The sequence below is a fragment of the Paroedura picta genome, chromosome 5 (assembly GCF_049243985.1).
Source record: "Paroedura picta isolate Pp20150507F chromosome 5, Ppicta_v3.0, whole genome shotgun sequence".
Classification (NCBI taxonomy): Eukaryota; Metazoa; Chordata; class Lepidosauria; order Squamata; family Gekkonidae; genus Paroedura; species Paroedura picta.
Window position 1 is genome coordinate 123485850 of NC_135373.1, and position 51123 is coordinate 123536972.

The 51123-nt window shown below is 46.4% G+C and overlaps 3 protein-coding genes, 1 long non-coding RNA gene and 1 other non-coding gene across 10 annotated transcripts; 2 read left to right on the forward strand and 3 right to left on the reverse strand.

Annotated features, from left to right (window-relative positions):
• Positions 1-406: 406 nt before the first annotated feature.
• On the reverse strand, positions 407-20768 carry LOC143838634 (transcription intermediary factor 1-alpha-like). Of its 3 annotated transcripts, none has more exons than XM_077340331.1 (19): positions 20476-20768; positions 18296-18417; positions 17398-17548; positions 15779-15911; positions 15439-15555; positions 14322-14436; positions 14065-14211; positions 12646-12763; positions 11669-11943; positions 11123-11284; positions 10247-10420; positions 8121-8256; positions 5882-5951; positions 5451-5619; positions 4787-5079; positions 3947-4082; positions 3038-3112; positions 2317-2466; positions 407-1473 (listed from the first exon to the last, which is right to left on the reverse strand). In XM_077340331.1, exons 1-19 carry the CDS (start codon positions 20711-20713, stop codon positions 1264-1266), a joined length of 2991 nt encoding a protein of 996 aa, XP_077196446.1. In that variant the 5' UTR covers positions 20714-20768; the 3' UTR covers positions 407-1263. The 3 variants fall into 3 exon arrangements, with proteins under 3 accessions (XP_077196446.1, XP_077196445.1, XP_077196444.1); XM_077340330.1 differs by having other exon boundaries at positions 409-1473; positions 11123-11287; positions 18296-18414; positions 20476-20767; XM_077340329.1 differs by having other exon boundaries at positions 409-1473; positions 11123-11287; positions 20476-20767.
• A 608-nt stretch (positions 20769-21376) lies between these two features.
• On the forward strand, positions 21377-26749 carry POP5 (POP5 ribonuclease P/MRP subunit). Its single transcript, XM_077340334.1, has 5 exons — positions 21377-21591; positions 22940-23082; positions 24706-24855; positions 25667-25750; positions 26552-26749. The coding sequence occupies exons 1-5, from the start codon at positions 21572-21574 to the stop codon at positions 26650-26652; spliced, it is 498 nt and encodes a 165-aa protein (XP_077196449.1). The 5' UTR covers positions 21377-21571; the 3' UTR covers positions 26653-26749.
• Positions 26750-27452: 703 nt separating this feature from the next.
• LOC143838638 (uncharacterized) lies at positions 27453-35734 on the reverse strand. 3 transcript variants are annotated; one of them, XR_013231437.1, is made up of 3 exons: positions 35673-35734; positions 31427-31539; positions 27453-28577 (listed from the first exon to the last, which is right to left on the reverse strand). It is a non-coding gene; the product is annotated as an uncharacterized LOC143838638 (long non-coding RNA). The 3 variants fall into 3 exon arrangements; XR_013231438.1 differs by having other exon boundaries at positions 35651-35734; XR_013231439.1 differs by lacking the exon at positions 35673-35734 and adding an exon at positions 31938-32128.
• On the reverse strand, positions 31862-31955 carry TRNAI-UAU (transfer RNA isoleucine (anticodon UAU)). Its single transcript has 2 exons — positions 31918-31955; positions 31862-31897 (listed from the first exon to the last, which is right to left on the reverse strand). It is a non-coding gene; the product is annotated as a tRNA-Ile (tRNA).
• LOC143838635 (endonuclease domain-containing 1 protein-like) lies at positions 35462-50802 on the forward strand. Of its 2 annotated transcripts, XM_077340332.1 has the most exons (4): positions 35462-35706; positions 42215-42325; positions 47085-47384; positions 48684-50802. In XM_077340332.1, exons 2-4 carry the CDS (start codon positions 42236-42238, stop codon positions 49227-49229), a joined length of 936 nt encoding a protein of 311 aa, XP_077196447.1. In that variant the 5' UTR covers positions 35462-35706; positions 42215-42235; the 3' UTR covers positions 49230-50802. The 2 variants fall into 2 exon arrangements, with proteins under 2 accessions (XP_077196447.1, XP_077196448.1); XM_077340333.1 differs by lacking the exon at positions 42215-42325.
• The last annotated feature ends 321 nt before the right edge of the window (positions 50803-51123 follow it).

Below are 51123 nucleotides of genomic sequence, written 5' to 3' on the forward strand. Positions count from 1 at the left end.
ACAAGACTTCAAGAGGAGATGAACACTCGGAATGCTTATTTTGGCCTTCCGCTCTATTTCTCTGGGTTGCAGGAAAGGTGGTACAATTCGTATACAAAACAAAGAAGAGTGGAAAAGCAACTGAAGTCCTAGCAACTGTGTTCAGGCACCTTTTTGTACCATACTGAGGCTCAAACTGTAGCGTCACCAAGGATAGCAATGCAGAACGTAACCAGTATATTCCTAAGGAGAGATCTCAAAGCAGCTTAATACAAAAAGTTTAACCTGCTATTTCAAGAAATATAACAGGGCATCCTTCTAGCTTAGGGGAATCTCTGGAGCCTAATTGGAGCCTCTAAGATTCCAGGAGGGAGGGGGTCTGAAATCTCTGCTCTGGAACCAGTCCCTCCCCTCCGTGTATCTGGCTGAACTGTCATCTTCTTCTCTGCCTCTCTCCTGTGATGACTGTTATTGTGGTAAAGTATATGATTATTAAACTCAGCTTCAGCTTTCTTACGTGTGCTGTATATATATTATATACTCATCCACTATCAAGAAACTTCAGACACTGCTACATTAAAGGAGGAAGGTGGGAAATCCTGCATCTAGTGAGTGCTGAGATATTACCCCAAGAGAAGAGATAGACTTTCCCATCTCTAGCACCAAACAGGCACAACGGGGAGACCAGAAGACACTACAACTCTCAAATAAGGTTTCAAAGCCTTGGGCAGTCAGAAACTAATCACTGCTATAAGATTTCTTTTTAGCTATTAACAATAAGATCTGTTTAAATCTCAAAGTATATTAATTCATTAATTCATTTTCTCTGCCCCTTAACACTTTAATGTACAATTATCTATGGCAGCTACCATTCCAATGTACTTTATCAGCATCTTAGAACAGTATCTTAGTTTCTTCCCCATTTCCCATCCCCAGTGGAGAATGGTTACGCGCAGGTATGGACTACTTAAGTTATGGCCAGTGACACACCTTTGGTATGTTTGTATCTGGTGGGTTCGCGCATTTTCTTGAAACAGAAAATGCTGTTTCCGATGTTTATTAAATCTTAAAAGTTTTGAATAACAGTCATTCTAGAGAGGTGGTAGAGCAAGCTTCCAATGAGGACAACTTTTATAGACATTGTGCTTCTGTTTTTAGTAGATCTGCACTTAGCAGGAAAGTATGGATCGCAGTTAAGGTCCACAGATGTAAAAGGGTCCTCCAAAAATGGAGGCTGATAAATATGAAGTTAAAAAAAATCTTAGCGGCAAATGTAGCCACAGTTCATTTCAAAAAGTGCCGCTCTTCTCCTTTGTGGCGCTTTTTCCGAGGCCATTCATAGTCGTCATCTGAATCGTCCGTTAAACCTGGACTATTGATATTTGCATGGCAACAGAGCTGGGTGGGAAATACTCTGCTGGGATAAATATTCTTCAGAAGTTCTTCAAAGTAGGCTTCCAGTTTCATGCCAGCATTTGCCACTTCTGAATCAGGCTGTTGGGGAAATTCAACACAACCAATGTGTCAGGTTTTGGCATTTGCACTTTTAGGATATTATAAACAAATCATTCAATGTAACAGTCAAAAACCACTGACAAACTGACCAACATGCTAATTTTAACAGTATACTTTACTGTATTACTCCAGCTTTCAGAACATCACACATTTTACTTTGGAACACATAAAGGGTGAGGGCAACACTAATATCATCCACATTACTATTAACTAGGGGATCATGGTATGCATTTATTTGTATTATAACTGCTACTTGACCGTACAAGACTGTCTACTTTAGCCAGCTCCTTGGAACCTCCCAGCAGTACAGGCAGCCAGTTTTTGGCTAAGACACCTTAAAAGAATTTGTTCAAACAGAAAACCTCCCAGCAGTTATACTTGCTCAATGGCTCTGAGCACTTGCCTCTCCGTGTGGTAGGACTGAAGCCACGGAGGGAAGTCAATTTAGGTTTCTTCATAGAATCATGAAGGCACCTCCAGGATCATCTAGTCCAACCCACAGCAGGATGCAGGGCATCCACTATTACCTGCACACCCCAGTGACCCCAATTCCATGCTCAGATGATGTGGTCACATAATATTTTGGTCAAGTTCAAATGTTCTGCATAGCTTTTGTTAGGCTAAACACTGTAAATGGTTTTGAAACCATCAAGGCCTCTTTTTAAATTCCCTCACAGTCCTATCAATTCAATTCTCTCTTATTCTTCCTTAAGCATTTCTAGATATTTACTAGAATGAGATATTCCCCGGCTACTAACCAACAGTCTTTGGCAAGATCCCTGACACAATGTTGGGCACACATTATGGGGAAAAATTTCTAACCTCATTATATTCAGCACAGTTTTGGAAGATCAGTCGGATGTCAGCTACAACATCATCTGCTTTGCTGTACAATGGGTGATGAACTTGTAATCTATACTTGATGGTTGACAAGTCCATTGGCTTCTTAATTATTTTGTAGTAGTCAGGCACCTAAAGAAAAATAGAAAAAATACTGTCATCAGTAACTCCAGATATAAACAACCCAAGAGTTGACACTTTCAGAATAGATGCCCTGGCCTTTTGTAATTCTATTGGTCCAAGCTAAAAAAGGCTAGACGCTCTTTGTCAACTCATTGTTTGAATTGCTGCTGTAGTTTTAATAAGAACATGTCTGTAGGAAAACGAATACTCTAGCACAATTCAGAACTTATTTTGCCTGCCCTTCTAGCTAGGACTCAAGGCAAATTACACTGAATTCAATCAACTAGATAGGATATAAAATGCAGCAGGAGTTCACTCAGAGAAAGCTGGAACCAACTAGAGATCGGAAACTATGGTGAAGCATAAGTATTAAGATGATACATTAAATGACGTTACATAGTAGGAACCTACTTACGTCAACAGATAGTATGAACTATGTAATGTGGTATAGTTTATAGTCCTTACCTCTTTACCGTAAGCTTCTTGGAATCATTTGTGGCTCTGATAAACTACTTTGACTAATGAGAGGTACCAATGGATATTACAAGTCTAATGGCAAATAATAAAGTGACAATCATACCGTAGTGGGGACAGGCTCTTGAAAAGCAAGGCTCATCTCATGGCAGTACAGGTACAGCAGCAATCTTTCACATTTCTGTATAACAGAAGAGATCAGTTACTCAAACACCAATCAAAAGAGCTAAAACTGCTTTGCACCCTCTGTGATAAGCACTGCCCCTACTGAAATGCTGACATTGCGTGCTGCTTCCCCTTCCTAAATCAGAAAAGGAGTGCATTTCCTAAAACTATGAAGAAAATGTATGCAGTGGAACTAAATTGTCCCCATAGATCTTCACAAAAGCTGAGAAGCAAAGGGTTAAAATGGCTGATTAGAGACTGTCACAACTTCAATAATTGCCAGTAGTAATAATATTTAATTCTTATATGGGCTTGCTAGCTCTTCTCCGTGCCAGGCCTGCAAAGACACTGCACAGAAACCACAACAATGAACTAACTGGTCCATGACCTTAAATGTGTTGCACATTTGTCCAGTTCATGCCCTTCTTAACCCAGGAGCCTTCCCCAAATATTTTCCAGACCTTTAGTCTGGTTGGTTTGGGGCCATTTAAACTGTCACTTTCCCTCCTTCCAAACATAGGGAAGCAAAACAAGATTTAAAGGGCTGCCAGTCCTTTCAGTCTCACAGCAGACAAGTAGCCATCTCAGTGCTGTTTCACTTCTAAAAGTAAGGGGGGAGGGAGAGGAACAACATGAAATATACCAGCCTGAACTTAGCCATTACAGGGCTTCTGGGTCACTTTGATTTGGGGGTTTGGTTCGGGAACATCCCGACCTCCAAAGTGAATTGGAATTTTTCTGTCCGTGGCCATCCCTAGCATCGAGACAATTACTGCCCATTTTTGTTGTTGGTCCTGACTTCACCCCCACCCCCCAATCACAAATGAGCACAAAGCAATGGCGTTCTCACCCTTTGATCTGAAGGAGACAGTTCCATATTGCCATCCAGTTTTCTCTTTCCTTCAGATGTAAGACTTAGGCCATCATATTCATATTCTATTTGTGGGCTGTACAAATCACGGCAGAATGTGCAAATCCATTCTCCACTGCATGAAAGGACATAAGAATGATATATCCTGAAAGCTCCTATCTATGTTTCTACCCACCCACTCCCTATATGTCCCCCCCCCTGCCACGGGATAGCTGGTCACCTAACCTATATCCAGCAGTTCCCACCCTCCACAAGTCCAAATTCACTTGGTATGGAGGCCCATCCAGGGCTGACCCGAGGGGTTTGGACCTCCCCCAGGCAAACTATGACCTTGGCACCCATCTTGTTCAGCATTGCGTTTTCCACAGTAGCTAACTGGACACTTTTTGAGAAACCAACGAACCTCTAACAAAGGGTGCAGCTGCTCCTATTATGAACCCTAAGCAAGTGGCATTGTGACAGGCACAGCCATTATTCCCTCACTAATGACCATCATGAAACATTTTACTTAATCAATATGTATTTGCAGTGAAAAAAAACACACCACCAACTTATGTATGACATAATATGTAGGATGCTTTTTCTACAATTGGATCTTGGTTTCCAAGATATAAAAGAAAGCAATGGAAAGGGCCGGGAACAGCTGGCTCGCAACTCTCTCTCAGAGGGTCGACAACGTACAGGACAGGAAACACTCACCTATACTGTCTGGTGCTTATGTCTTTTAAACTAAATATTTTCATTTACAAAGGGTTTTAAAAGAAGACACCCAAAGAATGAGCCGTCTGAGCCATCACTATAGTTTTATGTGCTTTGTACCTTGGAAAATTCCTGAGTGAAGGGATATGGCAAGAAAGGTGGAACACTTTAGGACATCTGTCGCAACACAACAGCTCTCCTCCATTCTGACACACTGCACACCAGTCCTCGTTGGGGTCATCTTCTTTTCTATTGACTCCACCGTGAGTGGTCCTGATCCGCGTTCCCCTGCCACTGGACGGCTGGCCGCCTGTACTGTCTGGAGTCACAGTTCCCAAGACTGTTTCTTCAGAACAGTGATTTCGATTGCTATTCCACAAGAGTGAGGTAGTCAAGTTTCGAGAACAACTGGTCTGTGGGGAAGAGGACAAAACGGAGTAGTTTGAGAAAAACACTACTTTTTTCTATACACATGCATTAAAAAAAATCAGAACGTCTTCTTCACAAGAGGAGTTACAATATGCACAATGGAATCAACTTCTTTATTTGGTTTGACATACAACTTTAGAAAGTGCTTACAATCTCTCTTTCAAACTCAAACGTTTGGATCTGAAGTGTAGAACAAGAGTTGTTTCTCTTAAATGCACAAACTGAATTAACAAATAACAGAGGTATGATAGTTTAGAAGTCAATAAATATGAAGAATTCCTGCCAGACTTCTAGCATTGAGGCAAAATGCTAGTGATTTAGCTAGTTTCCCAATAAATTAAAATTACCCTCCTACATTTTGATTCCGAGATTCTTCATCTGTGTCTTGCTTCACAATGACAACTGGGAAACCAAAGCTCTCCCTTGGCATACGGGACTCTTGCTTTATTCTGATGGGCCCCAACATGACTACTGGGACTTTATGGGTTGAATCAGCACCTGATGGTCTGCTAGAGGAGCCAGAGCTGGAGTGGGGAAAAAGGGGAAAGAACAGGTAAAGGGAGAGGATAAACCTATCAATAAATTTTGTCAGACGATCAAAAGGAGTGCCGAGTTCCCCCTTCTAATTGCAGATGGCTTTACGGCATACTCAGAAGGCACAGGTATTTCCACCAATTAAAATCAGAGTCAGAGCTCTACAGTCCCAATGGAATACTCATTCAGTGGATAATAAATACATACATAATATGCTACATGGAGGCTTCCTTTCCCACACTGTGGGCTTACCTGCTTTGGCTTCTGACAGTGGAGGCGCTGGGCGAACAAGCTGGAAGGTGGGTAGCAGAAATAGCCATCTCTAAGGAAAAAGAAATCGGAAATGAAACTTGCCATATGCTTTCTGTTATGTTTTAAAGCAGTGGTCCCCAACCTTTTTTAGGCTGGGGACCGGCAGGGCATCGGGCTGCGCCCGCAGGGCCCGCGTGGGCCACGCCCACGCTTTGGGCCGCGCCCGCGAGCCGCGCACGGCCGCACCCACGGTAGCTTCCCGGGTCGCAAGTTTGCGGCCTGGGAAGTTTTTTACTGCGGGGGGGGGGGGGGGGGCGGGGAGAGGGAGCCGCGGCCCGGCGCCGGGCCGCGGCCCGCAGGTTGGGGACCACTGTTTTAAAGCATCTGACTTTGATCTAAAGGAGGCTTTCTTTCTGGAGTTTTTGAGGATCCTAGAAGGGTTTTCTAATTTTTAATCTATTTTTAGAATTCGTTAAACATTTATTGGGTCATATGGCCATATATAGTCATGTTGGACCCCTCCCCCCCCAATATGGCTATTGATGGGCCTGGAAAAGGTGGGAGGGGGAGGGGCCCTAGGTGGGCATGTACACAGCTCTGCTTCCCAACCATATTTTGCATGATAACCTCACTTCTGGGGTTTCTCAAAGCCTGAACAATGTTTCAGGGTTTCTTAACTTTAAGAAAAGTACGACTAAAAACTGCTTTTGACGTTTTAACAGTGGCAGACTGGGAAATGGAGTCACGTGGCAAGAGTTAAACTGAAAGCTATGCCCCTCCCTTTGTAGTTACTGCTGTAAAAGCCAGGGCTTGCTGGAGGGGCAAGCCATGGCGTCACTAAGAGCCGCACCAGACCAATATCCTTCTGCAGGTGTACAAGACAAAGCAGGGGTACAGCAGCCACTGGTGCCAACAGAACAGCTGTGGCTCCTCAACATCTAAGCTCCCTAAGCTTGGCTTTCTATTTCTTCATTTGACTGAGAGCCAAAGAACATATTATAGGCAGGCACAGGACCTGTGGCCATTTAGAGGAGCCTTTAGCTGTATTATAGCTGCCAGGAGGCACAAATCTGGGTTGGGCACAGCAGTGTGGCAGCACCAGGAAATCTTGTTCCCACAATGGGGAGCTGCTTCAGCACTTTAAAAGGCACAAAGAGGGGATAAGAGCGTATGGTGCAACTGCACCATGTGCCTAAACTGAATAGAGGCCTTGTGGCATTTAAACCTTAAATCCTCTAAAATGGTGTCAGCGGCCACAGGTTGACCCTCACCTGCCAATAATGTGTGGTTTGGCTCTGAAAGTCTTTGAATGCTGGCTTAGTTCTTAAAGGGAAATTATTTTAGAAATGGGCAAATCGAAGCATATGAGTAGCCCAGGAGAATGCAATCCGAGACAAACAGCTGACCACAGTAGGATTCACTTTCCCTTCCTAGGTGTTGTATGGATGGCCATGAGGTGAACTACGCCACAGAGCAGCAGATTTAACTTTCTTTGCTCTGATGCTCCAAAAACCTTTTCACCAACTATCAACCCTACCTCCCACTCGAACTCAATTTTCTGGGTGCCAAAACATAGCAGAACAGCTCTAACAGGGCTGTGACTAGCCCAAGGTCCCCCAAGCTGGTTGCATGTGAAGGAATGGGGAATCAAATCTGCCTCCAGATTAGAGACTACTGCTCTTAACCACTGTACCAAGATGGCTCTCCACACAAAGGAAATAACAGATTCTGTGCGTGCCAGTCCCCCTGTCCTACAGAAGACATACGGGCATATCTGGATTGAGGCAAGAACTGTCCCTTTACATGGCCACATTCACATCACAAATTAGGGGACTGGAAATAAAACTGTACACCTAAGTCAGCTGTTCCAGCCGATGTGTTTTCTGGCACCCACTTGTTACATGTTTGGAGATTTAACCTCCAAAGGGTCTTCACTAGAACAGGGGGAAAGAAGGAGCGCACAACAGGTCACTCAATGACGGCCAGTAGACTAATGAAGTGCTGAACTCATCCAGGGCAGATGATTCATAGAATCATAGTGTTGGGATGGGCCTCCAGGGTCATCTAGTCCAACCCTCTGAAGAATGCAGGAAATGGCTACAAGAGCCAAGCACCTTCTGTCCACCCACTTACAATCTGCCAAGGTTACACCCCTGCACCCTCAGTTTGGCCACAGAAGCAGCTTTTTGTAGGCCCTAGGCCTGGCAATCTCTCCCTGAAACTTCACAGGGAGCCCTACCTGGATGGCCTGGAGATGGTAATGACGAATTTGGGGACTGGACGGTTTTGCACGAAGGTGGTTTGGATTGGCTCTGCTCCAAAACGCCACCTCTCCTGGCAATGCTATCCAGGGAAATAGATCCTGAACAATCAATCTTTAAAAAAGAATGAAAGCATTTAAGGTAGAACAGGCAGCTAACCCCATTTGGTTAACAGATTCATGCCCTCACTTAACATCTGACATAGAATGTTAATACATTAATTTGCTCTAGGACCACAAAAGCGTGCTACTGAATGCAATGTAACTTCACAGTATTGACTAATTAGCATGCCACTTGATATATCCTATTTTATTCATGAGTCATGCATACCTTATGTATTTAAAATGCATAGTGCCAGCTAAACAATTACATATCCAATTGCCGTGTTTCAGTCCTGGCCCCCCCTGGTGGAATGAGCTCCCGGAAGAGCTGAGGGCCCTGTCGGAGCTCTCTTGGTTCCACAGGGCCTGCAAGACAGAGCCACCAGGCTTTTGGTTGAGACCAGGCTGATCACCACACTAATAAGATTGGGTCCTCCCCCACCCTTGTGACATCTGGATCCCCTGGGGCCTACCATCGCCCAACTCTAGAACAGACTGACACTTCCAGGAATTGAGAAGTTGAGAAATATGGGTCTAGTTAGGGATTGTGATGCCTGCCATCTTGTTATTTTAAATTGGGATAATTGATTTTTGTATTGTATTTATTGGCAGGAGTGTATCTTGGCAGTAAAGAAATGTAATAATAAATACCGTATTTGCCGGCGTATAAGACGACTGGGCGTATAAGACGACCCCCCAACATTTCCACTCAAAATATAGAGTTTGTTATATACATGGCCCGCCCCTGCATCTCCCTGTGACCGGCACTAGTGCACAAGTGAGAGCTCTGCGTAGACAAGGGGCGGGCCAGAGCGCCGCTGCTTCTCGGCAAGCAGAACGGGCTGGTCACGCCGAAAAGGCTGGCACCCTTGTCTCGCTGGTGATGCTCGCCGCAGCCACACTGATGACCCGCCATGGCCGCGCTGGATACCGCGTGATACTGGATGGCATGTAGAATGAGGTGGGCGGGCATCGGGAGGCCACTATGGGCAGCTATGTCTATCCCAACTGAAGTGCACCTGGCGTATAGGGTCACCCCCCCTCTTGGAGGCATGTTTTTCAGGGGGGAAAAGTAGTCTTATACGCCAGCAAATACAGTAAATAAATAATGCCATCATTACTGTTACTTCCTTCACTGTACAGACACACAACCTTGCATAACACGTAGCAAGAATAAATTTTGTGGGACAAGGAAAGGAGAAGAAGAAGAGTTCGTTCTTATATGCCGCTTTTCCCTACCCGAGGGAGGCTCAAAGCGGCTTATAGTTGCCTTCCCATTCCTCTCCCCACTACAGACACCCTGTGGGGTGGGTGAGACTGAGAGAGCCCTGATGCTCAGTCAGAACAGTTTTATCAGTGCCGTGGCAACCCCAAGGTCACCCAGCTGGCTGCATGTGGGGGAGCGCAGAATCGAACCTGGCATGCCAGATTAGAAGTCCGCACTCGTAACCACTACACCAAACTGGCTCTCTTTAGAGAATGCTCTTCTGGAACATACAAAAGTTTAAGGTCAGAATGTGCTACACAACTCAAAGAAATTTGTGTTATCAAAAAGGAGAAAATAACCATCAACTGGTTGTCACAATTCTAACACGATCCCTTTAAACCTCCCCAGAAGTAACTACTGATACAAGACAAGCCAGGAAAATGAACATCATTGGGACCTCCTTCTCCACCCGCTAGTAGTGTGTGTGTGTGTGTGTGGGGGGGGGGTCGGGTTTTATTAATTTTCTGCCATGCTGGTAATGTTTTATGTCTTTTAATGGGGTTTTAATGGGGATTTTAGGACACTGTAAGCCTGCCATCAGCTGTAAGGGAGTGGCGGGAAATAAATCAAACAACAACATCAACAAAAACAACAACAACAACATGATACATGTTCTGGACTGGTCTTTAAAAAAACAAGCAAAAACCAGATAAGCTGTCTGGTTCCCAATCTACCACTGCAATACGCATTCATCAAAAGTAACGCATCTTCAAACAAGACAAAATATCCATCTTACATCAGGAAGAGAAGGTGTTATACAGGAATCTCCTGTTGCTGAAGTCAGATCTGTAGTGGGCGAAGCAAATGACTTTTCATCATATCCAACAGCACTAGCAGGACTGGAGGTAGTTGACGAAGTACTGCTGGCATTTGAGGGAGCAGTGGAAACTTGTCCACTGTGGATTTGCCACTACAAAAAGACAGCAAACATGTTAAGTACAAACATTTTCTTGCTAGAGGTCTGTGTCCAGCTTGTGCGTGGGATACATTACTTATAGCACAGTTGAAGGGGAATTTTGGGGGCATTTTTTCAGAATTTGGTTGGCATTCTTGCTTTACTGTTTATTGTGAGTTTTCTTTTATTGTTTCAAGCCAGGGATAAATTCCTTGTGGAATGGTTAATGAAATACTCAGCCACTTCTGACAAGTATAAATTAAAACTGTTTCTGAGAGGCTTTTGTAAAGCCTGTACAGTTGATGTGGCTCAATTCTTCTTTGTTGTTACTCTTAATTCTTCATTGTTTTCTTGGTGTATGGCTTATGGGCTGTTAAAGCCGCATAAAGAGTGCGTTATTTTAAAAAGCTCATTTAAAAAGGGCACCGCATATGATTGTACAGATGTCCTTGTATTCAAACTGACTGACAGATGGGACTAACCGTGGAAAAAGGAGTTTTTGTTGAAAAAGGTTTTAAATGGTATTCCTTAATTTAATCATGCTTTCTCATAATCCCTCCTTCAGAGGCAGGCCAATGGCTAGCCACCTCTAAATGTCACTTCCTCGAAAGCATTACAGGGTCTCTGTGATGTGACAGCACTTTCCACCACCAACTTCTTTTCAATCATTAAGAGTCGAAGTTTGTACAAGAACTACAAATGATATGAACGGTTTACCTGTTTAATACCTTGCTGTGCCAAAAACACCTGTTGTGATTTGGGCCTGGCAGCTGGATGTGGCACATTCTGGTTTTGCAAAATTCTCACTGGCTGGCTAAGAGGGACTGAACCATTCAGTTTGGGGCTGTGATCCTGAAAGTTCAACAAACCGGGAGGAGGCTGCTGGAAAGATAAAGCAATCTCATCAGTAAGAGTTAAATACTTCCCAAGATTTGTCATTATACCTCATGAGGTATAATGATTTACTGAACTGTGAGATTTGCCCTCCATGTGGTGCAATGCAGCCCAATAATAGCCTCATAATCTGCTTAGCCAGTAAGGCAAAGATACGTAGTGGTAAGGGAAGATACCCTTAACAGTACCCACAAATTCTAAAAAGGATGTTGAACACCGGTGGTTATATAATACGGCCTCCATACAACTCAGCTTAAAGTGTACCACTCATCATTCAGATAATGCCTCAACAGGCCACTTGGCCAGCTTCAGCGTTCCCTGTGAACCAAATAGAGGTGCCCTCTCCTCTGTGCTCTTATCCTAATTTACCTGAGGTGCTGGTGGAGGAGTCTGTTGCATGGCCCCTACAATTATAGGGCTTGGGAGACCCACAGGACCTGACCTCCGCTGAGCCTGCTGTTGCCTCTGAGCCGGGGCCTGCTGCTGCATGTGCTGAAGTCTCAGTTGAGCTAAACTGATCTGTGTTGGGAACTTGGACAGCTGATTTGAAGGTTTGAAGCCACTTTGTGGCTGTGTGTGTGGTTCCATCACAGGGCTTTTAGGCACATGTGGTGGGGTTTCATGATCTTCAATTATCAGAGAACCTGGATAAAAATAATTTTTACTCATTACTTTACAAGTTAAGGTTTACACTATTTATACCATTCTCTTTTTTGCCATTAGGCAATGCTCTTCAACAAACTGGCATCCATGTCCTTAACCAATTGTCAAGTCTAAAAACTTATTTGTTGCCGTGAAGCTGGATTTGTCGAAATATGCTTCTCTACAGTTGTTGAGATCAGCATCACTAATAGTTGGGGGCTCAACAGGTATTTGTAAAAATTGCTCAGTATCCAAAAAACCTCCTCTTGTTCAGCTAGTTGCTTTCAGATTTCCAAAATGCAACCACTTCCGCATAGGAAGGGGCATGTACTCGGTATGGCTGAAACCATATGGAAGTTCTGAGAAACTGCAGCCAACGGGAACACACAGGTATACAGCAATGTGTGCATTCTGTGTACCCATGAGCACACAATTCCCAACACAGAAATTACATTGCCCTGACCACTGGACCTGCTTCAGACAGATCAGGACTACTGGTAAGGAGCATAACACAAAAACCAAAAGCAGGCACCATTCTTCTAAGGAGGATATTAGAAGCAAGAAGCTATCGCTTATTAAGAGTTTTCTAAGCATTCCCAGGACTCTTAAAGGAAATTAAGAACAGGCTGTTTCAATGACAGACGCATTTGTTAACATCAGTGGTTTCACCAGTAACAAAGCTGGAAAAAGGAAGTTTGTCATACCCAAGTTGAAAAGACTCTGGACCCAGAAGCTGAGATCACAGCGAAACTGAATGGTGGTGTTAGGCATTGATAGGGCAGCACACCTTGCTCTAAGGAGGCCTTGCAATCGATAGGTCATCTGGAACAAAGCAAAGAATGCTATATTACTGCTGAAATATCAATGCTCTTCCACAGGCCAGTAAATAGTTGGAAACCGCCCCCCTCACAAAAAAAAAAAATCACATATCTTAATTTTAAAAAATTACTATGTGAAAAAATTAGTTTCTTACTGAATTTCTTTTCTTAGCATATCATTTTCCTATTCCCGGAATCCCCATGATAGGCAGAATATTTAGGTTTTTTTTAATGCCAAGAGGCAACAGACTCATCAGCTACATTTTCAGATGTATTCGGGCACAATAAGATAGTATCTAAACAAACTAGCCACACGCACACAAGCCTGATACAGACAGCAGCCCTCCCCCATGTGTTCCCCCTGTGTGTGTGTGGGGGGGGAGAGCAGGTATTACTGTGTTGGCCCCACCACCTGCCTCTGAACAACTGCCTAGTAATTTGAATGTACCCCCCTCACCCATGAACAGCAACGTTCTGAAGGCAGCACTGCTGATCAGGGGAGGGAGGTGTCTGCATGGACACACTTGACGGATGATCAGGCAATTCAACATAGCCAGAATCAGCATGCTGGTGGACTTGGTCATCTATAATCTGTAACAGGCTATATAATGGCCAATGTAACATATGTTCCTACTAGTACAGAAAGCTCCCAAATGTTATATTGTGAATGAGGTGCTGACATGATTACGCCCCTCACATTATAAGGCAGCAAACTGACACCCTCTTTCAAGAGACCACAGCTCAACTCAGGAGCAAGCATGCTTATACTCGCATTTTCAAACATGACTGTCACGTTCACAATGCTCAACAACACTCTTAGTAACTTTTAATCTACTTCTAATGGTCAAACTATCAACAGCTTCGGAGTCTGGCTTTTGCCTGGCACTGGCTTTCTGCATCTTGCTAATTGCATTGGTGTTCTGTGGTACTGACTAAGGTCTCAAAATGTGATAAGAAAAAAGGAAATCACGAGGCACAATGATACAGTAGTCTTCTCTATGTTTATAAGTGAAAAGGTTATAACATAAAGTCTAAATGGTCAAACATAAAGAGTCAACCAAAACGGGATCCTAGGTTAAGTGACCCGCTTTCTGTTTTATCTTCATCAGTGGTTGCTCTTCCAATATATTGTCATAGTAGTAGTAGTTGTAGTATCAAGGCAAAATGCTCATAATCTGGGGATTTCATAAAGGGGCACATTGAGGAATCCACATTAAGGAATCCATGATTCTATACTCAAAATGTGATCAGCCTGCCAGGCCTATGGCCTGCCTGGAAAAAAGGACAATTGTGCTCTGCTTTTACCAGCCGTCTGCTGTGCAGCAAAGCGGTGCTGCTGCTGCTGGAAAGAGCCCGCTTTGCAAAGTTTGTGACGTAGTCCAGCTGCCTAGAAAGCCCAGCCACCTCTTCTTGTTGCTGCAGGAGCTTCATCCGTTGTTCCTTAGCAAGACACTGCAAGGCAGGAAAGCATATTTCAGAACTCTTCACTGTTTATTAGGAAACTCATCTACAACATGTCAGAGCGAGGTTGTATTATTGCCCCCCAATATAGAAGAATTTACCTCTAGCTGATGCAAGAGAGCTTTCCCCTTTTTATGGACTTCTACCATCAATGTGAAAATAGCAGCTTTAACATCCTGTTTTACCCGCTTTTGATTCTGATTCACTTCAAGTATCCTGTAAAAAGCAAACAAAGTAAAAACACTAATTAATACAGCATTCAAAAGAAAAATACTAGAACTGTGAAGATGATTCAAGAACATTTTTGTTCCAACTGAATTGTACTGGTACCTGTAGAATTAGACTTAATAACAACTAAAATTCCAGCAATTTCAAGAGGAATTCGCTTGCCACATTTTGATCATCGCCTGGCTCTTTGAAAAAGCATTAATCTTAGAAAACAAAATCTGTCTGAATATGCAAGCCATAAAACAGAAAACCTATAGCTAGAAGCAAAATATCAGCAAATTAATTTCCCTTGCCATCAGAAAGCAATCTTGTTCCACAGATCCCTTTACAATTCATATATGAGAAATGTTTCAAAACATATTTTTACTATATTTTTAGAAAAAAACACACCAGATCATATTGTTTCCCTCTCATCCAGTGACATTCTAAAAAAGCATTCTAAATGTGAGTCTATTATTTTTGCATCCTTGCTACATTTCCCATTCCTTTAATCTCTTCTATTTTTAGGCTGTAAGCTATTTTAGGATGCAGAAATTCTAGGTTTTGCCCTAGATTAGCACTTTTTAAAGGGTGGGAGGCAGCGGCCTGCGGCGGAGGAGCCATGGCAATGGCTGCCTCGACTGTTGGAGTGACTGAGACAGAGCAGTTGAGAACCAGTGGTTAGACTACCAGTGGCTCTCCAGGATCTCAGGCAGAAATTGTTCACATCCCCTGCAGCCTGATCTTTCAACTGGAGATTCTGAAGATGGCACCTGGAGCCCTCTGCATGCCAAGCAGATATTCTACCGCTGAGCCACAACCCCCTCCCTAAGGGTTTAACCATTATCAGTTCCAGACTGGCAGATTCTTTGCACATATTTTAATGTTTGCCACCCTGGGGGGTACTACTTGGGTGGAAAGGCAGGCTAGAATGAAAGTACATTTACTAAATCCAGTCAATTGCCCATAATTCATCAGGTACTATTTACTACTATAAAACAAGATAAATACCTATTATCAATCTGCTCGCTTGTACATTCTATGTATTTACTTTTTTCCATCAGTTGTGTAACAAGCCTATCAATCACCCCCTTTTGATTCTGAAAGGCTTCTTCTATAAACTGGTACCTGCAGAAAGATAAAATAATACACACCATGAAGTCGAAAAAAAGCAAGTTATAGCTGAAGAAATGTTTTGTAGTTACTTCTATCACGTTTAATCAGAAAACTCAGCAGTGCTAGTGTAGAGGCTTACCTCTGTTTGGGAAATCTATTTGACAAAAATAAAGAACATTCAGGGCAATACGGGTAATTTATTTATTGTGTAAATAGATGCAGGTTTGTTTTGTACCTGTGGTCTTTGTGTTCTAGCAACTGGCAGTCCCGACATGTCAGTTTGTCACAAGTCTCACAATAGAGCTTCAGCTGCTCCTTTTTGTGATAAGGGCAGAACACAGGTCGCTGACTAATTATGTTAACAGCCTCTGGAAAGCAATATTAAAAAACATATTTATTGGCTTTTTGTAGAAGTTGAGAAATACTGTATTTATGCTTTTGTAGTGCAGATAAACAAAGGCAGGCTCAACCAAAAACCAGTCCTCCACCCAAGACCACCCTTCAGGATCTCTCAGTCATTAATCAAGATTATGCCCACAGAAGCTGCTGCTGTACTAATATTCCAGCTAACAATGGCCTACCACCACATCAGAATTTTCCACTGAATCTTTCTCCTCTTTAATCTTTCTTCATAGAGGTGTTCCATTCCCTTAATCATTTTAGTTGCCCTTTTTTGCAGGCCCTGTGCAATTGTTTTAGTTCTGAAAAGGCCCTGATCTTTTCTGGGATCTCATTCCACCAAGTGGGGGCCAGGACAAAGAAAGCCCTGGCCAAGGCCAGACGAGGTTCCCTGGGGTCAGTGATCACCAACGTTGGTGTTAGCAGAACATAGTACTCTCTGGGGGCATCGATAGAGAAGCAGAACTCAGGGCCCAGACCGCATATGGCCTTGAAGGTGACTACCAGAGCCTTAAGCCTGATCTGGTATTCAACTTGTGGTCAGTTACTGCTAGTTCAGACCCTATTGAAGTATTTTTTTATTGTTAGGATTTTTGCCTTCAGTATGCATTACTTGCCCACACTGAACCGCATTTGCCATGTTGACATCTACTTGCCAAACCTCAACAGATCCCTCAAGAGCAGTGGTTCCCAACCTTTTTATCACCGGTTGACAATTTTACTGAGGTCCAGGGGGATAGTCTTTCGCCGAGGGACGTCACCCCTGTCTGAGCCCCTGCTCCGCTAGCTTTTCCACTGGCGCTCCTGACTTCCTGCTGCCTGCTGGGGGGCGCTGCCAGCAGCAGCTGCGCAGTGCCACACCGAGGGGGAGCCCTAGCCATGGAGGCCGCTGGAGAGCACCAAAGGTGAGCCAGTGGCAGAGAAGCAGGGCAGCCCCTGAGGCAGCAGCCAAGGAGGAGGACGAGGAGGAGCCGCGGCCCAGTACCGACTGATCTACGGACAGGTACCAGTCCCCGGACCAGGGGTTGGGGACCACTGCTCTACAGTGCCTCAGTCTTCCCTGGTTCTCACCATGTTGAACAACCTAGGGTCCTCTGCAAACTTAGCTAGTTCATTGCTTACTAGAACATGCTATTATACGTCGGGACCTAGTACCAAGTCCTGTAGTACCCCACTACTTATTACCCTGCACTGTAAAAACTACCCATTTAGACTCACATTCTGTTTCCTGTCAATTAACCTGTTTTTAATCCACAAGAGGACTTCCCCTCTTATTCCATAACTGCTGAGTTTACTTAGGAACCTTTGATGACAACTATCAAATGTTTTCTGGAAATTTAGGCAATCATCCTCATCTACTAGGTCACCCTTGTCCTTGTTTATTCACCCCCCACAAAGAACCCAAAGTACCTCAAAGAATCCAAGTACATTCGAGCTGTAAATGAAAATATTTACCTGATGAAGAGATGTGTTCTTTTTGTCTGATTGTATGGCCCTTTGTGAATTTCACTCTCTGATGAGCCTTTATGCAAGTCTTGCATAACCATTCCACACATTCCACACAAAACCCACTGGTTCCTGTATTGTCTTCACAGCTTGTACAAACCTGGCAAAATATGAGAAGAAAGGTGTTAACCCACTTATGGAATACCCTCCCCTTTGAGGCTTGCCTGGCTCCCACATTACTTTCTTTCAGGCATCAGGCTCAAATGTTTCTGTTGCCCCAGGCTTTTAACACCATTTTACAATGTTTTTTAAATAGCCTGAATCTGCTTTAAGATGGTCAATGGCTTATGTGTTTATGCTCTGGCTAGGGTTTAAAAACTGGAATTTCATTGATAACTGGTCTGTTTTAGTAGATGGTAGCCTTTTTAAAAAATCATTTTATTTTTAAACATGCCTCAGGCTAGTTCCCTGGAGAGATGGTATTTTAAATAAATAAATGTAATCTTAGTAATTTGCTTTATCCAGAATTAAACTTTTGTTGGTCTTAAAGATGCCATTGGACTCAAACTTTATATTAAAGGAAAATTATCTTTGTATTGTAATGGCATTACTGCAGGTAGCAAAAGGTACCAGATGCAGCATCTTGCATTCCAATTTAACCATCAGATTTTTCATCCACGTATAATTTTGTTGAAACTTCTCGGTGAAATAACAATTCCATGTCACTATGAAACAGTTAAACCAAAACAGAAATCAAACAACTTTAAACTTGGGTAGCCTTTTAAAAATGCAATCTAAAGAATAACCATTGTGATCCAGAGAGTCAAATGCCTATAGATTGCCTTTCCACATTATTTTAGCAAGATATGGATTTCTTTTAAAATGTGAGTACCCCATACACACTCACCTGATTTGACTTTTCCACTGTGCTACCAGGAACCTCAGTAGTATCCTTCACAAAAATGTTATCTATAATATGCTTTTCTGTGCACTCCTGGCCACAAACTGGGCAACGTACAACACCAACTGCTAGGAGAAAAACAACAGGTTTGTTTGTAACAAACTTAGTTATTCCAGTAATATTTTTGAAGTTATATTTCTGAAGAGGCTTTTACGGCTAACAGTGAACAATACATATGAGTTGCTGCCTGCATGGTAATAGAAGAAAACTCTGAGTATTAACATTTCATTCAAATGAGAAATAGCTATGACTCCTACTTCCAACTGAGCACTGAAAGCTACAACAGAAATTCACAGGACAAATGTGCTTCTTTGAGAACAGGTATTCACTCACAACTGGGAAAACAGGCAGACTAACATGGCCCCGTGGAAGGTACCACATTTAGTGGTCTACAATGGAAATCTGTCAACCTTGTGATGAGGACAGATAGATTCTCATTCTGGCTGCCTGTGAAGAAGTGTCATATCCTCCTCCTGCTTGAGCCAGGAGAGTTGAGTTAGCAACTTGCTGAGCTCCACCCCCCTCAACCTTCCCAGGCCTTTTGGCCAAGCTTTATGGTTCAGGGAAGATCTCCCTCCCCCCGCTGTGAGAACCTTCTCTTATCACCCCACTGGTCCTTGGATGCTGGGAATTTACAACTGTAAGAGCAGACCAGATGTCTCCCAACTATTCGCACCTTTTAAAGGTAAAGGTGCAAGCACCGGGTCATGTTTGACCCTTGGGGTGTCGCCCTCTAGCGTTTTCATGGCAGACTCAATACGGGGTGGTTTGCCAGTGCCTTCCCCAGTCATTACCATTTACCCCCCAGCAAGCTGGGTCCTCATTTTACCAACCTCAGAAAGATGGAAGGCTGAGTCAACCTTGAGCTGGCTACTGGGATTAAACTCCCAGCCTCATGGGCAGAGCTTTCAGACTGCATGTCTGCTGCATTACCACTCTGCACCACAAGAGGCTCTTATTCGCACCTTTTACCCCCCCTTATAAAACCCCCTACAGAGGTGACCTGTCCCCGTCTCAGTCAATGAATCCCCTGCATCCACCAATGCTGTGTATCATATCACCTTATGGAAACCTTGGGTCCCTTCCGGTCGAGCGTCTCAGCCACATTGTGACAGTGAGCAGTGACTAACAAAAGCGCCTCCCCTGCCACAAATCTTTAGCCTTTAAGGTGCTGCTGGACTCTTGCTCTTTTCCATTCAAAGGTGTCTCCCTAGACTGGTCCATTTCTACTACTCGGAGCTCAGGCTGGGCAGAATACCTAACCATCCAGCCATCCCTGTGCTCTCTTGCTCATGCCAATGGCATGAGGCTCTTTCCCAGGGAAGTCTGCAATTAGGGATGCCAATCTCCAGGTGGGACCCGAGGATCCCTTGGAATGACAATTCATCTCCCGCCAACAGAGAACAGCCCCCTGGAGAAAATGGATGCTTTGGAGGGTGGGCTCCATGGCATTGTACCCCACTGATTCCATCCCTAAATCTCCAGGAGTTTCCTAATGTATATCTGGCAACTCTACCCGCCGCCCCCTGGTGGCCAGGGGGGACCTAGCAGTCCAACCTCCAGGTGCAGCCCAGAATTACTACTGATTTCTAGCCTACAATGATTGATTCCCTCGTAGAGCCAGTGTGGTGTAACGGCTAACAGCAGCGGCTTCTAATCAGGCAAACTAACAAAACTCACTGGCAGTCTTCAAGCAAAGGTTGGATACACACTTTTCTTGGATGCTTAGGGCTGATCCTGCATTGAGCAGGGGGTTGGACTAGATGGCCTTTATGGCCTTCCCACTCTAGGATTCTGTGATTCTAGTTCAGCAGTGGAATAGGCTGCCTAAGGAGGTAGTGAGCTCCCCCTCACTGGAAGTCTTCAAGCAAAGGTTGGATACACACTTTTCTTGGATGCTTTAGGATGCTTAGGGCTAATCCTGCGTTGAGCAGGGGGTTGGACTAGATGGCCTGCATGGCCCCTTCCAACTCTAAACTGATTCTAAACTGAGTTTGATTCTCCGCTCTTCCACTTGCAGCCAGCTGTGCGACTTGGGGCCAGTCACAGCCCTGATAGTGCTGTTCTCACAGGGCAGTCCTGTCAGAGCCCCGGCAGAGTCTCCGCGCTCCCCGGCGCCAACTCACCGGGCTCGCAGGGCGAGGCGAGCGGGACGTAGCGGCGCGGGGCGGGCAGGCAGCGCTGGCACAGCGAGTGGAGGCACGGCAAGAGCTTCGGCCGCCGGCTCTGGAGCCGCTGCCCGCACCCGCCGCAGCTGCCCAGCAGGTCGAGCGCCGCCTTCCCGCCACTCTCCTCCGGCGGAACCGGCCGGCTCTCGGCCTCGCTGTCCGGGAAGGGCCCCGCTCCGGCGGCGGCCTCCTCCATGCGGCAGCCCTGAGGCACCAACCGACGCGCGCCCAGTAAGCCTGCCTCAACCGCCAGGCGACCAACGGCCGCCCAAGCCCCGCCCCGTTCGCGCCCTCCCCGCCAGAGTGGCAGGCGCGCAGCCAATGGGCCGCCTACCCGCCTCAGTCAGGACGCCCTCTTCTGTGACGGGATTGGTCATTGTGACGGAGCGGCAGCTCAGCTGGGACCGCTCTGGCGTGACGGAACAAGCCCAGATTTGAGGTGGGCAGCCGTGTGGCTCTGAAGGAGGTGAACAAACTTGGGAGTCCAGAGCACGATTCGAACCATTACTCGAGATGGGCTCCCAGTTCCTCAGAATACGGAGCCGCAAGTTTAAGAGTTCAAATATAAGGAGAGATTAAGTTAGCAAGCTTTTTTTTTTTTAGGAGCAGCGGTCGAGGGAGCGGACTTTTTCTGCCTCAGCGCGTTTATCGTGGAGATGCGCGGCGCGACCTCCCCCCTTTCCCGCGGTAGAAATCAGAAGAGGGAGCCCAGGGGCGCGCGCTACCCTGACGGACATGTCAAAAAACCAATCTAGTTTCGAAGGGGGCGGGGGAACAATTTCGTTGCCGGCAGGCATGCGCAGAGAGGCTACCACCCGGACGGGAGTGGGCGGGGTCACTCGCAAGCCCGCCCCTCGGCGGGAACCTACGAAGTAGAGAAATAGTCCTGTCCGTCTTTGCCTTTTTCTCCTCCTCTGGCCTTCGTGTGGTGCGTCACGATTGGCTGCGGTGAAGGGAGGCCGTGCTCCCATTGGGCAGCCTGACTTCCGGCTTCCAGGAGCAACAGGAGCCACGCTGCCGGAAATCCCATGGAAACGGTCTTAGACGCTTAGAGATGGTGCGGTTTAAGAACAGGTAAGGTATGTGCATTGAGGGGGAGGGAAGTTTGGTTAAATAAAGGCGTGATAAAGAAACTAGCTGCAAACCCCGTTGTGTATGACGATATAATGGGCGATAGCACCCCGCCCCGGGACTGGCCTCGGCGGGCGCTTGGCGGGGCAGGGAGATAGCCCCTGCTGCCCGTGGCCGTCAAAGGCCGGCTGAAGCCCCCTGGGGGCGGTGCCTGGCCTTTGGGGCCCGCTGCCCCACCTAGGCCGGAGCTCGAGATGCTTGGGGTAGCAAGAGACCTGGTGGGTCCTCCCTCTCCCCACTGGCCCACAGTCCCAGGGCCACCGACGTCCCTCTCCGTTCCAGCTTACCGGGCTGGTACTTCTACCAAATGGAAAAACAATAAGTTAATTTTTCTAGGCCTGACCTACTAGCTAATAACATAAAAATAGCTGGCTATCAATTTAAGGACAAATGAAAGAAGTTGGTAGGGGGCCTAGTGTGCTCACAGCTCATGAATGCTCTGCCTTATGGCTTGCTAGTGGTATGTCCTACTTAGAGGTAGGCTACTCCTGTGTGTGCGAGGCACAAATCTCTATTTTATGAAAAGGATTATTGGGATTTTGTGTTTGCCACGTTTTTTTAATATCCTCAAATCAATACTTTGTGGTTGTGATTTGATAGAGTGTGTTCAGCTGACACACATAGGATTATATAACTAAAATTACCCAGCTAAAGTTATATTCTTATTCCATTAGTTAGTTTGTTGGGCCTGGAAACAGTAACTTAATTTTCAGTTGCCTGACTGCATGTGTATAGATTTTTTTAAAACGGGAAGACATGATGATTTATAAATGAGACCATCAAACATTTCTCACCTATTTATCCAAATGTTGATATGGTTTCGTTCTTTCTCCCCAAAACGCAGAGCTCTTTTGGACTAGTTTGATAATGTGTAAACTTAAAGTGAAGTTCTAATTCAGTGTCCATTATTTATTTATTTATCCATTTATTTATTCATTCATTTAGATCTCTATACTGCCAATTTCTTTGCAGCTCTGGGCAGTTTACATTGAAACATTCTATAACTTACACGGAACATTATACAGATTGTAACATCAAACAACTTATAGTAAAGCATCAAAGGCGTTTATTTACCTGGATATGAAGAAATTAGAAGGTGTTTGAGTCAAAAACAGTACAGAGATTAAAGGATTGCATTTCTGTATAAACAAGCTTGAGGCTGATGTAGGTTTGTGATCCAGATGTGTTTCTTCCTACAGCAGGAAGTAATTTCCCATGGTTCTTTTGCCAGGATTCCGTCTCCCTCAATTAGCTGTTGGTCTGACGAGATGCTGTCTCATTACTTCTACAGGTATTTCCTCTGTGAGATTATCTCTGAAGACCTGCGCTTTCAGCAATGCATCGATGAATGGGCTGTGCACAATACAGTGAAGAATGTCATTGCAAGGATTCATGGGGACTTTGGGCTGGCTTGCTGCTCCATTGCTTTCTCAGGTCTGGTTGCTTAGGCTTTGCAGCCAACAGCTACATCTGGTTGCCTTATTTATTTTTATTGCATTTATATATCCTGCCCTCCCTTGTGGCTTAGTGTGGTTTACATTGGAACAGTTTCATAATACAATATAACACCTTGGTTTGAAATGCATAACACTTTTTTAACAGGAGAAACTTGCACAAACTTTCATACTACAGTAATATAGAATGATTTGTTTTGTCACTCCAGTTTAATGGTCAACAGTGGGATTCAGTTTTGCTGCACTGCTGATTCAGATTTCCCTTGTGAGTGTAGTTGGTAGTATGAGGAACCCCTGGTTCTTGGTAGCTCACTCACTTGGACTAAAAGCCTGGTGAAAGAGCTCCAGTTTGCAGGCCTTGCGGAATTGTTTAAGGTCCGGCAGGGACCTGATGTTATCTGGGAGCTCATTCCACCAGGTTGGGGCTAGGACAGAGAAAGCCCTGGCTCTGGTCAAGGCAAGCCTCCCTGAGACCAAGGATCACCAGTTTATTGATGGTGGAGTGTAATGATGTCAGTGGGGCTTAGGCGGAAAGGCAGTTGCTCAGCTACTCAGGACCCAGACTGCGTATGGCCTTGAAGGTGAAATCTTCAGGGAAATCTGTCCTTGCCCTCTCTTTCACCCTAAGTTACTTGCAGGTCCGTGCCTGACCCTCTCCCTTAGAGATTTATTTATTCAACTTGCATCCCGCCACTCCTGGAACCTGGCTTGTGGCGGCTAACAGTGTAAATCCCCACATTAATACCCTCCATTAAACATAACCAATTCCACCCCCTACCCCCCAAGCTCAACAGATAGGTAACACCATGAGGGCAGGGTCAAGGGAGCCACACTGATCTAATTTGCTCAAGGGGGGAAGCCCAGATCTTAACCACCCCAGCCTCAAACAAAGACCTGGTCGAAGAGCACCATCTTACAGGCCCTGCAGAGCTTCGAAAGCTCCATCAGGACCCTTAGCTCATTCCACCAAGTCTGGGCCAGGACTGAAAAAGCCCTGGCCTGAGTTGGGGCCAGGCAAACATCCCTCGAACCATATGTGAAATGAGAAGACAAATACACTGGTGGATAGCGATAACTTGCCCAGATGACACTGCACTCACTTGAGCCCTGGCTGCTCCATGGCGATTACTGGCAAGCTCAAAAGGGCCTGCCTTGGCACTGGTCTACTAATAATTGGTGTGTAGCAGCTGAGGAATTTGTTTCATCACTATTTCAGCCATGTACACTGCTATTTCTTACTTAGACTGAATCCTTTATCCTGCATTGTGCCGATCTAATAGCCACAGGCTTCGGCAACACTTTTTTTTTTTATTTGGAGGAAATGGGCAAGTGAAAGCAGTCCAGCAGCCTTTTTTGTAAAAAGCTTAAGCTCTGCAGCCTTAATTCCTAGATGCCATTCTTCAGGAAAAAAAACTAGTTGAGCTCCCATATGCATCGTTGATTAAATTGTCAAGGACTGTTCAGACTGATGGTCCTTGTCCGAATATCAGCTTGCTGAGTCAGTAGACATGGTCTTTTTCACATCCCATCTTTTAGGTGACACATGCACACACCTCCAGAACTAAGCTCTGGAGCCTCATTCTCTCCTGCCTCTTTTCCCCAGTGAAGTATCTCAATGCCTACACAGGGATAGTTCTTTTGTGCTGCCGGAAAGATTTTCATCAGCTTCTCTGGTCATCGCTGCCTTTTATAACTCACCTGGAGAGCAGGAACCAACGTTATCCATGTTCCTTTAATACGCTGCATGTGGGAGGTGAGTTCCTTTTTATGGTGTTTTCCATTTCAACAGTACAGCTACAATGTTCTCTGAAGTCCTCCTGTACTGGGCAGTCTGAATTCTCTTGTTTAGTCAGGACAGCAGAGAGGAAAGGATCAACACCTCTGACCATGTGGGCAGATCATAGAATAGAATTATAGAATTGGAAGGAACCTCCTGGGTCATCTAGTCCAACCCCCTGCACTATGCAGGACACTCACAACCCCATCACTCATCCACTGTAACCTGCCACCCTCTTGAACCTTCACAGAATCAGCATCTCCGTCAGCCTCTGTTTAAAAATTTCCACCACCTCCTGAGGAAGTCTGTTCCACTGCTCTAACTGTCAGGAACTTCTTCCAGATGTTTAGATTTCTTTTGAATTAATTTCATCCCAATGTGTCTAGTCTGGAGCTCTGGGACCTGTCAGAGACTTTATGGGGTCTGCCTTCTGAGAAGAACAGTAAGTCTGGATTACAGAACTTTAGGCCTAGAACTGTGACTGGCCAAAGAAAGCAGATAAAGATACAAAAGTAGTTTTGTGTTGCCTCTTGAACCCATCAATGGATTGCAAGCAGTCATGTTCAACAGCTCAGAGGTTTTTATTTCACTGGTGATTCCCCAGCTGGCCAGCATATTTTGTCCTCTCCATCCTCTGTATTTCCCATTAGTGAAGAAATGTCTTATGAACCTCTGTCATTCTACCCCAAGGTTTTGGCTCAATTATTAATGACTAGAAAACTGTTTAAATGTCAGGTATTCCCTCACTTGCGGAATTACTGACTTCATTTTTTCTCTCCTTCTCCAGCTACGATAAGAACATGTCAGAAATTCTTAATTCACTACAACAGGAACCAGCTACAGGCGTTGTTACGCAATTGTACCAGTGAAGGTAACTAGCTGTGCAAACTAGGCCAAGTTAAAATGAGGCATTCTGGAAGGGACCTCTTTATCTTAACTGGGACAGCAGCCAAAGTGCAACATTTAAGGGGAATGGAGATCTTAGCCCCTAAAAGTTAGCAAGTGCGCCCCCCCCCCCAACACATTCACTGTCCCTTTAAAATTATCTAAAGCTTTGTCTTCATGCTAGCTATCAAGTCTCTTCTAGAAAGGCTGCCTTAAGCATGGCTGGAAGAGAAATGCTACTAGGTAATCTGCTTCCAGGAAGGCTCAGTGTGATAGTTCAGATGTGAAGAATCGTGGCATACAGCCCAGGATGTCGTATTCCGCTTCCTTAGAATTTTTTAAAGCAAGAGTCTAGAACTCATAGACATGCTTCAGTTTGTGTAGCCAAGGGCTGGTGGAATGTCATGTAGTTCCTTTGACCAAAACTAGAATGGGCAAAATATAGAATTATGCAAAATATAATGTATTTTGCATGTTTTTCCTTGTTTCACATAACTGTTTCCTGTAACCTGCATGATCATAACTAGTCTAATTAGCTGTTTTAAAGCAAGGGCTTCATTTGAATGGACAAAAATAAAAGTATAAGTGGCTTTTGAACCTCAATAATGACCATTTCCAAGATGAATCCGTAATAATAGACAAGCTTCCCAGGAAAACAAGAGGGCAGGGCATAATGTGAGCTTGAAGGCCCTTGCCCAGAAAGCATGGGCCTTAGGACTGCTGAACACTGGAATAGATTGGTTTGCAAGCCGTTTCATGGACTGATGTCAATTGTTTGTTTTTGCAGCAGACAGACAAGCTATCCAGAAGTCAGTGCAGAGTTGTATGTTTGTGGAAGAAGAACCGTTTCACAGTAAGGAGGAAGAAAGTGATGACAGTATGAAATGACTTCCTTTCTGAGCAAGCACATATGCTGAAAAAACCATCTAACCTACTACTCCTTAAAAAAAATAATTTATGAATAAACACAACCCAGTTTATAGTATCCTTGGTTCTAAAAAACATTTGTAAGGTATTCCAAAAGCACTATGTGGGAAATGCAAGCCTTGCACTCAAGAGGGCAAAGAGAAATTACATTCCCTGAAACCTAGGGCTTTGCATTATCCCTGTTTAACTCAAACTTGACAACCGTTTCACTATTCCAAAATGGGCTAAGAGTTAATGAAAAGCATGTATGCAGTTTAACGTCAAGACTTGTGAAGGCACAAAGGACTGTTTTTTTTAATTGAATAGTAGGTGGGACTGACAGTCTTTACAGGCCTCTGAGGACAGAACCCAGGTGGGCTTGACTGTGTAATACAGCTTGGGGGGGGGGGATACTTTATGGTTACAAGCTGCTGAAAAGGTCCACTGAACGCTATTCCAGTAAATTATGAAGTTGTGTTACTGAGCCAGCTTGGTGTAGTGGTTAGGAGTGCGTACTTCTAATCTGGCAAGTTGGGTTTGATTCCCTGCCTGGTTTAGAAGTTGCTGGGCAACATAGACGAGCAGTACCACACGCCTCTTCTGATTCACCAGTTTGGTGTAGTGGTTAGGAGTGTGGACTTCTAATTGGGCGGGCTGGGTCTGCACTCCCCCACATGCAGCCAGCTGGGTGACCTTGGGCTAGTCACAGCACTGATGAAGCTGTTCTGACCGAACAGTAATATCAGGGCTCTCTCAGCCTCACCTCCCTCACGGGTTGTCTGTTGTGGGGAGAGGAAAGGGAAGGCGATTGTAAGCCATTGTGAGACTCCTTCAGGTAGAGAAAAGAGGCATATAAGAACCAACTCTTCTTCAGTAATATCAGGGCTCTCTCAGCCCCACCTCCCTCACAGGCTTTCTGTTGTGGGGGGAAGGGAAGGTAACTAAGCCACTTTGAGACTCCTGGTAGAGAAGTGGCATATAAGAACCAACTTCAGTAATATATGTTCTCCAGGTTTTGAGTAGTGGAAACACATGTCAATGACTTTCCAGAGTTGGACGCTCAGTTCCTTGGAACTTGTGGCCAAGAAAGCAATTGAGGAGGTACTGGATGGTCTTCTTAGCTTTGGATTCCATTCTCGTTTCTTTTTGGTGGAGAAAAGGGATGGTGTCTTCTGGCTAATATTGGATCTGAGAGATCTTAATAAATTCCTGATTATCTCACATTTTCCTATGGTTTCCTTGCCTACAGTTATTGAGTTGTCTTACCGTGGGGGATTGGTTTGCAGTCCTTGATCTTAAGGATGCCTATTTCCACATATCCATCCTCGGACAGGCGATTTTTACGCTTTCCCCGAGGATCCCATGCTCCTGTTTGAGCTGGCCATAGTCCTGATGGTGTTTACTAAATGTATGGGTGTAGTGGTTTCTCATCTCCATTCGCAGGGAATGCTATTTTCCCCCTATTTGTGGGAGAGATAGGTGCTCTAAGTGCTGATCCTCCCTTTTTCCAGTTCTTTCCCAGGAAGGTCACTCTGCGTCCCGACCCATGCTTCCTTCCCAAAGTAGTGTCTGGGTTCCATATGTCCCAACCGATCACGTTACCGTTTTTCCTGAGCTGACCTCTGAGTCCAGGATGTCCTTACACTTCCTCCATGTTCATAGGGCCCTTTAGTATTATTTACACAGAACAAGAGATTTTAGGAAAATGGAATCTTTATTCATTTGTTACTAGGGCCCTAATGAGGGTAAGAAGGCATCTTTCAGCACTATCAGTTGCTGGATGGTGTCTGATCAAGGCTGCTTATTTTAGCTGCTAAACTCCCTTGCCCTGTTGGGGTCAGAGCTCACTCTCTCAGAGCGATGAGTTTGTTGGCTGCTTTCCATCAAAGTGTTCCCCTGAAGGACATCTGCTGGGCAAGAGAGGAGACCATGAAAGTGTATGCCATCGATCTCCAAGACAGGAAGGATTCTGGAGTTTGGGAGAGCGGTTCTCCTGTCCTTGTTCTCCTGAGGGCTCTTCCCACCTCCTCAGTCATTCAGCTCGTGAAAGTCTCAATGTGGGGCTGCATCACAAGGCGGGGTTGCACTTACCTGTAGCCATTCGTTGACGTCTTGTGTGCAGACACACATGCCCTCCCTCCTTCCCCGCTGTGAGCTTCTGTCTTGGGTTGTCTTGGTTCAGAATGTTCTCACCTGGGCTCCTGGTGGCAGTTCGGAACTGAGGGCAAGGGGGGTGCTCTTCCTCTGATCACATGTGCATTTCGGTGGGAAGCCACATGCATGCGCCCCCTTATAGGAGGTTTTCTGTGGCTGGCCTGCGTTCGCGCAGTCCCAATGTGTGTCTGCACACAAGACATCAATGAACAACAGTTACTGGTAAGTGCAACTCTGTTGATCCTCAGGGGTTTTGTATCTGGTCAACCCATACCATCAAATCGCATATCCTGACCATGGCCACAGCCTCCAACACACAAATCAAGAATCCATGCCTGTGTGGCAACATCAGGGAACAAAAACATGGTTCCAAAACAGGGGTCCTCATGGATCCTCAGGGTTTTTGCACCAGGTCACCCCAAACTCAGCAGAAGATTACCTCTTCTACAGCACATACCACAAAATCACGGTTCCACACCTTCGTGACAATGCCAGGGAGCAAAAACATTTTTCTGAAGCACAGATCCTCAGGGCTTTCACACCCGGTCACCCCAAGCTCACTTGAAGATCATCTCTTCTATCAACAGCCACAGCATACACCACAAAAATCACAGACCCACACCTTCATAGCCTCACCATGGAGCAAAAACATGGTTCCAAAGCCCAGATCCTTACGGATCCTCAGGGATTTTGCATCTGGTCAGCCCATACTCGCCATCAAATTACATATGTCCATGGCTACAGCTTCCTACACAAAAATAATCTACACCTGCATGGCAACATCAGGGAGCAAAAGCATTTCAAAGCATGGCTCCTCAGGGTTTTTGTCCAAGGCCCTAGCGCTCAACATTAAAATCACATTGAGCCCTTTGCGGTGTCACGGTCTGAAAACATAGTTCCAAGGCATGCAGCTTCATGAATCCTTATGGTGTTTTATGTTTGGTCACCTTGAACTCACCATGAAGTCACACTTAACCAAGACTACAGATGAGCCACTAACACCAAAGAATATTGCCCTGGTAAGAACACAGTGTTAAATACGCCAATCCTCGTGGATTCTTGTATTCATTAACGATCCTCCACCAAAATACATTGTAAGATCACACCAATGTCCATGGATGACCCACAAAAACATATCAATGTGAACACTGTATTAAGCTGAGAAATCATATTCTCATCCACAGCTTCCACTGTAAAAAGTAGCATCTGGAACTTCCCGGATGCCCAGCTGCAGAAATAACCAAGGCACAGTTGCCATAAACCTCCATGAATGTAGCACGTGAAACCTACTAGATGGAGACCACCAAAGTAATTATGAATAGCAATAATCTGTCTTGTGTTGATTCAACTAACAAAGGTTTAGGGGTTAAAGGTTGTTTGTTGGATGCGTGCCTTTTTTTTTGTAATTATGAATCAAAATTTAACTCTGAGTTTTCTGGCCAACAGATTTTATCATGCCAACCTCTAAATCTGTGATAAATGTGCTACCCTCCTGGCACCTTTCCTGATGTCTGCCAAGTGTATGTAAGTTTATTTGATGTGGCACTATGGCCAGATACAAACTTTCTAAAAAAGAGATAGAAGCATTTGCAGGCATTGTTTGTTACAGGCATTGATCTCACCCATCATGGACAGCACCCGCATAAGGTCCTGCTCATGAGTGAAGCTGACATGGAAGAACATAGCATAAGGCCACGGAGGACTATGTACGAGACAGCCAATACCATACATTGAGCCAAGGAATAAATGGGCAGCCAATGGAATGACTGCAGAATGGGTGAAATTTGCATACCCCAGCTAGCTTCTGATAACAACCTAGTTGTGGCATTCTGAATGGGCTATCAAATTGTCTTCCCAAGTTAAATTTTTAAAAATCCTGTAGCAATGTTCCTGCAGAGATATACCTTTCTCGTTATATATCCACAATGAAAAGAGCTAGACACTTTGTTTCTAAAATGAGAGGTTATTATAATGGTCTCATGCTTTGCCAAATTGCTAATTTGAAAACACCTATACAATCTCCCCACACATCGACTGGACAAAGAAAATGTTATAAACAAGGGTCATAAGCAACTACAGCATTGGCTAAAACATCACCAATTTATATGTGGCAGTGACTCCTGCTCAATGCGCCATAACAAACAACCGCTATGGAGCTACTGATGCACAAATTAATCTCTATTATCTTCTCTAATGATTTCTTTGATCAGTTGATCAGTGTAAGTGAAACAAAGAACGTACAATCTTAATGTATTCAAAACCATAAACAATTCTAGGGTTTCCTGATACTCTCTTGCTTTGTTAGCCTTTACATCATATGGATTGTTTAACTTATACTATGTGACACTTAGAATCCCTGCAAGAAAGGAAGGCAGCCAACCAATAAAAATATAAATATACATGGGAGTTTGCTCACTTCTTTAATTTCCTAATTTCAACAGTTTTGAGAATCACCTGCATTGGACTGGACGATACATTTCCCACCCCCCCACACACAAAAATCACACATAAGAAGTTTAAATCCCAAATTATTTCTCACTTCCTACAACGTCTACATGTTGATAGGGATTTTTTCCTTATTTTCCATTCCTAACAAGCTTACCTGACCTGTAATTGATTGTTGATTGATTTCCCATATTTATAAGCCACCTTTCGCATGGAGATTTAAGGCTGATCGTATAGCGCAAGTCAAATTTCCATTTGGGTTACAGAAATCTGAAAAAAAAAAACGTAAAACAGAGCTGAAACCAAGCCTAACAGCATTTAAACAGGACAGAGTGAAACGGTGTAGAAATAGGATGCAAATCTCTTCAGCAGCTGCCACAACATTCCTCAGCGGCTTCCAATCAGATGAACACGTTTCAAAGGACCGTGTGTGTCTCTCCCTATTATCAACTGCTTTTACAGACAACCAAGCATCCTTCGTGTTATGTGCCAGCTGGGTAATTCTTCCTTGCAGATGTGCGCTCTGCAGAGCAAGCAAACAGCTGGCATCCGCGCGGAAGTAGCCCAAAAGCCAGCGGTCCCAAAAGACATGTGCTCCAGGTGAGGCTCGAACTCACAACCTCGGCATTGCTCTGCTGTGTACTGCTGTATAAGTACCGCGCGCTAACCGATTGCGCCACTGGAGCCCTGACACCAACTCCTCCCGAACGCTTTATCAAGGGCTCAGCCTGCGAGGACGCCATTGTGGAGCTCTTCCTCCTCTGCTTTTGTTCCCAATTGCATTTGCAGGGGCTGAGAGAAAGAGACAGAGGAGGAAGACGCTAGGAAATGCAGCGCTGCTTCCCTGCCTCGCCTCGTACACACACTGTCAGCCAGCCTCAGAGGGAGGGACACAGCCTAACCCGGGCCAATGGCATCGGATTTCCACCCGGAGGGAGAGGGAGGGGAAGAAGCCGGAAAAGCAGCTCAGTGCAAATGAGAGAATCCTAGGAAGAGAGGAACAAGAGAGGTGGCGAGGGAGAACACAGGCTCCTCAGAGAGAAAGGGAGTCAAAAGTGCAAAGTCCAGACTTAGAACAGCATCCCCAAGCAAGGTTCTTGGGCTGTTCCATTTGAATTTTCAAATGATTTATCTGCCCCCCCCCAAAAAAAAAACAGAAACACCAACTATTTGATGGGGAAGCAACCAAAGCCCATCAAGGTATTTTGCAGAAGCATAACCAAGCTAGAGGCCAAGGGTACAAGCTTTTGAGGGTCAACACTCCCCTCGTTGGATACAGACTGTTCCACTGCAGAGAACAACTCCCCCCCCCCCAAAAAAAAAACACACACACACAGCCAAGCCTGTTTGGCTGTCTCTCAAAACCTCCTGCCCCCTCCCCAGGTGGAATTCTATTAAAGATGGAAATTTGTTTGGATGCATATTAAAAAAAAAATTTTGTTTTACCAATAAAAAGGGGAGTACACAGAAGGTGATTTTGGCCCCTCTTTGGAGCTCGGGAAGTACATTCTATCAAAAAATATGAAAGGGGGGGTCAGTGCAAAAGTGCTCTTGGGGCAGAAGGAAAAGCAGGGAAGATGTTGACAAGAAGTATCTTGATTCCCCCCCCCATTGGTCTGTGGCAGTTTTTAATCTGTAAAATTACATTTTATCCATCCCTTTCTTCACTTTGTAACCTGTGTCAAGTCTTGGTGAGAAAGGCAAGCAATAAACAGACATAATGAAACAAATAAAATTTCCATCCCCGTTGAGGCTCAGATGATAAAGGTGAGGATAAACAAAGAGTAATTTGTCCCAATTCAGTAGGTCAGGCCCAGCAGGAGTGCCCCCCTCCCCCCCCAAGGGAACAGTTGTTTTTTTTGTATCCTGCTTTTTTTCAAATACTTTGGCCACCTCATGAGAAGGAAAGACTCCCTGGAGAAGAGCCTAATGCTGGGAGCGATCGAGGGCAAACGAAGAAGGGGATGACAGAGAATGAGGTGGCTGGATGGAGTCACTGAAGCAGTCGGTGCAAACTTAAATGGACTCCGGGGAATGGTAGAGGACAGGAAGGCCTGGAGGATCATTGTCCATGGGGGTCGCAATGGGTTGGACACGACTTCGCACCTAACAACAACAACAACATCCTGCTTTTTACTATCAGGAGTGTCAGAGTGGCTGACAGTCATCTACCCTTCATCTTCCCACAACACAGACATGGTGGGGTTGAGAGCGCTCCAACAGAACTGCAACTGGCCCAAGGTCAGCCAGTAGGGCTCATGTATCTCAAAGCAGCTTTCAATCACCCACCCTTCCTCTCCCCACAACAAACTCCCTGTGAGGCAGGTGAACTCTAAGGGAACTGCCCAAGGTCAGCCAGTAGGCCTCATGTGTCCCAAGACAGCCTAAAATAACATTCCCTGCTCCCCTCAGCAGACACCCTGTGAGGCAGGTGGATCTAAGAGCTCAGAGAGAATTGTGAATAGCCTAAGGACACCCAGTAGGCCTCATGTGTCTCAAAGCAGCCTTCAATCACGCACCATTCCTCTCCCCACAGCAGACACCCTGAGGCAGGTGAGCTCTGAGAGAACTGGGTTGACACAAGGTTACCCAGTAGACCTCATGTGTCTCAAGGCAGTCTACAGTAACTTTCCCTTCTTCCCACAACAGACACCCTGTGAGGGAGGTGAGGCTGAGAGAGCCCTGATATTACTGAAGAAGAAGAAGAGTTGGTTCTTATATGCTGCTTTTCTCTCCCCGAAGGAGTCTCAAAGCGGCCTACAGTTGCCTTCCCTTCCTCTCCCCACAACAGACACCCTGTGAGGGTGGGGAGGCTGACAGAGCCCTCATATTACTGTTCGGTCAGAACAGCTTCATCAGTGCTGTGACTAGCCCAAGTTTACCCAGCTGGCTGAGGGAGTGCAGAATCAAACCCAGCTTGCCCAATTAGAAATCCACACTCCTAACCACTACACCAAACTGGTGAATCAGAAGAGGCGTGTGGTACTGCTCGTCTATGTTGCCCAGCAACTTCTAAACCAGGCATAGCAAGAGGAGAGCAACGAATTTTGGCATCATGAGATCACGGCAGCCGAGGAGACAGGAGAAGGAGAAATGGAGGTTTGAGTCCGTCTTGCAGAAGACCAGGAGGGGAAGGGAGAGCCTGGCGGCTGTAATGGGCAGATGCATGCAGGCAGTGTTTGCTGCTGTGGACATAGTGAACCCCAAAGAGAACGCTGAAGCAGAGATTCCGTCACTGGTCTCTCAGGGGAAACAGGCATCCCTCAACTTTGGGTTTTCGTTGACCGCTGGGCCAAGCAAATGGCATAGAATTCAAAAGAGGCAAATTTTGAACCTGGTCAGCATGAACTCTTTGTTGGGGAAGCTTCACTGTTGCGTCGTGCTTGTGGTCACTCATCCTGACATCCAAGCCAATCTTTAAAAGCAAGTTCAAAAAGAGGATCCGAATTGATGCACATTGACGAGCATGAACTTTGCCTTCTGGGCTGAGGAGATGCCCATAATGTGGAAGCTTGGTCAATTGGCCAGCACTTTACTCCAACGTTCTGGCCATATAGGGCCCCTAGGCTCAAAACCGTACCAAGGAAGAGGGCTTTGTCTTCCGTGGTTCTTTCCAAGGTGATGCCCAAGTTCATTAGCCGTCTTCTGCTGTGGCCCCACAGGCGCAGGCCAACTAGAAGACTTTTCAAGGATAAGCTCCTCTAGGGGGCGCTGCTGCTCCATGGACAAGGCATGCACCTGGTTTCCCACCGGACGCCCCACATGATCCAAGGACGGAGGGCCCCACTTCTGTTTTTGCCCCAGTAACAATAAGATGTGTCTCTTGTTCGCTCCTTGGCCAAGTTTTCTTCTTACATCTTGCACTGCCTTTCACCTCCCGATCTGCCGGAATGGCTTCGAAGGCCATGTTTAAAAAGTGTTCTCAGGGTGGGGTAAAAATGCTTCATGCTGATAAGCGCAAGAGATGTCTGCTTTGCCCTGGAGAGACTCACAATGTTGGGGCTTGTCCCATAGGTCAGACATTGGCCCCCAAAGACCAGTCTGACCACTCCCATGCCTGAGGGCAGCTTTGTGGAAGAAAGCCGGATCACCAAAACCCACAGTGTAACCAACCTCATCAGCCTCCCATGAGGTCAAAGTGACCTTAGGAACCGGTTCACCAAGTAGCTGGGAATCAGGAAGTGGGGTTTTCGGAGACTCTGAGCAAGTGGTCTGGAAGCAGGAAAGGCAGGAGGCCTGGGAGGCAGTGTGGGGTTCCTGAGAGGAATGGGGAAAGGACCAGGGATGTTTGCGTGGGTAGGTGGAAACCTGATCTTGACAGAGAAGTAGTAGTGCAGGATGTGACATGAAAGGGAGAAGGGAATATGGAACCAAAGGGAACCTTAAGAGTTGTTCTTGCTCACTTCTCTGAACCCGGGGGAGAATCTGGAATGGCTGGTAAGTTGGTCAGTCCGGGGCAGAGAAAAGTGGTACCTCAGCGGGATGTGGGTTTCAGAAGAAAACCAGGAGAAATGGAATGGACCATTCCCAGAACAGAGCAAGGGTTGCTGGCAGCTGGAACTGGAGGAAGAGACCAGAGTGAAATCTGCCTTCAACACTCCAGCTGGTTTGCAGACGTCAGAGTGGGGCCTTTCAGACGTAAGAACACAGGTGCAGGTGTTCTGAAACTGATAATGGACTTGTGGGACGGCAAGTTGGCCTTGGTAGTGGCTAACTGGGATTACATCAAGGCAGGGGTAGTCAACCTGTGGTCCTCCAGATGTTAATGGACTACAATTCCCATGAGCCCCCTGCCAGCATTTGCTGGCAGGGGGCTCATGGGAATTGTAGTCCATTAACATCTGGAGGACCACAGGTTGACTACCCCTGCATCAAGGGACTGGGGTTTGCACTGGTACCTGGAATAGGGGGGAGGGAGAGCTTCTTCTTCCCAGGATTCCTAGGTGAAGAGCTTCCTGTGGGAGGGGACAGGAGAGTCTATCTGATCCTGATCACAGGAAGGAAGGGTCTTCGCCTGCTGATCATCAGGGAAGGAGCCTCCTCTTGGGAGAAGAGGTGAGCTGCCATCTTGGACAGGTGAGCAAGGCAATGAGAGATTTTGGGACCTCTTTAAGCAAAGGTGGATGCTTTAGGATGCTTAGGGCTGATCCTGCGTTGAGCAGGGGGTTGGACTAGATGGCCTGTATGGCCCCTTCCAACTCTATGATTCTATGATTCTAAGGTGCCTGCCCTGTACTTAACACCAGATAGGGTATGTTTAGCAGAGGGACAGAAGGACTGTGTTTCATCCAGTTGCTTTGGGTCTCTTTGGCTTAACTCAGTGCTGTGTTAAAGATTTACTTTTTAAACCTCTTATCTTAAATCTTTTATAAATTGGAAGTGGGCCATTGTTCTCTGATCCATGTAGTACCCCCCCCCGCCTTGGAAATGCTAACAGAAGTGCAAAAGGAAGACCTAGAGGGATGGACCCTTGCAGTATCTCACCCCCCCCCCACAGTGCTCAGGAGCTGGGGCTATGGGAGACCACAGAGGTGAGGCCTCAGGGGTGGAAGGGGCAGCTAGGGGTCCTGGCTCCCCCAGCTGTGACCCTGTACTTTAGCCAGGTGGTGGCAGCGGTTACCCAGAGTTTGTCTTGCCACCCACCTGGAGTTGACAACCAGCCAGAATAGAGTGTGGGCAAGGACAGAACTGGGCCTGCAAGGCAGAAGTGGGCTGGTTCCACCGCACTGCCTTTATTTTATTTATTTATAATTTAATTTTATTTATGTATAAATATGAACCCAATGTGGTTACATCACCAGATCATTTCAGCATCCAGAAATGATAGATTCATAGAATCATAGAATCATAGAGTTGGAAGGGGCCATATAGGCCATCTAGTCCAACCCCCTGCTCAACGCAGGATCAGCCCAAAGCATCCTAAAGCATCCAAGAAAAGTGTGTATCCAACCTTTGCTTGAAGACCGCCAGTGAGGGGGAGCTCACCACCTCCTTAGGCAGCCTATTCCACTGCTGAACTACTCTGACTGTGAAAAATGATGCTGAAGATGTGATTGATAGAAATTTCCGGAAGGGGAGAGAATAATTTCAAAAGAATACAAGTTAGTGGGCATAATTATGGATGCTGAGTTAATGGGCAATTGTTGAATTGAACTTTTTGAATTCTTGGAAAGATCCAAAGCTGCAGGATTTCTGAACGGAACAAAACAGGTGACTCTTTTCTGTTTTTGCGAAATCAGACTCCACCGACGCTATGGACTGGAACTAAACTGATGGTAAAACAGCTTTTTAATAAGGCAGTAGAACAGCTGTTATGAGCCTCTTGTGGCGCAGAGTGGTAAGGCAGCCGTCTGAAAGCTTTGCCCATGAGGCTGGGAGTTCAATCCCAGCAGCCGGCTCAAGGTTGACTCAGCCTTCCATCCTTCCGAGGTCGCTAAAATGAGTACCCAGCTTGCTGGGGGGTAAACGGTAATGACTGGGGAAGGCACTGGCAAACCACCCCGTATTGAGTCTGCCATGAAAACGCTGGAGGGCGTCACCCCAAGGGTCAGACATGACTCGGTGCTTGCACAGGGGATACCTTTACCTTTACCTTTAGAACAGCTGTTTAATTGTTTATCAAAGAAGAGAATAGCCACAGCAGGTACACAACAAGCAAGGGTGCTTTTATCCTTCAGGTTTGGACTTCTTGCTGAATCCTAAGAATTTAATTTCAATTTGATAAAAAATGAATCAGACCTTTTAAAAAGGCTGTGCTTTTGGGCAATGTTGATTCAAAGGATCAAACTTAGTATTAAAAGCCTGGATACACAGATCTTTATTTCTATTGCAGTGCAGTGTCTCTAGTCACTGGCATATGAATTATGTGTGGCATGCTTTAGGATGCTTAGGGCTGATCCTGCGTTGAGCAGGGGGTTGGACTAGATGGCCTGTATGGCCCCTTCCAAGTCTATGATTCTGTGATTCTATGCTGTAAGGACAGGCTGGCTCACCTCTAGGTCCCCAGCACAAACACAAAGGCTAGCTCGCATCTAATTTCCCCAACACATGACACTGACTCAAAGGGTGTGTCAAGCCTTCCCCAGAAAGATCCATGATAACATCTAAGGGCCAGTCTCTTCCTGTGCGGGTCAAGTCAAAACAACGCTGGGCCAAATGGGCAGGGCCAAATCTTTTCTGTTGCTTTATTTCGACGCTTCAAAAATTTCGACACTGGATAAAAATGACAACGGCTCTTCAGGGATCAGCCTCATTCCCGCAGGTCCTAATTTCCATCGGGAGGGATCCTGCTAGAAAATCACAATTAAAGTAATCCTCGCCCATCTCCCAGCTGTAGTGGTGGGACAGGATTACACAGGGTCTTCCTTTGCTTCCTGTCACACTGCATGTCTCTATTGATCCTCTGATTTTATGTAACTCTGGCTTGATTTTTAAGTAAATCCTTTCCTTCTTTCAGCTATCTGGTCTCAGTGTGGTTCCTGGTGCTTTGCAATCAGTAGAGCCCACGGAAGTTTGAGGCCGGATCCCCTAAACCTTCCTTACATAAAGGTAAAGGTATCCCCTGTGCAAGCACCGAGTCATGTCTGACCCTTGGGGCGATGCCCTCCAGCGTTTTCATGGCAGACTCTATACGGGGTGGTTTGCCAGTGCCTTCCCCAGTCATGACCGTTTACCCCCCAGCAAGCTGGGGACTCATTTTACCGACCTCGGAAGGATGGAAGGCTGAGTCAACCTTGAGCCGGCTGCTGGGATTGAACTCCCAGCCTCATGGGCAGAACTTTCAGACTGCATGACTGCTGCCTTACCACTCTGCGCCACAAGAGGTTCTTTCCTTACATGGTGGCAACCAATTGGGACCTGATCCAGAGACCTTGGAGTAATGGCGCTGTTTCTTTGTTTTCTCTAGTTAGCAATGAGTGCTCAAGGAAATATAGGGTCGCAAACCCGGAGGCAGCTCTGGCTCAACTCAATGTCACAATAGAGGGCAAGCAGCCAGCAAGGTTGTCCTATCTCCCTCAACTGCTGAAAGTGCTAAACAGGAAGCAAACAAAAAACCATGAGGCACCCCGGCTTTTATAAGGGGCGCCTGGCCAGCGTTCCACAGGGCCTGCAAAACAGAGCTCTTCCGCCAGGTCTGTGGTTGAGGCCGGCGGCGTGGCGAGGAAGATCTGATGGGCCCCTCGTGTCAAGAGCGTAAACACTCGCCATGTGATCTGCGCACTCGCCTCTCACTCCTGTATTAGATTTTTTGGGGGGGTTAGTGGGTTGTTGACCACCATGTTCAGGAGTCTGTTCTGTATCGCATGAATGTCCAGAAGTGTTTTACTGGGGTTCTTAACTTGGACTGTCGTAACCGGCCATGAGCTAGTTATGAGAGTGACGGGCAATAAGTCGAAATAATAAATAAACAAATAAACATACGGGACGTGTGGCAAGGGACTACCCCCACTCCCAATGGGGGGGGGCTCTTCCTTACACAGGGTTAGGTTGAACAACAGCAAATGTGACTGATTGGGACAATGAAATTTGTTAGGAATTGGTTCAGTGGTAAGCACCGCTCTCCCTCTTCCCCCCTCCCGGTCCACGGGCCTCCCTCTCCCCTAGGCTTCAGTGATTCAGCCACCAAAGCAGCCAATTGCTCCCGGCCCAGCGAGTGTCACACTGTGGGAGACGTGCCCAGTGGCGTGCTGGAGCCAGAACCGGCGCCTCCCCCCACCCACTGTGGGTTGGGGAACACTGCTTTAGATTATCCCAACTGAGTGTTAACAGGTTGTTAATTAAAATGAAATAACATGGCTGGCCAAATTTTACCAGTTCAAGTTGTTTTTTTTAAGCGTGAGAGCGGGAACTAGGTAACAACTCTGCAATGCTCTTGCATTTTTCTCACACGTGAAAGCAGTTAACATCTCATCTCATCTCAAAAGAAATATTAGGCTTTCCTCACTAATCCAAGAATTTATTTTGGTAGCAGTCAGGCATAAACTTTTGAGAAGCTCCTCAACCCTGTGTTAAGCTATGAACTCCCCTTCTTGGTTCTCACACCTAATTTATAGTCTTGCACAGGGGTAGTCAAACTGCGGCCCTCCAGATGTCCATGGACTACAATTCCCAGGAGCCCCTGCCAGCGAATGCTGGCAAGGGCTCCTGGGAATTGTAGTCCATGGACATCTGGAGGGCCGCAGTTTGACTACCCCTGCGTCTTGCACATAGGAGCTCCGTTCATGTCTGTTTAAAATAATTGTCCATCTACCTATGCACCCCATATAGCTCTGGATGCTTACATTTTAGTAATGTTTTCCTCTCTGCCCCCTTTTCCTTTCCTCCTTGAAACCAGCAGGAATTCCAGAAGCAAAATGCCCTTATTGTTTGAGTTCAAAACTGGACGGACAAACCTAACCCAATACGAGAACTGAACTGACTTTGCTCATCTGTGTTAGGAAAAATTCAGCAAAATTTCCTGCATTGCCAAGGAGAATTGTCACTTATTGCCTAATAAATAAAATATAGTAATCAAACAAATAAAATAAAGTAACACAGCAACTTTTTTTAAGTTCCTTTTTAAATGTCGTTTTTAAAAAGCTCAAGTTTGCAAAAATGGCCTAAATTTTACTAAACAAATTAGTTCCTGTAGACTCGGAGCACCCAAAAATTTCAGAGCGAGTTAAAACCCTTCCCAGCCAAACCACCCCTCAATCCTCCCCTACTTGGGACAAAACTGAAACTGCAGCTTGTTCCCTTCCCGCACAGATATCGCCTCAGAACATACCAACCCCACAGAGAAAGGGGTGGCCAGGAAAGAGTCTCTCCTTTTGCTTTGAGAAATGACCCAACCCAAACCTGCCAATTGCATGTATCAGTGCAGGCTTTCCAAACACTGCATCTGTTATAACTGGAAAGCTTAGGACATCTTCCCTCCCTCCAGCACGGTTAGAACAAGATTTCTGCTCCCCCCCCCTTACCTGAGTTTGGAACAGTCCTTCAAGCTAACAAGGGACAGTGTTTGCATAAAGCCAGGAATTTGCAGGGGGGGGGGGTCCCCCTCATACTTCCAGGAGATAAAGGAGCCATTAACCTTTTATTTGCTGACCATAATGTAAAGACTTTGCACTGGATCCTGGATAGTCTACTTATAGCAGGGGGAGTCAAACTGCGGCCCTCCAGATGTCCATGGACTACAATTCCCAGGAGCCCCTGCCAGCATTTGCTGGCAAGGGCTCCTGGGAATTGTAGTCCATGGTCATCTGGAGGGCTGCAGTTTGACTACCCCTGACTTATAGGGATGGATAGATGGATGAATGAATGAATGGCTCAGGGCTGTTGACAGGAAACTTAAAAACAATGATTGACAACTGGATTTAATAGCTCGCCGTAGCCTGAAATACGGCGGGCACTAGGATGGGAGGAAGGTGGAGAAAGAAGAGTGAGAGAAAGGAAAGTGGAGAGATGGAAAGAAAGGAAGTATGGGAGGGAAAAAGGAGAAAGGGAGTCAGAAGGAGAGAGAGGAATATATGGGGAGAAAGAGAGGGAGAGAAAGGGAGGGAGAGAAGGACACGGGAAGAGAAGGATAGAAAGAGAAAGAAAGCCTGCAGCAGTGACTCAAGTAGGGGCAGGGAGGGTTGGAGAGGAGGCCGCATGTGTTCTCTGAACAGGGGTGAGTTTGGTGTGTGTGGGGGGGTCCCTCCGGAAAATCCCTCCATCAATCTCTCCAGGTGGCTCTCTGTCTTTCTCCTCCTCCCCCCCATCTCTCCCATTTTGCCCTGCTGTCTGTCTTGGAAATGGGCCAGCAGGGGCTTCCCCAGGCAGCATACCTCTCCCCCCCCCACGTCTCCTGCCCCTCTACATCGCTTAAAAGTCTCCTGGGTCCCACAGGCCATCTCACTCTGCCGTCGGTTGAAATATCTTCCGTCGTCTGTGTGTGTGTGTGTCTCTTTCTCTCTCTGTGTAGCTCAGCCAGGCCAAAAGTCGAATGTCGTGGACCTCTCAGCGGGCAGTCCTATCGAGAGGGGGGACAATCTGGCTGCCCTCCATGCCTTGGAAGTTGACCAGTAGGGGCCAGGTATGGCTTCCCCAGGCAGCATGTCTCTCCCCCCCCCCCCCGCCGCCCCAATGTCAGTCTCAATGTCTCGCAGCTGTCGGAGGCAGCCCTGCTCTGCTTGTGGTCAAAGTCTTTCCCACTGTCGAGGGGGGAATGTGGCAGCATGTCTTGGAAGTTGGCCGGCAGCAGGGGGATGTGGCTTCCTCAGGCAGCATGGCTCTTTGTCTCCCCCCCCCCTGTCTAAATGTCTCTGGGCTGTTGCTGGGCAGTGGGCTGGCAGGTGGCGAGGGTCCCGGCTCCTTAGGGGGTGGTGTGAGCGGGCGTTTGACGGTGGAACAGCCGCGTGTAAAGCGGTGGGTGGGAAGGCCACTTGGCTAGCGCTGCGGTCCGTGGCAGTAGGCTGGCGGGTGGAACAGTGGAGCGATGGCGAGGATGTTGGGCTGGCAGGCAGTGACGGAGGGCGGGAGCCGTAGGGCCCGGGCCAATCAGGGCGCGGCCAGCTTTTGCTGATTGGCCCTATTTCAACTCGGACACCCCAGACTCGCTCCACCCCCAAGGCAGTTTCACAAATATTAAGAGGGACCATGGAAACCATGGATAAGTTAAGATGAAAAGCCATTAATATTAGCATCAAAACCTCATGATTTAACCTATGGGGGTTGAACAGAACTTGGAGGTGTTTTCTATCTAGAGATGGAATTTCAGTTAGGGTGGCCGGCATCCCATTGTGTTTTACAGGCCCTCCTGAATTGTTTAAGCTCCTAAAGGTCCCTGATGGGGCTGAAATGTTGTACTTCACTGCATAGCAAGTCCAGGGCCAACAACAGGGGAGAGCATCCAAGATCTTCATTTGAACATTAGGAGATCCTTGGCTCCATCTAGTCCACCATTGTAAAAACATCAGAAGAGCCCTGCTGGATCAGGCCAGAGGTCCATCTTGTCCAGCAGTGGCCAACCAATTCCTCTGGGCATAGAGACCAAGGCCGTCCCCTGATGTTGGCTCTTGGCTCTGGAATTCTGAGGCTTAGTGCTTCTGAACATGGAAGTTCCACGCAATTGCCACGGCTAATAGCCACTGAAATTAACTTTTGTCCCTCCTCCTCTGTGATCAATGTGAAAAAAAGAGGAAACAGTTATAAATTCAGGTGTGGGGCACACAGTGGTTTAAATCTGGGGATGACAGAAGAAGACAAGTAACTGACTCACGGAAACATAATATGCGCGTATAGCATGTTTGATGAGGTTTTTTTTGATGAGCTATGTTTGATGCTTTTGCCCTGGGGAATTCCGCAGTTCCTCGGTTGTGAGAAAGGGAAACCAATCATTGTTGGATAAAGACATTGGACTGTATTGAGCAGTCGGCTGCTTTCCATTTCCAATGTGTTTATAGACATATGGGATTCACTTTCGTTCTGGAATTGCTGGCTTTGCATTCTCTGAGCGAGAATCTCCTTCCCGTTGAAACAGGCTCACCAGTGATTCCCGAACGGAATGTGGCTCAGTGGGAGAGTTCCTGCTCAGCACCCAGAAGATCCCAGGTTCGCCCCAACCACTGTCAGTTTCTCTATGAGCTTGGCAAAACTCTGAGAAGACTGCCCTCTCCAATGAAATGGAACCAGGGCGAGGAACAATGTATATTCAGCAGTACATGAAAACCAATTCTACAAACTCTGCCCATGGGAGTAGAAGCCAGAACACAGGGTTTGGGTGTGATGCAGGAAGGAAGCCAGATGCTGATATTTAATCTCTTACTGGCATCAGCTGTAGGCCTGGAAGAAGAGCACTCCTTTACAGATCCTGGGGAACTCACTGAGTTCCATGAAGGGCCTGATGTTTTCTGGACACTCATTCTACCCGGCTCTGATCGAGGCCAGCCAAATTTCTCTGGGGCCGGGGACCACTAGCCTGTTCACGTTGGCTGAGCACAAGGCTCTTCTGGGGGCATATTTGGAGAGACACTCCCTTAGGTACACAAGGTCCGGGCAGTGTATGGCAAACCAGCGCCTTACACTTGATCCGGAATACAATCGGTGACCAGTACAGGCGTTTTTGTTGCAGCCATGTCCTGTCTGGCTACACTTCCTCCAGCAGAAGTAGTTTCCGTCCTAAATTTTAAATTACTATAAACCACCACTACCACCCACTTTGCAGTTTCCCAGACATTTATGCAAATCTCTCATCGACATATTGGCTGGCTTACCCATAATTTGCTTAACTTCTCTTTTGTTCTTCTGGATATCTCCCAGAGGGTTTTCCAGTGACTGTCCAGTTTTTCACTGCAATATCTTGGACTAGAATTACTATTATTACTATTATTACTATTATTACTATTTAGATTTGTTACTCGCCTCTCCCCGGGGGCTCGAGGCGAGTTACAGCATAAAACCCTGAATAAAACCATACAATAAAACCACACAATAAAATCCCAACAGATAAATACCCAAGCTGATAGGCAGTCGATTCGGTGCAGACATGAGGAAATATGCCTTTACACCGAGAGTTATTAAAATGTGGAAATCACTGCCAGAGGATCCAGTGATGGCCACAGAAATAAACTGCTTTAAATGCCTTGTTGTTAACCTTCCAGAGGAACTGGTTGGACACTGTGTGAGACAGGATACTAGACTAGATGGACCCCTGGCCTGATCCAGCAGGGCTCTTCTGATGTTGTTTTGAAGTCCTCGGCTCCTCTGCCCTGTTGTTGGACCTCAAGAGAAACTGGTTGAGGCCACTGTGAGAGACAGGATGCTAGACTAGATGGACCACTAGTCCGATCCAGCAGGGCTCTTCTGATGTTCTTACGTTGCTGGACTAGATGGACCCCTGGTCTGACCCAGCAGGGCTCTTCTGGTGTTCTTAGGATGCTGGACTAGATGGACCCCTGGTCTGATCCAGCAGGGCTCTTCTGATGTTCTTAGGATGCTGGACTAGATGGACCCCTGGTCTGATCCAGCAGGGCTCTTCTGATGTTCTTAGGAGGCTGGACTAGATGGACATCTGGTCTGATCCAGCAGGGCTCTTCTGATGTTCTTAGGGTTGCTACTTCCAGCTTGGGAGACTCCTAGAGACTTTATGATGGAGCTTGTGCAGGATAGGGACCTCAGTAGGGTCTAACATATCAAAGTCCACCTTCCAAAGGATCCATTTTCTCCCGAAGAATGGTTCTCCCTCAATGAGTCTGAAGTCATCCAGACTGGTTATGTCACACCTCTGCTCACTCAGGTAGGGCAACTGAAATGCAAATTTTTGCAGTAACCCATCTGGTGACCAGGATTCTGACTCTCTAGTCTGGATTGCCCTACTGCTCGGCAGCAGCCTACACTTGAGTCCACCATGACCCTGGAGAGCGGCCCAGAGCTCCGGACCCCTGCTCCTCAAAGAAACATGCGAGGTAGTTGGGCGGCACCACAAAGGAAAATCCCCCCATCGCCAGGAAGCCAGGTGCTGACTGCAAAGTAGTAATTGTATTTAACAGGTGCTGACTGCAAAGAATTCTTAATGTTCCTCTGAGAGAAAGTTGGAGCGGATTAGAATCATCTTAAAACCGCCCAGACTAAATAATGTGGTAAGGGCTAAGGGGGAGGAGTTAGGGCGGGCTCTGTCCGTGATGAGGAAGGGTGCCGATTGGCCCCTTCCTCCAGATTGACAATTGGGCCCTCCGATTGGCCGCCCACCGGCAAGAGAGCTTAGGTTGCTCCCTGCCCGGCGGCCTGGCGCCTCAGGACGCCGCCACGCCAGCCATTGTGAGCTGCGCACAGCGCGGCTCGCCGTCACTCCCTGCCCCTCGGCCTGCCTGCTCGGGGGCCCTGCGCTGCCCCGCTAGCGCCCGCTGTATTGCAGCTACAGCGGGCTTAATTACTAGTAGAATGATAAAATCATAGAATCATAGAGTTGGAAAGGGCCATACAGGCCATCTAGTCCAACCCCCTGCTCAACGCAGGATCAGCCCAAAACATCCTAAAGCATCCAAGAAAAGTGTGTATCCAACCTTTGCTTGAAGACTGCCAGTGAGGGGGAGCTCACCACCTCCTTAGGCAGCCTATTCCACTGCTGAACTACTCTGACTGTGAAATTTTTTTTCCTGATATCTAGCCTATATCCTTGTACTTGTAGTTTAAACCCATTACTGCGTGTCCTTTCCTCTGCAGCCAATGGGAACAGCATCCTGCCCTCCTCCAAGTGACAACCTTTCAAATACTTAAAGAGGGCTATCATGTCCCCTCTCAACCTCCTTTTCTCTAGGCTGAACATTCCCAAGTCCCTCAACCTATCTTCCTAGGGCTTGGTCCCCAGATCATCCTCGTCGTACTCCTCTGTACCCTTTCAATTTTATCTACGTCCTTCTTGAAGTGAGGCCTCCAGAACTGCACACAGTACTCCAGGTGTGGTCTGACCAGTGCCGTATACAATGGGACTATGACATCTTGTGATTTTGATGTGATGCCTCTGTTGATACAGCCCAAAATGGCACTTGCCTTTTTTACCGCTGCATCACACTGCCTGCTCATGTTTAGCTTACAATCCACAAGTACCCCAAGGTCTCGTTCACACACAGTTACCTAGAAGCGTATCCCCCATCTAGTAGGCATGCTTTTGATTTTTCTGACCCAGATGTCCTTGTAGCCACCACAGAGAAAGCGTCACTTTGGCCCTTGGAAAAGAGAAGGGCAAATATAATCCAGCCAGGACAACCACCTGCCCCAAATACACACCCTCCCACCTCCGGAAGCCACATGTTGTTGAATTTGTGGTTGTTTTTTTTTTTTTTTGCCTCTCTTAGTGGTCAGTGTCCACCATGTTGCTGGTTCTTCTTTTCTTCTGTGTGGGCTGGCAAACCACTCCAGGGGAGGCAGAGGTGGTGAAATCGTTTGAAGAAACCTGCCCCCGGTATTTCTTCAGAAAGACCCCTCCAAAAATCAGTCTCACGGCCTCCTACATGGTTCCAATCTGCCAGCGTTACAAAAACCAGTACCGTTACGCAACGCTATACGACCAAAAAAAACGCATTCCCATCTACTCGGCCTACATCTACAACCCTGGGCGGGCAAAGAGAACCGATAATTGGATGGTGGAACCTCAGGTAAGACGGGGGAAGGAGTGTCTTGAAGCCTCTGGCTGGTCCCTCCGCTGAGCAAGGGTTGCCAACCTCCAGGAGGTACCTAGAGATATTCTGTTATTACAATTGATCTCCAGATGATTAAGATCAGTTCCCCCCGAAAAGAATGGCTGCTTTGTAAGGTGGACTTTATGGCAATATATGTAGCCGAAGTCCCTCCCCTCCTAACCCCCGGAAGACTCTCCCCAACTAGGCACCAGAGTTTGGATTTCTTCCCCCCAAACTCCTTCAAAGCCTGTCCCTGTTTTGTTCTCCTGCACTGTCACAATTGTTCTCCACTGAATCCAGAGTCTCCTTCAATCTCTCTGGCTTGAGTGTCTCTCAGCTGACTGACTGGCTCTTTCAAACTAGCTCCCACATGACTAGACTAGACAGTCAGTAAAGTACGCTGACTATGCCTGGCATTAAGCCTTTATAGGCTGGGATCTTCATGGAAAGAATTAAGCCTTGCATTTATTATTCTTCACTTCTCTTTTTCTGGGTTCCGTCTCATTAGCAAATATTCCTACAGAATTGTTGTCGTCGTTTTTGTTGTTATTATTAATTGGATTTATATCTCGCCGCTCTTGGAGACTGGCTTGCGGCGGGGTACAAAAATCAATCCAGACTACAAACCCCACAAAATACCCATTAAAACCCCAATAAATACAATGATGTAATGTTGAATGGGCCAGTAGTGGGAGCCAGACACGTCCAGAACTAATATACACCTGTTGTCACCTGTCGCTCCTAAAAGCACCAGGTGGCCATTTTGGTGACTTGAGGTCAAGTAATCCTAGTCTTCTAAATGGCCTTGGTTTTAGACTAATTATGAATTTATAATGATCTTACAGTAATTAATGCTAAGTGAGGGGCAGAATATAAATCAAATCATAAATAATAATAAGAGGAAGAAGATCATCCCTTGAACTCCCAGGAAGTCACAGGCAAGGAAAATAGGAAAGCAGAACTCTTTATCCTCCAGTGTTATTTTAACTTTCTGTGACTCTCCTGTTTTCTAGCTTGGTGTAGTGGTTAGGAGTGCCGATTTGTAATGATTCCCCGCACCTCCTCCACATGCAGCCAGCTGGGTGACCTTGAGCTAATCACAGCACTGATAAAGCTGTTCTGACCAAGCATGAGGCTCTCTCAGCCTCACCCACCTCACAGAGTGTCTGTTGTGGGGAGAGGAAAGGGAAGGCGACTAGGAGCCACTTTGAGACTCCTTCCGGTAGGGAAAAGCCGCATATAAGAACCAACTCTTCTTCTTCTTATTTTTCAAAGCTTGTCGGTTCAGGGTTGCGACCTGAAATGATTTCTGAAGAGGACCTCATCCAAAAATTCCATGTCACGAAGGCTGCGCTTGAGGAAAGCCAGGCTGTCCTGCAAGATTACAAGAACCTGATCGATTACAACCGGGGCCACCTGAACCCCAACAGTCACCAGCCTGACCCAGAAGCCAAAAAGTCCACCTTCACCTTGACCAACATCGTGCCTCAATTTACCAAACTCAATGGCGGTGCCTGGCAAACCTATGAGCAGCAGACGATGCAGACAAAAACCCAAGGGTGCAAGGAAACCTTTGCCGTGGTGGGCGCGGTGCCGGGGAACAACTACATAGCCGGCAGGAGGGTGAACAAACCCAGCCACGTCTGGTCTACAGCATGCTGTTACATAGACAACAACCACCTGAGGTCCTGGGCCATCATCGCCACGAATGATAAGGACCAGGTAGAAGAGCTCACCTTGGGTCAGCTGGAGGAGAAACTGACTAAGCTGTATCAGCAGAACAGTGTCTTGCTCTTTGACATTGACTGCCCCCGTCAATAAGACACTGGCCGTGACGTTCAAGAGTTAACAAGCTCCATACGGGGTTGCCAATGTCCAGGGGCCACCTGGAAAGCTCCCGTTCTTACAGAACATCTTCAGATGACCAAGATCAGTTCCCTTGGAGAAAAAAATCTACCAACCAAGATTCTGGCCCCTTATGTGGAACATCCACATAAGGGGTGAGAATCCTAGTTCCCTGCCCCCTCACCCCACCCCCTCTCCTTACTTGCTGGCTGGGCTGGCCTCACTGCCTGTCTCCTGAGGCTGCCCCCACTCTCTGGAGGGCGGGAGTGGCCTCAGAAGACTTGTGGCGGTGACTATGCCAGATCATTGATCATTCATTAGTGCTTTGTTGCTGCTGCCGTTGTCCTTCCACTGGCACGGTCTCTGGGGACGGGCCTCTACATACATCATGTCCATAGACTTCCGTTTGGGGGACCGTGCCAGTAGATGTTCCACATCAAAATGGCTGCCTTGGCGGGTCGACTCTGCAGGGTTATGCTGTCTTGAGTTCGGGCATTTCCCCTTACTCTCCTCTCCACTCAGAAAACCTCCAGGGCTGAATCTGCACTTACTCTGTTTATTCCGTTGTGGATCATGCTGAATCCAGATCGATTTGAACTCGGGTCTTCCTCTATCTCTCCCCAACCCCATTGAAACAGAAAAGTGTTCTGCACATGGTTAGTTGAGTACAGAAGGGGAGGGGGGAGCCAAGCATAGCCGGAGCCTGATTATTAAACATTCTCAGATGTATTTTCTTCAGTGGCAAATCAACTGGAAATATTACAAATTTTTTTATTTTTAATGCAGGACTGGTATTAGGTTGGGAGACAAGCAAGCGTGTCAGCAGCCTAGAAACCGCGCATGTCGGCCCCCTTTCTCGCCCCCCGAAACAACTTGGAATAATATTCTGTTCTATATATTTTCTGAAGAATTTTCTCTTGAACTACGGTGTGAAGATTCCAACGAATACTGGTCCTGCATGAACATTGAAAAATATCTTTGTAATATTTCTGGTTGTCTTGCCACTGAAGAAAACACATTCAAAAGTGCGTAATATCTGGTCTGCGTTCTGGTGTACTTTATTTTCTGAATAAAAGAGGATTTTGTTCATTGACTTTACTTGCTTAGCCCATTCGTCAGCTTGTTTGATTGTTTGTTTCCCATAAGTCTGACAAGTCCTCTTCTCTGTTGCCCGGGGTTCCTCCAGTCTTGCCTCTTGTCCCACCCTCGCTCTTTTCCGCTGCTCCAGACAGACAAATGCTCTGTCTTGATCTACCCCGTAAGGCTGTTGTGGGGATGAAATGGAAGAGGAGTGATGTTGGCCACTTTGGGACCCCCTTGGAGAGAAGGGCGGGGTACAAACCGAGTAACGAAAGACCAGTGATTTGGAAGAACAAAAATCTAGTCCAGGGGGACCTTTAAGACCAACAAAGATTTATTCAAGGCATGAGCTTTCGTGTGCAGGCACCCTCCCACAGACAAAATTGATTTGGAGACATCAGTAAAGGGATGTGAACCAATTTGGGTCCCCCTTGGAGAGAAGGTTGGGGGAGAAGCCAAGAATACCAAGTGTGGGCACCTGCAGGAGAAGCAGCAACAGTGCCCCCCCCCGCCAAGCTGCTTGCCCTACTGCGACCCAAGTTGAGAACCGCTGCCCTAGAGGAAATATATGATTTGGAGGGTAGGCTGTATGGCAGGACATCCTGACTGAAGACCCTCCCCTCCCAAACACCACTCTGCCCCAAGTTTCCCTCCCTAAATCCAGAGCTGGCAATCTGAGTTCAAAGATCACACTGGATAGCGTTGCCAGCTCTGGGTTGGGAAATTCCTGAAAATGTTGGGGGTAAGCTCTTCCGCCAGGTTTACGGTTGAGGACGAGGCTAACATCTAT

What these genes read in the sequence shown, in the direction of transcription:
- LOC143838634 (XM_077340329.1), bottom strand. Translation starts at nt 20,713, where the DNA reads ATGGAGGAGGCCGCCGCCGGAGCGGGGCCCTTCCCGGACAGCGAGGCC. An exon ending in AGAACACATCTCTTCATCAG is followed by an intron (nt 15,912 to 17,397) that starts GTAAATATTTTC and finishes ATTGCTTTCCAG; the next exon opens with AGGCTGTTAACATAATTAGT. An exon ending in CACAGCAAGGTATTAAACAG is followed by an intron (nt 10,421 to 11,122) that starts GTAAACCGTTCA and finishes GTCTTTTTGTAG; the next exon opens with TGGCAAATCCACAGTGGACA.
- POP5 (XM_077340334.1), top strand. Translation starts at nt 21,572, where the DNA reads ATGGTGCGGTTTAAGAACAG. An exon ending in TAATACGCTGCATGTGGGAG is followed by an intron (nt 24,856 to 25,666) that starts GTGAGTTCCTTT and finishes CTCCTTCTCCAG; the next exon opens with CTACGATAAGAACATGTCAG. An exon ending in ACGCAATTGTACCAGTGAAG is followed by an intron (nt 25,751 to 26,551) that starts GTAACTAGCTGT and finishes TTGTTTTTGCAG; the next exon opens with CAGACAGACAAGCTATCCAG.
- LOC143838635 (XM_077340332.1), top strand. Translation starts at nt 42,236, where the DNA reads ATGTCGTGGACCTCTCAGCGGGCAGTCCTATCGAGAGGGGGGACAATC. An exon ending in AGTTGACCAGTAGGGGCCAG is followed by an intron (nt 42,326 to 47,084) that starts GTATGGCTTCCC and finishes TGCCTCTCTTAG; the next exon opens with TGGTCAGTGTCCACCATGTT. An exon ending in ATTGGATGGTGGAACCTCAG is followed by an intron (nt 47,385 to 48,683) that starts GTAAGACGGGGG and finishes TATTTTTCAAAG; the next exon opens with CTTGTCGGTTCAGGGTTGCG.